This window comes from Lampetra planeri, chromosome 4 (genome assembly GCF_965212315.1).
Source record: "Lampetra planeri chromosome 4, kcLamPlan1.2.h2, whole genome shotgun sequence".
In the NCBI taxonomy this organism is placed as follows: Eukaryota; Metazoa; Chordata; class Hyperoartia; order Petromyzontiformes; family Petromyzontidae; genus Lampetra; species Lampetra planeri.
In genome coordinates this window covers 20,690,822-20,751,769 of record NC_136110.1, presented here as the reverse complement: position 1 = coordinate 20,751,769, position 60,948 = coordinate 20,690,822, and the positions used below count along the sequence as shown (strand labels likewise).

The 60,948-nt window shown below is 48.6% G+C and overlaps 1 protein-coding gene across 2 annotated transcripts; it reads left to right on the top strand.

The window, feature by feature from the left end:
• Positions 1 to 21,232: 21,232 nt before the first annotated feature.
• LOC144717811 (uncharacterized) lies at positions 21,233 to 45,782 on the top strand. 2 transcript variants are annotated; one of them, XM_078593476.1, is made up of 7 exons: positions 21,233 to 21,425; positions 23,829 to 23,894; positions 37,590 to 37,668; positions 38,924 to 39,002; positions 40,473 to 40,539; positions 42,829 to 42,977; positions 44,429 to 45,782. In XM_078593476.1, exons 1-7 carry the CDS (start codon positions 21,276 to 21,278, stop codon positions 45,288 to 45,290), a joined length of 1,452 nt encoding a protein of 483 aa, XP_078449602.1. In that variant the 5' UTR covers positions 21,233 to 21,275; the 3' UTR covers positions 45,291 to 45,782. The 2 variants fall into 2 exon arrangements, with proteins under 2 accessions (XP_078449602.1, XP_078449603.1); XM_078593477.1 differs by lacking the exon at positions 23,829 to 23,894.
• Positions 45,783 to 60,948: the final 15,166 nt, after the last annotated feature.

Here is a 60,948-nt window from a genome sequence, read left to right as displayed (position 1 = left end):
CACGCGTGACGAGGAGGAAGCAAAATCGGCCTTAGAGGCGCGCCGTCGCCAACCTGGCGAAGATCTCCGTGATTACGCCGAGGATGTGCGCGAGTTAACAAAGATCGCACGCCCGGGGTACGCAACTGAGGTTATTGAGGAACTGGCTGCCGAGAAAATCCAGCGGTACCTGTCTCGCACGGCGTGGTGGCAGCCAGACATGAGCTGCCCACGTCTTCCCTTTAACACCCTTGTCGAGCGCGCACGTAAGTGTGAAAGAATTCACAGCGAACGCGCGCAGCTCCGGGGGCTGGGACGAGAGCGCGCCATTGCGAGCCTGCTCTCGGAAGACGAGGAGGAGGAACAGGAGCTCGCGAGGACGGTAAGGGGCCGGGAAAGAGAACCTCCAGTGTCCCGCGAGACAACCCCGGGATGGGTTGCCGGTATACAAACGGGTATAAAGGATGTCTCCGGCCAGGTAACCCAGGTAGGTGACAGGGTAACCCAGGTAGGTGACAGGGTAACCCAAGTAGACAACAAGGTAACCCAAGTACGGGCACACATGACTGCGCTGGAGACAATGGTAGAGACGGTCCAGGCCGAGGTAGGAGGATTAACTGGGAGGATAGCCCGACTAGAAGCAGAGTATGAGCAACAGCGCACGGGGGGAGGAGGGAGTGGGCAGAAAGTTCGCCACAGAGCCGCCACTCCTCCCAGGACGTGTTATGTGTGCGACCGTCGAGGGCATCTCATGAGGGACTGCCCTCAGCGCGCCCGTGCGAGGCCGATGCATAGGTCAAACACTAAGCCCCCCCTAGAGAGGGGACCACCAGGGGATGAAATCGACGTAGACCCGACCCAAACCAGCTGTAATAATAATGGCGAGCGAGTGATCCATAAACAGGTTACAACGACAACACCCAAGGGCGCATGGACCTCGGGCGATTGGCTGCGGGAGCTGGTGGCAGGGATAACGGGAGCCACGTCGCTGGTGGAAGGCCAGGTGAACGGGCAGCGCACCCGGATCCTGTTGGACACGGGCGCCGTGGCCTCTCTCATGAGCGCCGCGCACTGCAGCATGCTCGGGGTGGACGTGGGCTGCCTGCAGGCCCCGGATCGCGCGCTGCACACGGCAAGCGGAGCCGGGATGGGGTTGCTGGGGAAGGTCTCCCTCGAGGTCCGTCTAGGAAACCAGGTGTGCACACAGGAATTCTACGTTTCGAGTGTGTTGTGCCACGAGTGCATTGCAGGAACGGACCTCCTGGAAAAGTTGGGACTTAACGTACAGCCCCGGCAACGATGCGCTACGGTGGAGGGCAGCGGGGAGCGGATTCCGTTCCTAGGACAGGAGCCGAATCGCCCACGCTTCACACCCGTGGCCGCTACGCTGGTGTCGGCCGTCACCATCGGGCCTCTCGCCGAGATGCTGGTGCCAGTGGCAACCCTCTCCACCGACCCAACCCACCGACCATCGGGCGAGGTAATGCTGACTCCTCACCCGGAGTTGGCATCGCGATACGGGGTGGTAGGGTCAGCCACACTGGTAAACGCAGATGGGGGCCGGCTGTTTATACGTGTGTTTAACCCACACAGTACCCCGGCAATGATACGACGACGCACCCCGGTAGCCACCGTACACCCCCTGCACGCTCGCCACTCGAACGACTCGGTGTTCGCACTCTGGGCGGAGGACCCTGGCCGCCCCGAGGACAGCCAGGATCTGGCCTGGCGAGTCGGCCCGACCCCCCGAGCCGAGATTGTTCCCCTGCAGGATGCGCTACATGTGCCTTGGGCAGCCTTACCTAAGGGGGAGGCCGATCAGCTGCGCGGGTTATTGCGGGAGTACGCCGACGTGTTCAGTGAGCACGATTCGGACGTGGGCCGGACCGACCTGGTCAAGCACCAAATTGACACAGGTGCAGCCCGACCCATCAAACTCCCCGCATACCGAGTGGGCGCGCCTGAACGGACCCAGATCAAAGAGGCAGTCACGGATATGCTACGCGATAACATAATCCAGCCCTCCGCGAGCCCTTGGTCTGCCCCGGTGGTACTGGTAACGAAAAAGGACGGATCGACTCGGTTCTGCGTTGATTACCGAAAATTGAACGCAGTCACCCTCGGCGACGCTTTTCCCATCCCACGCATCGACGACACCTTCGACAGTCTCGCAGGAGCGCGGTATTTTTCCACCCTCGATCTGGCGTCCGGTTACTGGCAGGTGGAGATGACGGAGGAGGATCGGCCAAAAACAGCATTCACCACCCCGATGGGCCTGTTTGAGTTTCGAGTGTTGCCGTTCGGACTCACTAACGCGCCCGCGACGTTCCAGCGGTTGATGGAGTTGGTGATGCGGGGCTTGCAGTGGGAACAGTGCCTGATTTACCTGGACGACGTAATAGTGTTCAGTAGGTCGCTGTCCGAACACTGGTCCAGGCTGCGGGAAGTATTCCAGCGACTGCGAGCAGCCCATCTCAAGCTCAAGCCACGTAAGTGTTACATTGCGCAACGCGAGGTGGGGTACCTCGGACACCGAGTCAGCGAGGCAGGGGTGAGCACCGATCCCGAGAAGGTGCGTGCCGTAGTGGATTGGCCGCGGCCGAGGAACCTGACGGAGATCAGGTCATTCTTGGGACTCGCCACTTATTACCGTCGATTTGTAAAGGGATTCAGTGAGATTGCACGCCCCCTCACCCAACTCACCTCCCCTAAGAACCCCTATCAGTGGTCGGAGGCCTGCCAGACGGCTTTCACCACACTCAAAGACCACCTCACCCACACCCCCACCTTGGCTTTCCCAGATTTCACCACCGATTTTATTTTGGACACTGACGCCTGCAGCAGTGGGCTGGGCGCGGTGCTGTCGCAAGTGCAGGGTGGGACGGAGCGGGTCATCGCGTACGCCAGTCGGACCCTGAGCGGGGCCGAACTGAACTATTGTGTAACCCGTCAGGAACTGTATGCTGTAATTTTCGCGTGTAAACAGTTCCGACCGTACTTGTACGGCAGGAAATGTCGTGTGCGCACCGATCATTATGCACTGCAGTTCCTCCTTACATTCAAGGAACCGCGGGGGCAGATGGCTCGATGGCTGGCGCAGCTGCAGGAGTACAACCTGCAGATCGAGTACCGAGCGGGGCGGACACACGCGAACGCGGACGCCTTGTCAAGACGGCCCGCGGTGCGCGCTGAGACGAGGGAGGGAGACGCCTGCCCGTGCTTCACGGGGGGACGCTGCCGCCAGGCAGCAGAACCCAAGGAGCGCGCGGAAACTAAACTCCCCCCCCCGAGAGAGAGTGCAGTGTGCGCCACAGAGACCCTCGCAGGTGGCACTGAGGATCCCGTCGACCGCCCGGCAAGCGCGGGACCCGCGGCTCGGGACCCGATCGGACGGACCCAGGAGGACGTCGGCTGTGCCTTCCCGGGCCTAAACGACGAGCAGCTGAGACAGACCCAGCAGCGAGATCCGGATCTGGCGGCAGTGGAGGCGGCACTGCGGGAGGAAAAGAGCGCCCTACCAGGACCCTGGAGCGGTTTGTATGCCCGGTTGTGTGTACAGAACGGAGTGGTACGGGAGTTAACCGAGGCCGGCCAGCCGGGGTGTATCTGTGTTCCTGCCCAGGTGCGACCCCAGCTGCTACGACTGGTACACGACCACCCGCTCGGGGGCCATGATGGGGAACGGCGCACCCGGGAGACTCTGCGTCGCCAGTATCTCTGGCCTAAATTGGCGCAAGATGTGGCCGCCTGGGTGCAGGGCTGCCGGGCCTGTCAGCAGTGTGGGCAAAAGCCGGCGAGGTACCAGGTACCCCTGAGGCCGTTCCGAGTCAGTCGGACGAATCAGTTGGTCGGAATCGACCTGCAAGGGCCCTTTCCACGATCCCACCGGGGCAACCGATATATTCTTGTAGCGGTGGAGTACTTCACCCGCTACCCCGTGGCGGTGGCTATCCCGGATAAAACAGCCCTCGTAGTGGCCCGGGCCTTCGTGGAAAACTACGTACTTAAGTGCGGGATCCCCGAACGAGTCATTACCGACCAGGGTAGTGAATTCGAGGCCGAACTATTCCAGGCGCTGTGCCGAGAGTTCGGGATCCAGAAGGACCGAACCACGGCATATCACCCCCAGGCGAACGGGATGGTAGAGAGGATGAACCAGACTCTGGCCGGGAAGCTTAAACGCATGGCGGCCGCGAATCAACAGGACTGGGACGAACACCTCCCCTATGCCCTGTTCGCCTACACCACCGCCGTTCACACATCTACAGGACAGACCCCGTTCCTAATGATGTTTGGTCGCGAGTCTCGCCTGCCCGCAGATCTGCTGTTCGGTGTCCCTCCGCCGCAACGGGAGGAAGGGAGCCACCCCGTGGAGCACTTGCTGGAGACCCTGCGAGGGGCCAGGGGCCGAGCCTACCCGCACGGAGAGGCCGCGCACCAGCGGCAAGAGCAGGGCGCCCGACCCCGTATGGAGCCCCCCTTCTACACTGCGGGCTCCGAGGTGTGGCTGTACACTCCCCGCGTCGGTGCCGGACAGGTGGGGAAGCTGACCACCTACTGGCGAGGACCCTGGATTGTGAGACGGCAGATCTCACCATGGACGGTGCTGATTCAGGGAGGAGAGAGGGGCCGGGAGATGGTGGTCAACATCCGCCGACTGAAGCCGTGGCGAGCAGCCCCCGAGGGGGGGAGCCCCGCCGTCCAAGTACCCCGAAACCCCGGGGTCCCCCTACCCCCCGTGCCCGGGGGCCTCGCGCAGTATATGGGCCCCACGGAGCCCCGGGCTCCGAGGGGCCCCGGGCGGGGCCGGGGGCGACGAGGACGGCGACCCTTAAACCCCACCGCCTCTGAGTTTGTTCCCCAGCCCGCAGGTGCCAGAGACCGAGGGGAGCCGTTGGAATGGAGGAGGAGACCACCGCCGGAGCCCCAGGAGACGGAGCCGCCACCCCCGAGGCCAGCCACAAGGGCCGGGCGAATCCCGCGGACCCCGCGGCGATACCTCGTGGGGGCAACCCAGGCGAGGTGCTCCAGTCAACCCGGGACGGGGACTGGCACCCCGGGGGGCTATGTGGTGCCACAGCGACGGGGCCGCTCGGCCGAGCCAGGGAGCCGCCCGGCTTCCACCGCCGCACTGCCCCCCATCACCCCCCCCACATAAACACGCACCCGCACCCACGTAGGGCCTCGTGGTCGGGTCACCTACCCTGAGTTTTCACCCGAGGGCCCCCTAGGGGGGTTACCCCACGGTTTCTCAGGGCCAGGGAATTGGACAGGACCCTTCCCAGGCCAAGTAACACTGCGGCGCCGTGGGCGGATTTGAGATCGCACGACCACGGCGAGCTCAGAGAGCCCCGCAGTTAGAAACGCATACAAACACAAACACGGGTCAGCAAGGCAGATAGCTGGGATCAGGAACCGGGACGACTGATTGGTCGAAAGTTCAAAGGCCGGCGGGATCGCAAAAGAGCGGGAAATCCTAGGCTCAGGATTGGTCGAGAGACCAAGGCGGTCGGGACGGGGGCGCCTAGCCTTTGATGTGAATAGTTTAAAAGAAAACGCAGGGGCAGTAGGGAACTCTCTTCTTCTGGAGTTTGGACACGGGGTCAGCGACGAAGGAGTCATCGGGCGAGCCGCTAGATTGTCTGCAGGACGATCTGAGCGCCGCAAGGTCACCAAGGACTACAGACGGTATCGTGTTGCGCGCCTTACAACACCTCAGAGCGGAGGGTAGGATCCGTAGGAGAGGGTTAGTTCGGGGTAAGGACGAGTAGGAAAGCGGTTTAGCAGAGAGCGCAGCATAGAATAGGGCTACACGGCACCAGAGTGTGGGTTAGAAGCGCCTTGCTGTCCCGCACACACACACGGGTGGCTCGGTTGGTTAGCAAGGGCTAATAAAATCTCGAGCGTAGTAACAAAACCGTGTTGTTGGGTGTTTTTGGAACGTGGTATTAGCGTGCACTGCATTCGCGAGTGTGTGGTCGTTGTACGCATAAAGGCCGTGGTCTCTGTACGATTGTGCGGGTACGGAGGTGTGTGCGTTAACGCCCGGGGAGAGCACTTTTGGTGTGTTGGCGTGACTACGCAGCCGTGTGAGAGGAGAATCGTCCTTGTACGATATTTGTGTTGACGTGCACGCGCGAGTGGGGGAGGGGACGAGTCGTCGTGTCGGCGTGTGCCCCGCTTGCGTGCGCTCGTTACTTGCGTAAGCTCTCGGCGTGCGTAATCGGCGTGCCCAAGGTGCGCGATCGTAACGTGGGCGGCCAGCGCGGCGCAGAGCGGCGCAGGAGTGGGTATCGCGTGTGGAGCTGTATGCGTGTGTGCGCGCACGTTCACGACGTGTGTAACACAGGTGCGCGATCCTAACGTGAGTGGTCAGGGTTGGGTGAGTGCCGTGCAGAGCTGTGTGTGGGTGTGCGCGTGCGTGGTTATCCATGCCTGCTACGCGGACCCGCGGTGGAGGGGAACCCTCGGGTGACGGCTCCCACACCCTGGGTGAGGAGCCTAGCGGCGGTTCGCTTAGCAGCGGGGGGGCGATTGATGATGTTAGTCCGGCCGTTAGTATTATCGAGGGAGGGATCTCGGGGGCTAGCGACCCCCACAGCTGCACGATTCCCCCCGTGTGGTCAACTTAAACACGTGCACTCGGAGAGAACAGAAGCTCGAGACTAAATTCAGACTCTTGAGGAAAGTGTACTTGTGCAGGACAAAATGCTAAAAGGGATGGTGGCTGATGTTGAAGAATAAACAGCGGTGTGACATTCATAATATAGGTTTTTGGGTCAGATCGCGTTACTTATAAATGTGTCGTAACCCTCCACCACCCGACACGGCCAAACAGTAAAACAATGTGTTACGCTTTCAAAGGACAAATTAATTGACTTCTTTAGCCCACCGGTGTGCTGAAGAGAGAATCAACAGCATTTTAAAATTTGAGTACAATCAGCTTCATCGGGCAAGAATGGTGAAGCTCTCCTGTTGCTTCCGGTCTTAAATAGAGCAGCATCAGGGTGACGTCATCATTTAATTCAATTCAATCTGGTGCATTGATTCGAGGCAAGGAGGGGGAGGGTATTGTAATGATATAGATTGGTAATCATTAAATTGTTATTTCAATGATTGGTAATCATTCAATTGTTGTTCCAATTATTGTTAATCATTCAATTGTTGCTTCGAATCACTGCACCAGATTGAATTGAATTAAATGATGACGTCACTCTGATGCTGCTCTATTTAAGGCCGGAAGCAACAGGAGAGCTTCACCATTCTTGCCCGATGAAGCTGATTGTAATTACCAGCGAAACGTCGTACTCACATTTTTAAATGCTGTTGATTCTCTCTTCAGTACACGGTGGGCTAAAGAAGTCAATTAATTGGTCCTTTGAAAACGTGACACAGTTTTTACTGTTTGGCCGTGTCGGGTGGTGGAGGGTTACGACACATTTATAAATAACGTGGTCTGACCCAAAAACCTGTATTATGAATAATATTGGTCGCGAAAGCCTGCTACGTGTTAAGCGGTGTGACAGCCAAGGATTTGCAACACGCATCAGAGAGGATGTGCACCGATGAGATGGAGCAGGGTGGATTATTATATCACAGGAGAATTGGCGATGGCGGCCGATTGTGGAGCTCTTCATCCAGCAGTGGCTTGACCAAGGCTGATGATGACGAGCACGTGACTTTTAAACGGCGTGCCTGGAGGAGGCACTGGTTTCTAACGCTTTCAAGGTGAGGCTGAAAGCGGGTAATGCATTGTAGCCCTGTCCATCTGCCTTTTCGTACGTTACATGGGGTCGTGATTATTAAAGGAACGATGTTGCACAATTAACGAAACATTCATATAAAGGTGTGTTGCTATTGGGGACTCATCCTAGAATCGGGGGTCGGAAACCAAAATAACAAGAATAGTCATTTTTGTTAGAATTCAGCAACAAAGAAATCCCTCGATATTTCAAGAGCCACAATGCACGTGGATACGAGACGGTGTTTCCTTCATAAATAATGGTCACGAAGCCAGTCCTTAAAGAGCCGCAGTGCAAAGGGGTTGCCTGCATTTTCCGTGGCAGAGCCACTCTGCAAACCCGCGTGGTCTCGTCGCGCCTGGCGTGTGAGCGATTAATCTAGTGCGGAGTCTGTAGCATATGTTATTAAGGGGCCCTATGTTAAATAAAAACACGTAAATATTAAGACACATAAATGTTTAACTTGCATAGTAAAGTAATTGTATTTTTTAATTTGCTATACAGCCAGATAATACGACAAATCGCTAACCTTAAACATCCAGTCGTTTATAAAAGTTTAAGGTGGTTTAGTACTATAATAATAGAGCAAGTGCAGAATCACTGACACGGAATTCATAACTTGAAAGCATTTGGCGCTGATCCCTTGAAAGTGCGGGGCCTGTAGCATTATGTAGCTACTTTTGCTACTGGGATAATCCGGCACTGGTCGTTGAAGACGAAGCGCACGTTTAAAAGGCATCGCAGAAAGCCGCGCGTATGGATGGTTGTTCTTGCTGGAATTTAACTCTCGTGGTTGTCGCTCTCAGAAGTTCCCTCGAGTGAAAACGAGGACTGCCTCGAGAGCGCTCGACGCTGACTGTGGGCTTCCAATTGCTGCACAAGTAGGAGAAATCACTCCCCACTCATTCAGATATACAATACACTTCTCCATACTCACTGCACCCCATGAATCGAATGCATTCGATTAAAAAAATTTTAATGGCGCATATGCATATCCATCCTGGCCTCGAGTGCAATATATTTTAAAGGAGATAATTGTTAGTGTGTACACTGATTATATGGATCGAAAACATCGACAATGACAACAACAACAATGTGAAAAGTGCGCAAAGATGCATGAAAAGACATTGCACTGAGAGAAATAAAAACACATCGATTGGAGAACTTGAACAAATTTTAGACATCACATTAGCTCCATTGGTACCTCATTTGCCAGTAAAAAATATGGTAATTGGTTTTTTACCCTTTAATCTGGCAACAAAACTGACACTTTTTTTTACGACAAGTCATGTTTCCATAGACCACAATACTTGCAGTCATAATGCAAACAAAAAACATAACTCTGATAAAAAAAAGGTGTCAGTTTTGTTGCCAGATTAAACGGTTAAAAAAAACAATTATCATATTTTTAACTGGCAAATAAGGTACCAATGGTGTAAATGCTTACCTCGAGCTCTTATACTCTGATGGTGCATTGTCTTTGAGTTGTGTGCCTTTTGGCGTCATCTGGTCCAACCCATGTGAGACTAGGCTCTAAGGAAAGCTGTCTCGGGTGTGGACCAATCAACTTCAAGGACAGTGCATACATTATCAGAGTTATGTTTTTTGTTTGCATTTTGACTGCAGGTATTGTGGTCTATGTAAACATGACTCCTCGTTAAAAAAGGTGTCAGTTTTGTTTCCAGAGTAAAGGGTAACAAACCAATTATCATTACATTGGCTGTTAAGGAAAGCAAGGTGCTTGGGCACGATATATTACGAGAAGACGGAGTGGTGAAATCAACTCCTGTGCAAGTGCTAGGTGGATTGTTACAATGCAGGACCACGTGAGATGGCAAAGGATTGGGGATTTATTCACATAGCAGTGGATTGATGAACAGTAGGCTGCTGATGCTGTTTCATTTGTAAGCCTTTAGTAGGAGGTCATGAGCGAGGTTCACCTTTATAAAGGTCAGTTATGGTCATGGGTTGAAGTGAAGAGTGCGTCGGCAATCTTCAGAACTATCAGAACACCAGGGGCCATGCTTTGAGGTCAGTGTTGTGGCAGGATGTTCAATACAGTGTTTTAAAGTTCAATCTATCAGTGGGGTTTATTATTCCACACACAACTTCAAAGTTAAAATTGCATTGGCGATGTCATCCAGATCATTCAAATAATTTGGCCATTTAAAAAAGTATTCATACCTTCACTGGTGAAAATATATGCAGTACTGTGTATGGCAAGAAATTATCTTGTTCCTAAAATAGTTGAGTGTTGAATGAAAAAACGCCATTCTATACGTTGACGTGTACAAGGGTTGAGTATTTGATCCATATCGCTCTGCTCTGACGAACACGGTGAAGTATGAAGTGGAGTACTGTCAAGTCGAACAACTCTCAACACCTACACGGCAAGGGAATGCTTTCATTCAGAAGTGGATTGACAAAGGGCTGGGGTTTTTGATTTTAATTATATGTGTCTCGTGACATCACCCCTACTAGCATCTTCACGCCCTTTATAACAAAAAGGGTCACTATGTTCATATCAGCATGACAAAGTGCCCATCACAATTGCCGGCCCCGCGCCAGTAGTTGAAATTACACATGTGGTAAGGAAGCCATTCCATAGAGGTACTGTTGACGTACCACAAAGTGGTACTCGCTTTAATCTACCCTGAAGGAATGATGGGCTAAGTTAACATCCGAGCTGTGTTTGAACTGGTACTTTTATGATGGTGAGCCAGGGCACCCAGCACCACATCGTCATACTAAAACATAATACAACTGCGATCAGACGTGAGTCCCAAGGCCAGGCGCAGTATACAGTATAACACAAGTTGAGCATTGATTAATGGGGAAGCTTCCTCCAGTCCCTCAGCATTATTGAGCCAACGGGGAGCTGGCCCAGCAGGGGTTGTGAAGTCCCTAAGCCGTTGCAAGTGAATAGGCGTATGCCCCATTGATGAGGTCACAGCATGAGGACTACGAGATGGCGTGAGTGAAGATGGGTGGAGTGAACACACATTCCTCTATTGCAGTGTTTCTCAAACGTGTTTGGCTCGCGGACCACTCAGCCGAAGCAAACTTTTCCGTGGACCACCCAGCCTCACACCCCTGGTGACAAAACGCATGCACTTCTCTCTAAACACCACTCATACCAAATGATTAATATTACCGGAACATAAACATTTTTTACACGCACCCATAACGTGTTTTTTTTTCATGGGGAGTAATTAGATCCTAGGGCTAGGGTAGTTTAATCAGGGTAGTTTTTCTAACTTCATTTTAAAATTAAAGTAACATATTAATTAATGTCCTAAACAAAATGTATATAAAAAAAAGACATTTTCCGGATCAACTTGCATTTGTATCACAGCCTGTGGCTCACCTGGATCACCGTCTGGGGACCACACTCTGAGACCCACTGTTCTAAAAGGAATCGCAAAACAATGGGAGGCGGGACTCTTCTGAAAAAGAGCCATGAGATGCAGACCTTCTTGAATAAATACGTGAAATGTATTTATTTCCTTACTTAAATAATGAGTGAGGTGTGAAATCCCATGTACGTTAATACTTGATCTACGTTCTTTACTCTTTGGTTCTTTCGGTAAAGTCACGTAGGTATAAAATAAAATAAATTGATCTACTTTACTGAAGGTCTCACTTTCAGAAAGAAGATTACATTTCTCACCCGCATAAAGAATAATAATTGGGTCATTTATATAAGCTCCTTCCTGGTTAGAGAAAGGGTAATAATGTAAAATTAATATATGTTATCTCGCCTTGTTAAAGGAGTGAAGACATCTCTCGAGGATTCTCGTGGTTATATAAAGAGCACTTCAAAGAGAAGTGTAATATAGCTCCGATCCTACATTGTTAAATAATGAATGAATATATAGTGTAATGAATATCACGGGTTCTCGATTGATTACAATAATGAATGTATTGGTTTCGTAAAGAGATATTGAATCTCAACGAGTTCCCAACTTCTTGGTTCTTTCGGTAAAGTCACGTAGAATGGAAATAAAAAAAATAATAAAAAAATAAAACATAATAAAATAATTCTCACGACGTTTCGGCCACAACGCAAGCAGCAGTCCTCAGGTGGAGAGCAGGTCTGTGGAGAAGACAGAGTCTGTCAGAGTCTGAATCGAAATTTGAGTTCCCAACTGATTAGATTAAGGACATAAATCGCGAAGTGTTGTAACTTTCACTCATTTTCTGCCTCGAAGTTAAAACTACATTTTAATCTCATGAAATAAAATAAAACCGATAATAACTTAATAATTACATCAAGATAGTTTGGCTGTTGTTACTTAATCTCTGAGAACCGAAACGTGTAAAAGTCAAAAGATGTTATTTCTGGTGTCCTTTATTCAAGGCCGTAGCTATGGAGTCAACATTGGGGGGGCCAAATCTTCTAGGGTGTCTGGGGGTCCCAACCCAGAAAAATATCTAAATTTGAAAACTCATTTCCTGCCTAAAATATTAAAAATTGACTATCACATGGGATGGACTTTTTATTTATGTTTTACAATCATGTCTAATAGTGTATTGTATTAGATTGCTCTGTTTTAACTTTCTATTTTACCATTTTTTGTTTCATTGTATGTAATGGCAGAGATTAGGGATTAATAAAGTGCAACCATAACCACAGTCATATGAACAGGAATGTATGCATTGATTATTTGAAGGCAAGTCCAGATATTGTGGCCAAGGTTTAGCAAATTGTTGTTTTATTTACATAGCATAGCAATTATTTTTTTAATAGCAATATATTGGGGGGGACATTTTGAGCATATTTGAATATTGGGGGGGGGGGGGGGGTGTGTCCCTTCCAATTTTGATTATAATTACGGCCTTGCCTTTATTTAAACCTGGTGAGAACCCTTTGAGACTGTCCCTTGTGAATGGCGCTCTGTATTAAAGAGGTGAGAGCCTATTGAGATTGATTCGATCTTATGATTTACATGAACAGTTTATTTCCATTTTACATTCATAATACATGCATTGAGTAATTGACGTCCTTTCAATCACTAATTCAGATAAAAAAAAACTATTGAGATTCAATGTATCTTCATTGTCATTGTATCTTCATTGTGAAGTCAAGTAACTGAAGTTCTTTATTTTACCAAGTGGGAGAGAAATCATAGCTTTAAAAGTCGTTGCTCTCGTACCTGATGTCAATTCATTGTGCAGTTGTTTTACCTCTGGGCATTGTAGGTAAGCCAAAGTATTGCGATTGTGGCCATGCAACCGAAACTATTGACCATATAGTAAACCATTGTAGTCTGCCCTCCTTCAATGGAGGAACCGCGAAATTACAAACTCCCTCTGTCTTCAAGTCCTCTCGTCGTGGCCAGAAAGACATTAACATTCGCATATTGCTCCTGAACATATTGCTGGGAGCGCACGCCAGATGAGAATTGTGTTATTATTTACTTAACTAGGATGAGATCCTGATGAGATTCATCCTCTAACAGTTATTTAACCAAGTGAGAGAGAAATAATCCTCTGAGATGCATTGCCTCTTGTGACTGATGATGTAAATCAGTGTTCTTTACTAATTTTCAGAGAGGGGGGGTGTGCAACTTTTGCCGATAAGACATTATCAGTGTGAGGGCCGCCACACATTTGAAACCATTGTGGGTTTGACAGCAGCACGATGATCATGATGGCGGGGGGGGGGTGTTTTCACTTTTGTATATTGTTGGGGACCGCACCAAAGGCCATCAGGGGCCCGCCAGGGGCCTTTCTTTCTTATGGCTTTCTTTCTTAAGTAGATGCAGAGCAACAACTAAACTACAATTTCACATTCAGGCTGTGGTCAAGACAGATAACCGTGTCAGGAGCCAGCGGAGTGTTGCATCGTCGCTGTGTTGTCTCATTCCAATTCGTGGTCTGCGTATCGCGTCCGTCATGCGGTCTGTTCCGGATGACCAGTCACACGCACGCTCGCCTTGCAATTGTAGGGCTGTTACGGGAGGGCTGTAAGTGCATACGATCCAATGGGTAACAAACACAGTGGGCGGAGTTACGGGAGTACACGGGGGGGGTGCCCGCAGCGACGTCCGCATCAGGCAGCCTGGGGGGTTGTGATCCTGATGGGGGGTATAAAGGGGGAGGACAAAGAGAGCTCGGGGCTCAGTCTGGGAACAAAGGAGGAAGAGTGAAGATCCTCTAGCTAGAGCCCTGGACTCCCCTCGACGCCGCCCTTGTCAGGGCTGCAGAGGAGCGAGCCAGAGGCGTGGTTCCGTGAACCAGGGTTAGACCCTGGGACTCCGGAGACCGTAGCCCGACTCACCAGTGTCGGGCCAGTTAGCCTCCCCTAGCTCGTTAGAGGAGGACTTGGGGATAGGTGAGATTAGCTAGGGGGTATCCCCAGTTATCCGGGTGAGGGGGCCGCTACCCCCTCTAGTGTTGTCCTGTACCGATAAGCTGAAAATAAATATACGTGTGCCTCAACCTGGGTGTCCAGCGTCTTCACCGGTACTTCATCTGGTGTCAGAAGTACTACGGACATGGAAACACGTCAGACAGCTCGAGCCAGAGTACCGGAGGAGGACACTGCTGAAGTCGTTGAGCCCGAGGCGGCTCACCAAGACATGGCGCAGCCGGGGGCCGACGCGTTCCTACCGGGGCATCGGCATGAAGAGGGGCCGCAGCCAGACGCGCTACGGCTGGCTCACGAGAGACTGGCGGAGCTACTGTACGCCGCTGCCGCCACGCTGGAAAACATCACGCGGCTGGGGGCTGGTGGTCCACCACGGGGCGAGGGGAGCCGTCAACCTGAGCGCCTTCCCGCCATTTCTGAAAACTCAAGCTTTGAATTTCCCGCCATCGTCACGGCAGCTGCGGAGGGCGTGGCCGGGCTCAACCTTGGGTCCGACACCGCTCTCGCTGGGACAGCTGCGTCATCTCCAGCGGAGGGAGCGTCATCACATCCGCGACAGGCGATTCCATCTGCCATTCGCGCCGACGCACAGCCGAGTCCCGGGGATAGCAGCCTACAGACGTCCAAGGCGAACGCTGCGCTACAACAACGGCTGCCTCCGCTTAAAGAATTTGTTGGTGCAGAGGGCGACTGGGGCGGCTTCCAGCGACGCTTCATCGCCCACCAAGAAATGGCAAGGTGGTCCGACGATGAAGCCCTCTGCGCGCTGCCGGCGCTCCTCGACGCAGACGCGCTCGCCGCCCTCACATCGGCGCCGAAAGAGAAGCGGTCTACTCTGCCGAAGGCACTACAGCTGCTGGCCGGGGTCTATGGACCTTCAGCGGAATGCAGAGAGCGGTTCTACGAGCGCAAGCGGGGTGAGAAGGAGTCGCCCCTGGCATACAGGACGAGCCTCCTAGCGCTGGCTAAGACGGCTTTTCCCCGTATGGACGACGATGGCGTGGACGCGATGGTCACGGAGAAAATACTCCTCCTGGCAGACGACCTGGACATCGCTGTCGTCGCACAGGAGGACGCCGAGATGACCTCTCTTCAGGCGGCGCGCCTCCTTCACGCCAACCTTCTGTCCCTGCGGCGGAAAGCCAGCAGGGCATCGGCAGGGCGTGCGGTGGCTGCAGCCACCCTTCCGACGGAGGAGCTCTTCGCCGTCGACCATCGACGGCAACAGGCGCAAGAAGTACGGTCGGCCCGGGACGGGTCAAGCCGTTTCAACCGCCCGTCGTCTCCACCGGGGCTCCCGCGGTGTTTCAACTGCGGCGTCCGGGGCCACGTCGCCTCGGGGTGCCGCTCTCCTCGACAGCGCGGGACGACGGCTCGACGGGACGCCGGGCCTCCTCCTCCCAAGCTCCAGCAACATGACCCGGCGAGTCGCGGCACCACACATGTTTGGCCAAAGCACCTACCCGTTGCACGCTCTCGCACCACAACAAACGGGGGGCCGATGTCGCGTTGCGAGGGGCTAACGCGGATCACTGCGGGGACTCAAATCGAGCCCAAACAGTGGTCCGTGTTGGCCCATCGCGTGGTAGCCGCGTCGTCAGGGTCGTCGGCCGTAGTCGGACACATTGACGGGGTAGAAGTACGCATCTTGGTCGATACGGGGGCATCGGCGACAATCATTTCGGAATTAATTTACAATATTCTGCCCGTACAAAGCCGGCCTTTACTGCCGGTTAACGTCCCATTCTATGCCGCTAACGGGGGCTCTCTCGGCATCATGGGACAGATTCGAGCGCAAATTTCTATTGGGGACATCAAATTGTCGGGGCCGATTTTCGTTTCCTCCTCGCTGGCGGTTCCGTGCCTGCTGGGGACGGATTTCTTAGGTAAAATGCCCATTCGTATTTTGATCGACCAAGGATGCATTGAGCTTCCATCGGGGCGGCGCATGGCGTTCCTGCCATCCCCTGCGGCAGCTCGGTCGGCGTTCGCGACGGTACCGGCGTTCGTCGTTAAAACTGTTCGTGTGCCGCCGGGAGCTCAAATGCTAGTGCCTCTGAAACTTCGTAGGCCCTTCGCTAAGGGCATAGGGGATCAGGGTGTTTTGCTGGGACCGTCTAGGGCCGGGGTTAATAGGCCTCATTTGATTCCGGCCCAGACCGTCGTAAGAGGGGACGGGGACCCTTTCATCGCGGTCCTCAATGTGGGATCGCAGACGGTGGTGGTTCCTCAAGGGACGGTGCTCGCTCACGCGACGCCAGTGCCCTGCGAGGAACCTGTCGCGAACCACGTTGGCACTGCTTCCCGGATGCTCCCACATTCGGACAGCGATGAAGGGTGGATCGACGCGCTTTGTGCGGGATCGACGGACCTGACAAATTCAGAGCGCCAACAGCTTAGAACGCTACTGAGGGAATTTTCCGACGTTTTCAGTCGTGATAAATATGATTTGGGTTGCACTCACCTGCTGCGTCACCATATTGACACGGGTGACAGCGCGCCAATTCGCCAAAATCCGTTTCGGTTAAGTCCCGCCGAAAAGGACCATGTCAAATCGGCTGTTGATGACATGTTAGCCGCCGACATCATTTCTCCCTCCACCAGCCCGTGGGGAGCGCCGATCGTCCTGGTTAAAAAGCAGGACGGCTCGTTGCGGTTTTGCGTTGATTTTCGGCGCCTTAATAAAATTTCGGTTGCCGACGCATACCCGCTCCCACGGATGGACGAATCGCTGGACGCTTTGGCGGGAGCGCGATTCTTCTCCACACTAGATTTACTTTCGGGATTCTGGCAGCTTCCTCTGGACGATGATTCTAAGCCTAAAACTGCTTTCCGTACACCGCACGGCCTGTTCCAATTCAACCGGTTGCCGATGGGCTTACACTCAGCGCCGGCAACTTTCCAGCGATTGATGGAATTGGTTTTGGCTGGATTGCAATGGGAATCGTGCCTGATTTATTTGGATGACGTTATTGTCTTTGGTAAAACTTTTGATGAACATCTCCAGAGGTTGCGGGCGGTTTTCCTAAAGATGCGGGCTGCTAATTTGAAATTTAAGCCCCAAAAATGCCATTTGTTACGCGAGTCGGTGCGTTATTTGGGGCACATCGTAGGGCGCTCGGGTATTGCTACCGATCCCGCCAAAACGCAGTGTGTCAGCTCCTGGCCGACTCCCACCTCGGTGGGAGAGGTCAGGAGTTTTATTGGCTTCGCATCATATTACCGACGCTTCGTCGCTAATTTTGCAACGATTGCCAAACCCCTACACGCGTTAACATCTAAAGGGGTTCGGTTCCACTGGGGTCAGGATGAGGAAGCTGCTTTCTGCTCCCTTCGGGACGCGCTGGTGAAGGCTCCTCCCTTGATTTACCCAGATTTTTCGAGGCCGTTTTTGCTCGACACCGACGCGAGCAACACGGGTATTGGAGGCGTGCTTTCCCAGGTGGTTGACGGCGTGGAACGGGTGGTCGCGTACGGCAGTCGGGTGTTGTCTCCAACGGAGCAAAGATATTGTGTCACCCGTAGGGAACTGTTGGCAATTGTCTATTTCATCCAACAGTATCGCCCATATCTGTACGGTCGGCATTTCACCGTCCGCACAGATCATGCGGCACTGCAGTACGCCCTGAAGGTTCAACAGCCATCGGGACAATTGTCCCGATGGCTGGAGGTCCTCCAGGATTTCAGTTTTGAAACCACTTATCGTAAGGGCGTTCGCCACACCAACGCTGACGCTCTGTCACGGATGCCAACCGCCTCCGAATGCGCATGTCTCCTGGGGTCGGGGCGTTGCAAGCCAGTAGGGGACATGATGGTTCCGGTCCTGGCGGCGGCCGCCGACGATGAAACGGTAGTCCCCATTGATATCGCCGAACAGGGGAGAGATTCCCTGCTTGGATTGCCCGTTGATGAATGGGGGCGCCTCCAGTTGGAGGATGCCTCCCTCCTCGCGTTGCGTCGTCGCGCCGGGGAGAGGGGGCGTGTGACGGGTCATGCCGACGCATGGGAAACCCATGCGGGCTTGCTTATGCATTGGGACGGGAAATCCCAGCGTCACCGGCTGGTGGTCCCTTCTGGCCTACGAGGTAAGGTGGTGTGGGCTGCTCATGAGCGCCTCCTCCACCTAGGTACCCAGAAAACACTCGCCTTGCTCCAGCTGAATTTTTTTTGGCCGGGTATGACAAAGGATGTCACTGACCTGTTGGCGGCATGCCCTCAGTGTGCGCAGCGCAAACCACCGGCACGGGAGTCGAACCCGCCCTTGCAATCCATCCAGGTCTCCAGAATAAATGAACTGGTCGCACTGGATATTCTGGGGCCATTCCCCGCCACCTCCAGGGGAAATAAATATTTGCTTACTGGGGTCGAATATTTTACGCGCTGGCCTATGGCCTGGCCCCTGGCGAATCAGTCGGCAGCAGCCATCGTCGACGCCTTTGTCCAAGGTTATGTCATGGACAAAGGTGCCCCGGAGCGGTTGTTGACCGACCAGGGTAGGAATTTTTCGGGGAAACTCATAAAACAAGTCTGTGATCTCCTGGGAACGAAAAAAATTCGAACCTCCCCCTATCACCCGCAAACGGACGGGATGGTCGAGCGTCTGCATCGCACCATCACGTCTATGTTGTCGCAGCAAGTTTCGGACTCACAGGCTGATTGGGACTTACATATTCAAGGGGTTCTAGCGGCATACAGATTGGCTCCCCATGCTGCGACGGGGTTTTCACCTTTCTTTCTTATGTATGGCCGCGAACCCGACCCACCTGTTCGGGCACAGTTGCAGATCCCCGTGCCGCTGGGCAAATCTAAATTGGACGATCACGTTAAATTTAATCTTGACAAACTGACTGAGGCGCGGGATGCGGCGAGGCTAAATTCTGACAGGCGTCAGAAGGCGAACGAGCGCCTCAGACTGGCTCGCGCGCACGTGCTGCAGTGGAAGCCGGGGGACAGGGCATGGCTGCACTGTCCCCAGGTACCACTCGCGACCTCCTCTAAACTCGTACGCCCGTGGCGGGGCCCCGTCGAGGTTGTTGAGGTTTTGAGGCCTCAGTGCGTTCGAATCCAATGGGGGAGGCGCCGGTGGTTTGTACACCCCTCTAGGCTGAAGCCGTTTGTTGCGGTGCGGGGGCCCACGCCACGCACGCGAGGCCAAGCATGTGGGGGGTCGACCGACTCGGAGGGTCCGTCGCTGCTCTCGCCTGATGTGTTGCCGGCTGTCCCACCCACAGGTGTACCGGGAATGACGGGCTCACGCCCTGGAACCCCCACAGGTGATGCCGACAGTCGCGCGACTTCAATCGCGACCTCACCTCGAATGGGACAGCCGCCACCGGATGGTCCGCCGTCCGGGGTTGCCCCGTGTGACGGGCCTGCGGCAAGGACGCGCGCTAAAATGCGCAGACTCTTATAATATACAGCAGGAAGAAAAAGAAAAAAAAAACTTTTCTTATTTATTTTCCTTCACGTGTCATGGTTACTGTATGCTGCGTCGGTGGTGTGCTCCTTGCACACTGAGTGTGTTGTGTTGTGTGGGCGCGGTGTGGGTGTTGTGGGTGCGTTGTGTGTCGTGGGTGTGCTGTGTGTGATGGGGGAGTTCCTGGCTAGTTGTACATACGTGCTTACGGATTTCGTATTTATGCGGGGGGGGGGGTGCGCCGGACATTCCCTTCGGGGGTATGGTTGTTGTTCTTGTTGTTGTTCTGCTATTTGCATTTTGTTGAAAAAATGAGGCACACACGGGGTCGAGGGGTAATTGTTCCTTTATTTGGAATTGTTGCAGCCGGGACGGCTGCGAGCTGTAATGGGGGGGGTGATGTAGGGCTGTTACGGGAGGGCTGTAAGTGCATACGATCCAATGGGTAACAAACACAGTGGGCGGAGTTACGGGAGTACACGGGGGGGGTGCCCGCAGCGACGTCCGCATCAGGCAGCCTGGGGGGTTGTGATCCTGATGGGGGGTATAAAGGGGGAGGACAAAGAGAGCTCGGGGCTCAGTCTGGGAACAAAGGAGGAAGAGTGAAGATCCTCTAGCTAGAGCCCTGGACTCCCCTCGACGCCGCCCTTGTCAGGGCTGCAGAGGAGCGAGCCAGAGGCGTGGTTCCGTGAACCAGGGTTAGACCCTGGGACTCCGGAGACCGTAGCCCGACTCACCAGTGTCGGGCCAGTTAGCCTCCCCTAGCTCGTTAGAGGAGGACTTGGGGATAGGTGAGATTAGCTAGGGGGTATCCCCAGTTATCCGGGTGAGGGGGCCGCTACCCCCTCTAGTGTTGTCCTGTACCGATAAGCTGAAAATAAATATACGTGTGCCTCAACCTGGGTGTCCAGCGTCTTCACCGGTACTTCACAATGAAGGCCCCGGCTGACGGTATAGATTCACCGTGCTCTGCGGGCGTTTTACGCCTGGCCAATTTTAAATTTGCCCGCAAACTAACCAGTCTGTTTACCACGTAGGCTTTCCCGACCGATATCATCCATAATGCAGACTTTTTTGGATTAGATCGCGTAAATATAAATTCGTCGTTAAACCCGCCGCAGCCAATTAATAACTTTGTCACGTAAACAGAACGTGCCAATTCGTGACTAGTACAGCACACCGGTGTGTTTGAGAGCAAATCTACAACATATTTAAGGAACGAAACAGGAGGATTTCTCCACAAATCTGGCTGCCGCATGATGATGCCGGTTCTTAATTACTGGCGAAACGTCGTGCTCAGATTGGACTTTCTCTCCCAACACACCAGTGTTGCTGCACTAGTAACGAATTGGCACGTACTGTTTACCAGACACACCTTACTAATTGGCCGTGCCGGGTGGCGGCGGGTTTCACGACACATTTTTCTATAACCCAAAAAATAATTGATAAAAAAACCTCGATTATTGTGAATAACCAGAGTTTGAAACCCTGTTTTGTTGGGGGTGGGGGTGGGGTCACCGTAGTTCCGCGCACGCGCACTGAGGCGCGCATAACGGACCCCAGCCCCGCCCCCCGCACAGCGTGCTTGCCGTACATTTCCTAGTGTGGATAAGCGAAGCCCGACCAATGGGCGCGCGTGCACGGAGAGTGGGGGGTGGTTGTTGCCTGCCCACCCCCCTCCCCCACCACCACCACCATTCGTGCGCGTTAGCTGTACGAAATCTAAAGCGAGGTTTGTCGAGGCCGTGGTGCATGAACCGTTATCATGGGGAAGAGGAAGGCCGACCTGGGCCGGGCGCTCCGGGCACGGCTGAAGGCGCGCATGGAGAGGTCCTCGGGCTACGACTCGACGTGGGACACGAGCGACGAGGACGAGGCCGCGCAGCAGACGGACTCGAGGCCAAAGAAGGCGGAGGTTACAAAAAAAATAAGCGTTGTACGCGCACCACCACCGCCACCACTCGCCGGACCATGCTTTGGTTGCTGCGCTTGGCCTAGCGCAGGCTTTTCCGCGGACGTTCTCAGGAAAGGCGGCAAGGGTCGGGGACACCATGTGGGATGTTGAGAGGGATTTAATTCGTGTATTCTTTTGGGTCTTTCGGTAAAGCCACGTAGTAATAAATACGTGTTAACATTTTTTTTTATTGCCGATGCATAAAAAAAAATATTGTGAGTTTGTATTATTTGGTATTTGTCATACGAAGTGCATGGGTTGCTTTGGTTTACAATTGTTATGGTCGAATTGGGAATGTGTGCCTGACCTCGTCATGATAATGTGGAATTTCCATCTCTTGACTCAGCGCCTTTAATACAGATAAGCGAACGGGCAGACAGGTGTTATTTTGTAATGCTGTAATAACGCTTTCCATCGTAAACACCCACTAACCGGTAATTTGTTAGTATCATTTTAAACAATCTTTTTAAAATACTATACGCTTGTGGAACATAAATGAAACAGTTTCTTACATTATTGTGGTTATAATCATGCTACATGGATAGTAGCAGATTCTAGAATTTTACTAATTATTAAAACGCTGTAAACTCGTAAGACTTTAGTACGTAAGTTATGGCACAGAATAAGGAAAACAAGCTTTTTTTGCAGTGACCAATACATAGTTTTATTTAATATTATATATACGGTTAATCCGTGTAATGAAAAAGACAAAGTTCGTGATTATATTGGCACACCAGTAAAAAAATTAATAATAGAAATGAAAAAAAAGTGTCATTGTAAAATTATATTAAGATAATTGGCGGTATGTAAGAGCAGAAGTAAGTATAGAATACAATAACTGTAACAAAAAGTATAATCGTCATTGCCCTGCTTCAGGTAATTTATATATTTTTGTATGTACTAAAGTATTGTCAACTTTTTAAACTTAAACATTCTGTCTTAAGATGTTTGTCATACATCTAAATGGATTAAAATACACGTCCAATTTTATTGTTACATTAATTTTAAAGCACAGATAAAACCGACAAGGAATTGTAAATTGGTTGTGTTTAAAAATTGTCATATTTACTTTATTTCAGTCGATATTTCTACGTGTTGGAATTTTCACTTACCTTTCAGTTAATGTCATATTTACAGACAAGCTTTATTTGAGAATTTTTAAAGATTCAAGTTCAAATTAAGTTCTTGAATTCAATAAGCAGATATGTAAATGACGAGAAAATCTATCATAACATAAAAATAGTGTAGGCCAAAAAGTAAAAAAAACACGTGCAAAATGTGTACCAAAAGCGCTGAGCCTTTGTGCTTTCTGCAAAAATAATAAAAACTATTTCGTGAAGAACTGCATTTTGGTCATCTTGTTTTAGTTAACTTTCAAAAATGCCAGTCAGTTTGCTCAAATTTATTTCGATGGTCACCTAAGACAAGAGGACCACTGCATTCATTCAGAAGCTGCTGATGTTTTTGTTGTATAATGGACAAAGGCCGAGTGACTTTTGTACGTTTCTAAGTATATTTTGAAATTCAATCAATTAGCGGACAGTTGAATAACTACTACAGTAAATTACTGCTACAATACTTTTATCAGTTGTCAAAGTATCCCAATTTTATTGAGCAGTGGTTTTCACCTTTCGTGGTCCAGAGCCAGTTATGGAAATAACACATTCCTGTATGTGGACTATTCTCTTCATAGAACAACCACTGCCGACTTCCACAAAGTGGTACATATTTTATAGACTTTTGTGATGATGGTATTCTCTCACTGTGTTCCATTATCGTAAACAGCTTTTCCAATTATGTTTTAAATGATTAACATTTGTTGTCATAAATGTAAACTTGAATTGTAAAAAACCCATCAACAATCATGAAAATTCCATTTAATGTTGAGAGAAGTTCGATTTGGTATGTGTGATAGGTGAATTCAGGATGTTAATCTGATCCATATACGTGGCAATAAAGAAATTGGGGAAGGTTTGTACATCATAAACTACAATAGCACTTGTGTCCATCCATCAGTGGACCTTCTGGATCATTATTTTAAAGCCCTGGTTAAACATGGCAATCCCTGAATTGATTTCAGCTTCTTGCTGCTTCATGAGCAGAGTGTGACCTAAAAGGGTTATTTTGTACAATGTTGAAGTTCTCCGCTGAATATGACAATGAGGAGCCACATTGGCGTTTGTGTAAATCACTGGGCGACCCAGAAGCTGCATTTAACTGGCCACACCCTGTTGATGAGACTTAGTGAAGTTAAGACCAGTTCAGTACGTGGTTTATTTACTGGCCATAGCGTTGTGGATAAACTCAGGATATTAACGTAATCTTGAACCATAATCTCGGCCTGAAATTTACACCTTTCCACAGAGGACCTTGTGTGGGAGAAGCGTGTTTGCAGCAAAGGATCTGCAGCGGTATCGACGTAACTATCCGGTAAGGGCATCATATATCACTGTGCCACTTGACGGTGCAGTACTAATGGTATAGCACTGGAACAGGAGGGTCTACTTTAATAGTATCTCAGTTCATCATGTTGCTGAATTCTCAATTGTTTTTCGTTTACAACTGCAGCAGGGAACTGGCTTTTGCGGTAGTCGGCATGCCTGCAACAAAGCCATTTTATAAGGTGTCAGAAGTTTAGTTATCTTTGCACTTTGAGCTGTGTGTGTGTGAGTGAGTGTGGACTGTGTGTGTGAGTGAGTGTGGGTTGTGTGTGCGAGTGAGTGAATGAGTGTGAGTGAGCTGTGTGTGCGAGGCGGTTGAGAGCTGCGAAGCCTGCCGTGTGAGGACGAGGGAGGGGGTGCTAGTCGCGGCCTACTCCTCAGGCCTCGGCGCCTCCAGGCCGCACGGCCGCTGCTGCTCTGCTGTTGTTCACACAGCTGCGGCTGCTTCGTGTATGACTCCTGCAACTGCAGTTGGGTCGGCTGCTGCTGCTACAGCTGCTGCTGCTACTCTGGTGGCTGGGTTCATTGGGTGCGCGAAAACCCCGCTTGCCGCGACCTCGTGTTACTGTTGTAGCTGGAGCTACAACAACAGCAGCAGCTACAATGACAGAAGCAGCTACAACGACAACAGCAGTTACAACGACAGCAGCAGCTACAACGACAACAGCTACAACAACAGCAGCTACAACAACAACAGCAGCTACAACGACAGCAGCAGCTAAAACAGCAGCAGCAGCTGCTACAACAGCAGCAGCAGTTACAACAGCAGCAGCTACAACAACAACAGCTACAACAGCAGCTGCTACAACAACCGCAGCTACAACAACAGCAGCAGCAGCTACAACAAAAACAGCAGCATTGGCTACAACAACAACAGCAGCAGCTGCAACAACAACAGCAGCAGCTGCAACAACAACAGCAGCAGCTGCAGTAGCAGCTGCAACAATAGCAGCAGCAGCTGCAACAATAGCAGCAGCAGCTGCAACAGCAGCAGCAGCAGCTGAAACAGCAGCAGCAGCAGCTGAAACAGCAGCAGCAGCAGCTGCAACAGCTGCAACAATAGCAGCAGCAGCTGCAACAGCAGCAGCAGCAGCAGCTGCAACAGCAGCGGCAACAGCAGCAAGATGGCGGCGGCGTGTGCGTTGTGCTGCATAAGTGTGAGCTGTGCGTGAGATTGGGTAAGAATGAGCTGCGTGTGAGTGAGCTGTGTGTGTGTTTAAATTTTGTGTTTTAAAGATGTCAATTCTCCTGCTGTGTATCCCACTGCTGTCCCTCCCGGCCATATCTAGTGCCACACTCAACTCTACAAACGGCTACCCACGTTACTTCGCGTCAATACTTATTGCTAAATTTGCCACTACACCTGCTAATGAAATAACTTATAGACACTTCTACACTCCATCATTGTATCCTTGTAAACCCTATCTCTGTCCCATTACTTCACCAGCACTCCTTCCAAACTGCATTCTGCTCTTAACAATGTCACCATCTGCGAGCTGCTGCTATTTGTCAAAGGTTTGCCGCTCTTCATCCATTCACAGAAAATACCTGTGGAAACTATTAATTCTACTTTTCTTATTTTAGGGAGGTATTTAGCTTCATCCTGGTCCAAATGTAAAGAACTCGTATAATTCTGAAGAATGTTCTGGCAGGAAAGGTGTCGGTGTTCTACATGTCAACATCAGAGGGCTTGGGCTTGTGATTAAATTAAGTCAACTATAACTAGAAGTGGCAAATCTGGACCTGGACATTTTTTGCTTAACAGAAACATTTGTCACTCCTGCCATCAATGACTTGCAGATTACGATTGGCAACTACAATCTTTTTCGGCTTGACCGAGGATCTAAAGGAGGTGGAATTGCCATCTATGTTCGTAATACTATTGCATGTTCACCAGCTCACTCCTTATTTAAAATATATTGCTTTGAAGGTCTGGCTTTCAGAATAACTTTGCTAAATAATCAACAGATATTCGTAGTGTGTGCTATAGACCGCCTAGTGGGAAGGATGTTGAAGCTGCATCTGCACTGAGAGCTTCTTGGGGGCCTCCCTAAAGGTGAAATGGTTTTAGTGGGTGATCTAAATTGGAATTGGCTAAACCCGCTGGCCGTGGCCGCACATTTTGCAGATGAATTTAACCTGTTTCAATTAATAAATGGCCCCATAAGACTCAACCTGAAAAATCCAGGACAGTCATCTCTGCTTGACGGACAAATTGACAAATGCCCCTCACAATTTCGCACTGACTGGTGTTCTTAGTGATCACTCCTTCATATTTGGGGTGAGATCATCAGCCAGACCCAAAGCCCCCCCTAAATTGATTGAGAAGCACTCCATGAGACACTTCAGCTCTCGGCATTTACTAATGATGTGCTTCACTCAGATATTGACAGGGTCTGATATCCCCAACCTGACTACGGCTTGGGAGACCTTCAGGTGTACGTTTCTCCAAATTCTTAACAAACATGCTCCGTTAGTTAGATTTTAAACTAAAGGCAACTGCCCACAATGGTATTATCCTTTGATTACTAAGCTCATGAAAACTAGGGACAAGGCTTGGGCATGTGCTCAGAAAAGTAATTTGGTCAATGACTGGCTAGAATACAGGATTTTAAGGAATAGATGCGTCAAAAAAATACGACATGCAAAAGATGCCTACTTTTCTTCCACTCTTCTGGAATCGCATGGAAATGCCAGGATCTTCTGGAAAACAATCAAATGTATCGAAAAGGCATCCAAAACAGATAATCTGCCCGTTGAGCTTTACCGAAATGGGGAATATTTTTCAGAGCCCAAAAAAATAGTTGACAATTTTAACCTTCATTTTTCTGAAGCTGGTAACCTTTTTGATAATGTATTGGGAGTCACCCCTGCTCATGCAAATTCCTACACCCCTGTCCAAACATTAAGCGAATTTAGTTTTCAGCCAATCCACGAAAGTAATGTTCTGAAACAACTGTCCTACCTCAAAGGGTCCTCCTCTACCGGAGCAGATAGTATTCCTGTCTTTGCTCTGCTAAATGTTGGTAACCTAATATACAAACCTATAGCCCATATTTTCAAACTGTCCATCAAAGAAGCATCAATTCCTCTAGAATGGAAAAATTACTATGTTAGTCCACTTCACAAAGGGGGCCCTAAAGATGATCCAAATAACTACCGACCTATCTCAATTTTGTCCCCGTTGATGAAAATTTTTGAAAAGTTATTGAACTACCAAATTATCAGTTTCCTGTCCGACAACAATCTATTACATCTAAAACAATCTGGTTTCCGAAAAAAATACAGCACCACATCTGCTGCACTAGACTCTGAATCACATTTACAGTAGCCTTGATAATAAGCAGTACTGCACCAGTCTTTTTCTTGACTTGTCCAAAGCCTTTGATACAGTCGACCACAACATCCTGCTTAGTAAACTAAGTTGCCTCGGTTTATCCAAACATGCAGTAGAATGGTTAGAAAATTACCTCTTTTCTCGCACCCACACTGTATTCACAGATTCACGGTTGGAGGTCAAACAGTGTTAAGATAACATCCTCGGCCCCCTCTTGTTCTCTCTTTATGTAAATGACTTGGGCACTGACCTGGATCATTCCAGGGTAAATCTTTTTGCAGATGACACGATACTGATTACTGCTGGCCGCTCTCCGGATGACGTGATTGCTAAGCTCCAGGGTGATTTCAACAAACTACAACATCAGCTAGTTGCTCTTAAACTAGTCCTGAATACCTCCAAAACCAAGGTGCTATGTTTCTCACCAGGGCTAAAGCAGGAAGTTATTTTTCCCCAATTACATTCCTTAAATAATGATCAAATACAGCAAGTCAAGATCTATAAGTATATTGGGGTCATCCTGCTTTCCCCCTTTGTTCCGTTTTGGAATTGATAAAAGCTACCATACTGCCTCTACTTGATTTATGTGACATCGTATATAAATCAGCCCCAAGTACTGTACTGAAGAAGCTTGACTCAATTTATCACTCGGCCTTAAGATTTGCATTGAACTGCCCATATAGAACTCACCACTGTTATCTCTACATTGGGTCAAACTTAATATCTCAATGTTCGACGGCTTGTGCACCAGATCTTATTTATTAATGATATACTTACAAAAAAATCTGCAGACTACCTGCTGGATATCCTCTCTGTTTCGAGGAACAAATGTGACCTAAGGTCTTCGCTCATTTACCAGCTTCACATTCCTTATTGCCGTACAAATACTGGAGGAAGGGCCTTTGCTATTGATGCTCCCAGGGTCTGGAATGCTATTGCCAATAAACTGCAACTTGAATCACTACCTATGAGATCTTCACTCAAAACTGCTCTAGAGGAGTTTTACACCCCTATCTGCCACTGCTATTCAGTGGCTTAAAATAAAATGTTTTCGCTCCCGGTGACCGCTGTAAAGTATGATCTTGTGTTTTGATTTAGTGTGCTGATCTTAAAGGTACATTGAACAATGTTAATACTCCTACTGATGCTCCTGCTGTTGTGGAGTGACTCATGCAGTCAGCTATGGCTACAGGGTTTGGTGGTACATGTTGTTTATTGTGAAAATTCGGTCACAGTTCCTATGATCACTGCTACATTGCTTATGGCTTTTTTGGTTTGGCCATGTTTTGTTTATTGTAGTATGGAGTTAGACTGATGGCTTTAATCTAAGTTGTCTTGTTGTTTAACTTGCATCCCACTGGGATTTTTGCACACAGCGTTGGTGTGCGGTGCTTTTTCTGGAAGACTTTACAGTTTTTTCCTGGATTTTTCTGTTTGCGCATAGTCACTTTAAGATGTCTTCTTGTTCATGTGTTTTTTGTTTTGTTGCAGTTGCACCCGATTCAAGAGCCGAATGGCTCACAGGGCTATACCAAATAAACTGAAGCTGAAACGGGTAATATTTGTAGGGAATTGGCCCATCTATTTTAGGATCCACATACCTGTATACCCCTTATCGGTGCCTACGTTATTACAGACCAATTCAGACCTGATTTGTTACCCCGTGTCCTTATACGTCTCATCCTACAAAGTCCCATCACAACGGAGAAACACAAACAAATAGACAAACACATTTTTGCCCGTATTGAAACGGCTGTACGGTGTATGAACCTGAACTCAGTTTCCCTGTGCAAGAATACGGGTAAACTATGGATTTACAGGTTTAGGTCCATGTTTAAGGTGCTTTCACTTTTGTGGTTAATGCATGTGTAGTGAGTCAAACTGAGTCGCAGACGTTATCTTGGGAGCAACACTATTTATTCATACAACAGCACGAACATAACACAACCTACGCTCTGGTCTCGAATGCCCATCTAATCACACTACGGTAGAACTAGACACGGTTCGCTATCCCGGTCCGGACCACAAGTTGGGTCCCGGACCGTGTGGCTAGAGGCTTCTTCTCTCCGACCGGCGCTAGTGTTGGTACTGCAGCCTGCAACCCGGCTGCCCGCAATGATAATTACCGGCCGTAACTTCGGAAGTCCTGGCACCACACAGTGACAAGTACAGTCACTACATCACCCCCCCCCCCCCCCCCCCCTACGTATCTTCCAGCCGTCCTGGCTGCTAACTCCCCCCAAAGCAAGCAACCGACGTAAACTAACATAACCAACAAGTGTGCTGCAACAACATAACAAGGCAATAATAAATAACCCAACCCAACTGTACAATATGTACACATGACAACAAGACAAAAAAACAACCGGTCAAACCGGCAACCGCGGCGCACGAAATCCCCACAACCACCATCTCCCACCCTCAACGTGTAACAATGCTTGTGATCTCGATGGCGAGCAGGATCACGTGAGCGCGACAGGCCATGACGGTGTGGGAGTGTGCATTGTGCGGGATCATGCAAAACAAGTCTTTGAATGAGTCCATGACGTTAGTCCTCCAAACGAGTTGGGCTCGACCGCCTTGGGAGGGCCGGGGGGAGCAAGAAATCGACCCGACGAAGCCGGCTCCTCATGCAGAGCAGTAGGCCGGGTCGTTAAGTCCTTGGCCTTCCGAGCCCGCGAGGCCGACACGAACGGCCGCGTGTGAGGCATGAGTCGCGCGGTGCCTGGGGACGGAACAGAAACAGTCTCCTGAGGAACCGCGTCGGCAGACGCACGCCCCAGCTCGTCAGGCACACCCGATACTCGGCCCCTTCGTTATGGAGATGAAACAAACTCGCACGGCATGATTAATGGTTTCAGGCGAGAGGGGTGGACAAACCAGTTCCGCTTACCAAACCGAACCTGGACACATTAGGGCCTCACGACCTGAACGACATCAACCGGCTCTCTCCAAGGTTGCAGCAATTTAGGTGACGTGCCCACTGGCACCTGCGGGCAATGCAAGCAGGCCCTGTCACCCGGCGACCAATCATGCAGGGAAACGTGGCCACCGTTGAGCCGCTCGTTGGCCAGCTGCCTGGCCCGAGAGTTAACGCTGGCGGCTTCCTGCGCCTCAGAAAGTTTGCCCATTGTGAATTGAATTGAGTCGGAAATTTTGGATACCTTTTGGGGTGGGCACAGCCTGAAACTGTACATCGATGCGAGGGTTATACTCTCTACCATACATCAAAAAGAAGGGAAAGTAGCCAGTAGATATGTGCGGGGTCAGCCAGTAAGCGGCAAGAACCGCAGAGATATGCAAATCCCAATCAACCTGCGACTCGCTGACCAAGTGACTCAACATGGCGGTCAGAGTCCGGTGTGAGCGCTCGACCATGCCATCAGTTTGCGGGTGGTACGGGGACGTGCATACCTTCTTTGTACGCAGCAGGTCGCAAACCTCACGCAGCAGCGTGGAATTTTTCTTTTTTACCTTGATCCGTCAATAGGCACTCAGGAGCCCCCTTATCCAGGACATACCCATTCAGGAACACTTCGGTGATAGCAACAGCCGACTGATTTGGGAGCGGCCAAGCCATAGACCAGCGTGATAAATACTTGACGCCCACGATAAAATATTAGTTTTCCCGTGCCGAAATGGGAAACGGCCAGAGAATATCGAGGGCGACAATTTCATTTACCCGTGACACCTGGATGGATTGCAGCGGAGGACAACAGGATCTCGCCAGCGGCTTGCGCCGGGCACATTGCACGCAGCCTTTAAGTAGATCCTCAACGTCGGAGGCCATGGCCGGCCAATAAAAATCCAATTTGAGCGCGGCCAGCGTCTTCTGCACTCCGAGGTGCAAGAGCCGTTTATGCACAGCCCACACGACCTCGCCCTGCAGGGCGATAGGGACAACAATAACATAACGGCGCAATCCTCCATTTAGATACATGAGCAATCCTCCCTGCAGCACAAACAAATTCACGTCCCGTGGTGTCTCACCATCGCCTGTCGACGTCCCCATACCTCATAATCAAGACCCAAGGGAGCATCACGCGCGACGGGGACGTCGCCCGTCCTCTCAACGGCGTTCGTGGCAGACGCAACGAGAGGGGAGGGGGAGGTTGAGCCGCATGGCCGACAGGGACCCGAACCGGAAAAACATGCGCACTCCCCAGGCGCTGGCAATCGCGAGAGGGCATCGGCATTCGAATGGCGAGTTCTCTTACGATATGTGACATTGAACGAAAAATCCTGTAGGATTTCAAGTCGGCGCAATAATTGGCCCGAGGGCTGGTCCACACGCAACGCATACTGGAGCGCCGCGTGGTCCGAGCGCACTTCGAAGTGCCGCCCGTACAAATACGGCCGATACTGCTGCACGAACACGACAATGGCCAACAGTTCGCGGCGCGTAACGCAGTACCGCTGCTCCGCCGGAGACAGCACCCTGCTGCTATTCACAACCACGTGCTCCACGCCATTAACAATCTGAGGTAACACGGCACCAATGCCGGTATTACTGGCATCCGTGTCCAAGATGAACGGCAGCGAAAAGTCGGAATAACGTCGGGGAGGAGCGTTAACAAGGCCATCGTGAATAGAGCGGAACGCAGCCTCCTCCGCCTCCCCCCAATAAAATTTCTGGCCCTTGGCCATCAAGGCGTGGAGAGGTTTAGCAATGAACACGAACCCCGCAACAAACCAGCGATAATAAGAGGCCAAGCCGAGGTGGGTGTCGGCCACGTCCGAACACAAGCAGTTTTCTCAGGATAAGTCGCAATGCCCGATTCGCTGACTATTAAGCCCAAGTAACGGACAGATTTTTAGGAGCAGATGACATTTTTGGGGTTTGAACTTCAAGTCGGCGGCGCGCATCTTAACAAAAACAGCCCGCAGGTGATCCAAATGCTCATCAAACATGCGACCGAAAACGATGACGTCATCTAAATATATCAGGCACGAATCCCATTGGAGGCCCGCCAAAAACAATGCCATCAGCCTCTGAAAAGTGGCAGGCGCGGAATGGAGCCCCATTGGAAGTCGGTTGAACTCAAACAGCCCTTGGGGTGTTCGAAAAGCCGTCTTGGGCCTCGAGGCCTCGTCAAGCGGAAATTGCCAAAACCCGGACAAAAGGTCGAGGGTTGAAAAATACCGCTCGCCTGCCAGAGCGTCCATGCGAGGCAGGGGGTAGGCATCCGCGACTGACACTTTGTTAAGTTTCCCAAAATCGACGCAAAACCGCAGACTACCGTCGTGCTTCTTAACAAGGATTATCGGAGCCCCCCATGGACTGGTGGACGGCGAAATGATATCCGCGGCCAACATTTCATTCACCGCCACACGAACATGGTCCTCCTCAGCCGGACTCGGCGATAAGGATTCTGGCGAATGGGGGCAGCATTGCCCATGTCAATATGGTAGCTCAATAGAGATATCCGACCGATATCAAATTTCGACTTACTAAAAATGTCGGAAAATTCCCGCAAGAGCGCCCTTAGTTTCCGCGTTTAGCCCGCGGACAAATCGCCGCATTCCGAACATTATTTGTCGATCCATGCCTCATCGACCACCGGAGGTCCGTGCGATTGAACGCCGATCCCGACGTTTCCCACAACATCCGCTTTCGGACACCCTGGGGACGAGTGAGCGATCACGGAACCCTCTTGAATAATCGTAGTGTCCGACCCAGTGTTAAGGACTTGTATAAACGGCGGCATGGCAAAATGTTATGAATCAACTCAGATATAATGGGCGAGGACGCACCAGCATCCGCACCCCAATTCCCTCAACAAACCCGAGCACGGCCGATGACCCTGTGGTTGCCGTGACCACACGACCTGCCAGCTCCGACCACTGATCAGGTCGGAGCGGCCGCGCGTCACGAACACGACCCGACTCCCCCCGAACACACGCGCGACCCCGACGCACACCGGATCCCCCCCATGAATGAAGGGAACCCCGGGGCCGAGTGTGAGGTGCATTGCGACTCGCCTTAGGGGGGGATGGAGTCGTAGGAAGGCGGACGTCCCAAGGCCCGCCGTCGAGGAACCCGGCAGCCCAACTGGACATGCCCCGGCAGGCCGCAGTTGTAGCAGGTGACTCGTCCGTCACTGGAATGGGACGAAGCAGACCTCGCCCGCTGCAGGTCGTCCCGCCGCCGATCACCGTCGCCCCGTCGATCGGCGCCCCACCAATGCAGCGAGTACGCGGACATGGCCTCTCCGACCGTGTGACCCTCGGGCTCCGCAGAAGACGCGGAGCACGCCACCAACACCCTGTCACGCTGCAGGGTCTGTTGCGCGTGGATACACCTGGCGATCTTGAGCGAAGACACGTCCCCGCCGTTGGCGGGAAGTACAGTGCGAAGATCCTTGGCTCAAAAGTGGCGGCCATCTGGTCAAACGCCTGCGTGTGAGGGTCGACCTCTCGGACGGCGGGATGGCGAGGAACGCCGCGAAAGCATCGTCATTGAGGGCGGCGGGAAGCGCCTTCAGCGCATCCGCCTCCGACCACCCCGCCACGTCGGCATTCGTGTGAGGAATTTTCTTTTAAACGCCACCCAATCTCCTCTGGAGGCCACAAATTATTTAATGAAGGGCAGCCGACGGCGGAGCGACTGGACGTCAGATGACGAGGAGGTTCCTGCTTCAAGCTTGGCGGGCTCCGCGCTCCCCGACGGCGGCAAAATAGTGCCCGCGGGCAACAGCAATGGCGTTCCCGCCCTTTGTGAGGATGGCGGCCAAGTCGCCTCGCCCGGACGGCTCCGCCACCCCTAACTTCGCCGTCCCTGACGAGCTCCTCAACAGAAGGCGAGGCGAGGCGCCCCGTGCCCCGGCTGGGCCCTGCTTCAGGGGCAGCGTCTCCGCTCCGTTCTCGGCGGCCGTGGGCGGAATCAGCTCGTCGTCGTCTTCGTCGTCCGACGCTCGCACGGGAACTCTGCGACGTGTAGACATCTTCTGTCTACCGCTAGCTATAGCCTAGCAAGTTGGCTACTTCCGACACCAGTTGTAGTGAGTCAAACTGAATCGCAGATGTGATCTTGGGAGCAACACTATTTATTCACACAACAGCACGAACATAACACAACCTACGCTCGGTCTCCCAGACTGCGTGGCTAGAGGCTTCTTCTCCCTGACGTGGATCTTCGAACACCAACACTTGAAGAACCCCAAGCTCCTCACGGAGCTCTCGTTATATGCGTCCGGGCTGGTGCTGGCTCCGCCCTTAGCCCCGCCCACCTCCCAGGCTCCTCTGGAATGTTCCTGAGAGCTCTCCGGGACCACGTGACCGCCCCTCGGCCCCCCTCCAGTATCGTCTGGTCATGTAACAACAGGTCAGCCAGAGTATCATGCCCCAGAGTAACCTTGGCTGGCTGACGCTCTCGCTCCCTCACTGGGAGCCGACACCGCACACTGCTCGCGGTGCCTCCGCGCTAACCAGCACTCACCCAACCACCGCTAGTGTTGGTACTGTACTGCAGTCTGCAACCCGGGCTGCCCTCAATGACAACATTACCGGCCGTGACTTCGCAAGTCCTGGCACCACACAGTGACAAGTACAGTCACTACACATGTACGATAAAATATATCTCATGTTGGGGGGCAGCTGTGGTGTAGTGCTCAGCGCGCTGTGAACCTGGAAATTCCTTGGTCAAGGCTAACATTCGGTGAGAGTGATATTTGAACTGGTGCTGGCCCTCACTTCACCAACCCATACTGACCAGTATGGTGGAGTATGATCAAACAACCTCTATAAATGACATGGGGAATAGCTTCAGCTGTGGATTGACAAAGATGATAACACTATTAAAAGATAATCATTTAAAAATATTCCTTGGTATGCAACATTCATTTATGCAAGTAAAAAACAAGTTTAAAACAAACATGCAGTGCTTTCAGACTGCAGTGATGGCTATGTTTGCATTACTAAGTGTTCAGACGAAGTTGCATGCGCTTAAAATCACGTTACATCACTTATAGTTCCAATAGTAGCCACACCATTGTCAACGTAATACCAATATGCTCCACCACCTGTGAATTTGCGATTACCACATATTACTGCTTTCATGTAAATATCTCCAAAGGGAGAGACCTAATTATGCTGTATTTGCCAAGGAGGCCAAGGAACATTGCGAAAGGAACCTACTCAAGGGACTGGCTTGTATTTGCCATGCTAAGGGATTACCAAGGGCAGTGTACATTTATTTACCTTTATATTGTCCTCAACACATTCAACTCTTTGGTTTGAGGGCAGAGGACAGAACCAAATGTGGGTTTGTTTTTATGAACAGCTCCCGCACAATAGTATGGTCTGTTTGTTACTGCTGTGAATGAGACGCCTAGGAAAGCCATTATTTTGTTAGCCCAGAATAATATACAGGCAATCATCGGGTTACGGAAGACCCGACTTCCAACTTAACGGAAATTCTCCCATAAATCATGTAAAAAAAGTAAAATATGCGGAATGTTTGCATGAGTTATATAAGCACAAATAGTTGCTGCGCGGTGAGGTTGCGGATGAATACCGCGGAGTGAGGTGTAAGCTCCGCCTTACGCCTCCACCAAAACGCGGCCTTCTCACCGAGCCCGAGTTTCACGAGGATTAAGTCAAATGGAATTTTTTTGTAGAGTTACTAATTCTTTTCCTTTTGTTACATTAAGTAATTGTTTGTTTTCTGTGCTTAGAACTGTCTTTTTTCTCCCATGTTTCTACTGCTAGTTGTCTTCATTTGAAGTTTATTTTTTGAGTTAGTTACTGTATGTACTGTGTGTATGTGTGCGTGTATCTGTGTGTATGTTGGGGCAGTGGTAGTGTAGTGGTTAGCGCACTGCACTACGAAACCCGGCAACCCGAGTTCGATTCCCGCTCACGGCCAACACCGGTGACGTTTATCCGAACCGGTCTTGGGCCTCCCCTAGGTTGACTCAGCCTCAAATGAGTACTTGGTGTCGTGTGTAAACAGACACTGAGGAGACAAAGGCGGTCGGGCGTGGTGCTGGCCACCCACCCCCTCGTGTACCGTGCCTGCCTTCATAGGTGCTTGCGAGCAGCACTTGCCCCAACATCCTGTTAAGGCTATACGGGGATCTTTGTCTTTGTATGTGTATGCGTGTAAACAAGCTTACTCCACCTTTGTTTTTGTGTACATGTATGCGAAGTCTAGGCGAGCCTAATGCATGGTAAACGACCATTAGAAAGTGACTGCTTTCTGTTAACAATTAATATTACAATTTTCCTGGTATTCATAAACAATTGTATACAGTACATGTTCCATCAGTTTAATTATGGGTAGTGTTAGGGTAGATATTCGATAAAATAAAAGAATGAAAGAATAATAGGAAATGTAGAGCGTATGTTCAGCGTTACGATACGGGTAGCGATAGAAAACGAACGATAGCGCGATAAAGTACTGAGAGAAATGGAAGGCAAGGCATGACTATTACCGGCTATTGGATTTTATTGTTGATTTTGGAGGAAAATTGTTCAATTTCCGACATACGGAAAATTCTGGTTCCGGATCGTTATCAGGAACCTAACCATTCCGTAACCTGGGGACTGCCTGTACCCATTTGCTTAGAGAGGGTTCACATTGCCTTGCGTGCCCTCAAACAGAGTGATGCTTATATTGGGAGCTGGTGATATGAATATCCTCCATCTTATACTCTCATGTGTGCTTCAAGTCAAATAATACCATTTGAATGAGGGGCTTAGTTTTATAATAATTTATTTTTGTTTTTGGAAATTATATTGTGATTGAATTGCCTGCATCTAGACAGTGAGGTATTTTCCATTCACGATCTCCATATGATACATTTAAATTAAGGAACAGTGTTGACAGCAGTGTTCCAGCACCAATATCAATGTACATCTTTGTAATTAACCATCATTTTAAAATAAAGGCAGTGTGAATGCCTTATAATGGAAGTACTGATAATTGACATGATACATTTGTTAGGTCTCTGGCAGGTCAGATTAGGGAAGTACCCAGAAGCTAGCTTTCATCTGGCTTGTTTCAAGGATCTTTGGTTCCACAACCCACGGTTGCACTTTTCTGCTGGGCAAGTCAGTGATTGGCTCACTCTATGTCTTTCGCTAGTTACGTTCTCAGAGCTAAGCAGAGCCAAATTGAGTGAAAACCCCAATTTATATGCTGTTTATTAAATTTTTTTGTGGCTGGGTTCACAAACATTGTACTCAACAATCTGGTTTATGCTGCGTGAGAACCCACGTTTGAAATGCACGAACTCAGATCACAAACACGTATTAACATTTGTTTCTGAGCCATCCAGCCACGTCTAATGATAATTCACTGTCGGAGGTTGTGTTGACGATGCTTGTCCCTGTTTATCCTTTCAGGGCACACAAGATGACATCCCTGCTGGAAGGATGATGAACTATAAATTTTATCTGAACCAGTTGAGGTGCAAGCCTGGCAGTAAGATCATACATAAACACACACCTCCACCCCATACACACCCAGCACTACGACAGCAACAGTCACCATTCTTCGTGCGGATTTTGCATCAGGCTTGGTGCACTTTGAGGCCACGTTGAGTGATAAAGGCTTGGTTAATTGACCGGCGTGACTTGCCGATGAACCTCCCGCACTCGCTATTGTGCCAACTCGCGATGTTTGATTGGTTTTACACTGAGCTCATTGTTAATGGCAACAACGAACTCGCATACACACACCTTCACCACACACACAAAGGCAAAGTCATAGCTATACAAACTCCTAGAGCAAGTGCTGTTATCAAGCACCTTTTAAGACCAGGATGGTACATGAGGGGGCGTGTTGTGGCCACCACCACGCCTAATAGCTTTTTATCAGTGCCAATATTTAAACACTGCACCAGGTACTTATTTGAGGCTGAGCAAAAAAAACCAAGGGACTTAATGGACAGTGGTGCACAAGCACACGTAAAAAAACACCCTGCACTTAATGTGTGCTGAGTTTATTTAAGGCCGAGTCAACCTAGATGAGGTTCAGGACAGTTTAAGACCACTTGCCATAGTTGTCACCGATGGACTGGAATAGGTCATCAGGGTTGCTGTGCAATTTAATAACCACTTTGCCACTGCTCCCCACACATCCACACACTTTTCTAAAGTGATATAAATTTAATTTGCTGCCCATGACACCTGTCTTTTTTAATTTCATACAGGAGAGTCACACTGAGTCTTTTTCAGCCAATTAATAAGTGTAAATACTTGTGGGAGAAAACCGGAACACCCGAAGAAAACACAAATCAAAAAGGGGCAACACTATACCCCTACAAATGGAAATAGATAGCGATTAGGCCACTTGCTGTACTGCATTCGCATGGCAAGCCAAGGTGTGGCAGCTCGTTGGCCACGGGAAGGGAGTTTCAGAATATTTGTGCGCGATTCCCCAACCCTCGCTGCTGCCTCTGCAGTGCTGAATTACAGGCATGCATAGCCACCACCTAACCAGACAACAATCCACTTGCAGTACAGCAAGAAGGTTGCTAATCTATGTGCATTTCGAGCGTTATCCACTCATGGGGTTATTTATATGCTCTGGTCAGCTTTGAAATGCAATTACATTGAAGTTGTAATATTCCTAGCAGAACACTCTTCAAAATTAGCCTTCAGACTCGGTGAGGCTTTCATGGTAAAATTAAATACATTATTGTACAAGTGTTTTTAACTTAGAATTTTCTGCACAGGCATGCTGATCGAGGAGATACTCACCGACTGGTTTTCTGACTACGAGCAGCTGGAATGGAACCACTCGTACATCCAGTGGTAAGATTTGAGCAAACTAACAAGATTTTTAATTCTCCTTTGAAAATATATATTTTGTATTAAATGAGAATGTATTCATTAGGTGAGAGAGCCCATTGAGACCACATGTCTCTTTTATTTGGGAGAACTCGTGGAGAGTATAACCAGGCAGCGTGTTGTATTTCCAGCTGAAAATTGTTGTTCAAAACGTTAGTCCTCTTTAAAAAATGTGCAGAGATTGCATGGTGGTTTAGGTGGCAGATTTTATAAGTACTTGACTATTTTGCAAAGTATACAATTGGGATCTCACAACTGCCCACTAATTTCACTGAGTAATTAGTAGTTGGAAAGGACCACCTGAGTGGAGGCAGAGGAGGAAGTGATAGGTGCGGTAGAAGACGGATGGAGCAGAGAGTTTAAAGAATTGAAGAGGAGAGCAGGGTGTGCAGATAGGGCGGAAATGAGGGAAAGAAAGTATGATTGACGACAAGCCTCCAGGGCCGAAGTGTAATTTGATAGTAGGGAAGTATATGCGGAACGTGAATCATGAGTTGGTGAGGTCCTCCAAATGCGCTCTGCTTTGTGTACGAGCCTGCGCTGTGACTTGAGCGGTGGTGATGACCAAGGACATGAGGAGCGTTGCGGAGGGTGGAAGGGAAGCAGAGGTGCAAGCGCGTCTAGAGGAAGAGAGTCCTGAATTTAGGACAAAAGAAGCAGTTTCGATTTAAAGCTTTCGTGACTGCAGGGTTTCATATTCTTGGTTTTTTCGGTAAATATTCTTAGGTTTTTTTTTTTCGGTAAAGTCACGTAGGTAAAAATTTTAATTAATAAAAGTAAAATAAAATAAAAATCACGACGTTTCGGAGGCAACACAAGCTTCCGTCTTCAGATGGAACAGCATGATAGCTGTATCAAGTCACGTAGAAGGGAAATAATACAAAAATAAAACACTTTTTTTAATTTTTCTTGCTGTGGTTTTCACACCTGATGATGATTGCTTGTGTTGCAATCGAAACGTCGTGAGAATTTTATTGTTTTATTTTTGTCATTTTGTTATTTCCCTTCTACGTGACTTTACCGAAAGAACCAAGAATATGAAAAGAAGCATAGTCAGGGTGCAGGGAGGAGAAATCTGAGTTGGGGAGGAAGAGATGAGGAAATCAGTGGTCAAGGTTGGGATGGAACCCATGATCTCTTGTATACCAAGCGAGGTTGTTAACATCTCTCCACCAAACATAAAGACCCAGATGTGACATTTCTGCAAGAAACACATTGAACGAATGCCACAGCATAAATTTCATATTTGTAAAATTACCTGACACTAATTTACAAAAAAATTCAACTTGATGATAGAGGGAAAGTAGTTTTGGCTTGTCATTGCAGCCGCTCCTTTTTGAACGATTTTAGTCTATCTTGGAGAGAGACCGTGGGCCCCTGTGGGGCTTAGTAAAGGATGTTGAGTGATTAATTGCTTGATTGATTGTTCCCTAGGCTTTTTCCGATAAGGGAGCAGGGCATGAACCCCTATGCAGCAGTATTGACCAAGGAAGAGATTGAGGTGAGCATCAAGGTCACATCTTTTACAAACTTTGAGTTGGACCTGCTGCCACTATTAGCACCATTATCACAACAATAACCACAGCCGCCATTCGCCACTAAGTGGCGGTGACATCACCACGGTGCTTGTGTTAGGCCAGGTGCACTTTGAGGCCACGTGAAGTGTCAAAGGCTTGCTGACAGGAGGTCACAGGATAGACCCAGGTGCCATGGATTGACTGACATGACTGGCAGATGCACCACCTGTGCCCCCTACTGTATGGACTTGCTGAATTTTAGTGGCCCGGCACTCCACTCATTGTTGTGAGCGTTGCTCCTCTGCCCTCCGCTGTTGTTCGATGACGACGGCCTCCAACTGCCCAGTAGCGTCCTTCACAAGCCTCCTCCATAGAGGCCGATCTTGACACTGCTGATACCAGTCTTCAGCAAGTCCAGTCATCTCCACATCCTCCTGGATCACATTAGTCCATCTGTCCTCCAGCCTGAGCTATGCCCATTTAGCCCCTTTATCTATCCAAACAAAAGCTGCTTGGACATGCGGTGACTGGACATGTGGGCTACATGACCCATCCAAAGGCAGCTTTGCCTTCCAGAGGAGCTCACTGATGCGAATATGTCCAGATCTTTCAAGGATTTGGGAGGTCACACAATCCAGCCTGATTAAACCCAGGATGGATCATAGGCAGGCCATCCTGAATGTTTCAAACTGGCACCAGGACCTTTCCCCGCACACTTGAGGAGGGGGATGCCCCGGTAGTTGTTACAATCTGTATGGTCCATCTTAAAGAGAGGAGGACCACCAGGGTATCCTTCCAATCATGTGGAACCCGTCCTGTGGTCCAGGCAGTTGTGACGTCATATAGGGTAGTTTGCACACAAACGACAACTTCCTTCAGCAGTTCGGTTGGGAGATCATCTCCAACTGGACGTCTGTGAAAAAGAGCTTCATAGCTCATCAGATTCCTCCAGTCTAAATAAAGATTCTGATCTCTGCCCACTCACTAGGAGTAATTACTTCTGCCAAAATCATCATCTAGCTTAGACCAGGCTACCGTGGGTTTGAATGGGGTCCTAGGTGGACACCCACCACCGCAGTGGAGGAATGGCAGGCGTATATTACAGATGACAAGCCGATGGTTAGTGGGCAGATCAGCTCCACGGTAGGTCCTGGTGTGAAGGACATGGGCTGGCATCCGCTGTCCCGTTAGTATATAGTCCAGCAGATGTTCTTGCTTGGACCAGGCGTGCATCCATGATGTGTAGATGCTCTAATGGTGGAACAGTGTTGTTGGTACTTAGTAGCCTCCTATCGTTACTAATGAGCTCTGGCCCATTCCTTCCAATTAGTCCGGCCCAGGTACCTGCGTCATGACATACTGGAGCATTCAAGTCACCCAACAGGATGACTCTATCCTGAGGGGCCAGTCTAGCTCGCACCTGGGACAGGAAGTTATAGAAGGCCTCTGACTCATCAGCTTTGTCTGCATCTCTCTACTGATGTTCATCTTCGGTGGGGACGTAAACGACCACCACCATTCCTCGCCTCTTGTTGATGAGTAGGCCAGCCCACAGCAGTCTGGGACTCACAACTTCCCACACCTTGCCTCCACGCTCCCACCCCAGCATCAGCACCACCACCAGCTTTACACCTCCACCACCAGCGTTGCTAACATCACCACCACCACCTACATCAGCAGTACCAGGAGTACCACCAGCATCACTACTACCACTGTCACTGCCATCCTTCATTCTAGTAAATTATTGATATAAAATAATTCTACAGGTGCGAAATAGTGTATTGCACTAAACACTTCTTTGTAGGGTGAAACTAGTAGACATATAGGGTAGCAGGATGTACCTCACGAATGATCCATAATAAGAGTAAAACGTGTACACTCTTGTCACAGAACATCGGGGATCTAATTTACTGATAATCTTTGATAATCGTTAAACTGAAACACTCGCCTTGCTGTTTTAACTGTAAACATTCAGAATAAAGCTCCTGTGCATATGCTGCAGCTGCTTTTAGTTCGACTCGTAAAGCATTGTGGGTTATGCTGTAAAGCTTTGCTGACCGCATATTTTTCACCCTAGCAAATGATGTGCTGCTTATTTGCTAATTATTTGTGTTCATTGGTTCTTCAACACGATTGTAGATTCATGGCACTGTTGCTTAAAACTTGCGTCACGAGAATTGAATTGTGAACCCCGACTTGTGAATCATTACATCCCTAGCCTCACTGTGTTTGATTGGCTCCGCTCTCGTTTGTGTGGCTTGCAAAATGTTTAGAAATTCAAGGAGTCAAAGGAGGTTCAGGGCCGGCTGATGCGGGCCTACCGCATGATGCTGGATTTTTATGGGATCATGCTCGTCAATGAGGAGACTGGGGAAGTGGCGCGTACGGGCAACTGGAGGACGCGGTTTCTCAACCTGAACAGGCAAGGACTCTTAAGTCCATGGCATCCAGATCTGCCTGTGGAGTTTAGGCTTCCACCTCGTTGGGTGGTGCAGTGGTTAGAGCTCTTGACTGGAAACTAGAAGGTTATATATTCTTGGTTCTTTCGGTAAAGTCACGTAGAAGGGAAATAATAAAATAATAAACATATAAAACAATACAAATTCTCACGACGTTTCGACTGCAACACAAGCAATTATCATCAGGTGTGAAATCCACAGCAAGAAAATTTGAAAAAAGTGGCGGTTTTTCCTAACGTCAGCACCATAGACGGCGATTTGGCAGTTGGCCAGATGGACGAGTACATCTATGTTCGGAAAAGAGGAAGAGGGAGAATAAAATGGAATGCGGTCTGAAAGTCACCGTAAGCGTGAACACAATCAATTAAGACCCGAAATGGTTTATCAAATCCTTCCAATGATTGCTAAGCCAGAATCCATCTTCTCGGTTGAAATTGTCTCTGTGTTTGTATATGTGGATAGCCTCATGAACGAATCTCTCATGGTAGCCAGATGGCTTGCAGAGAACCTCTGTCTTGGAGAAGTCAATGTCATGTGAGCCCAATGTCATGTGAGCCCACTGAATTATAACGTCGTGAGAATTTTTATTGTTTTATATTTGTATTATTTTATTATTTCCCTTCTCCGTGACTTTACTGAAAGAACCGAGAATATGAATCCCTGCAGTCACGAAAGCTTTAAATCAAAATTTAACTAGAATGTTGTGATTTTACATCCCGCTCGGTGGTCAACTTGACCCATTATTCCTGTAAGGAATGGCCCTTGAAATTCCACCACTGACTCAAGGCCGCCAGTAGAGATAAGTGCTGCGCTTTTAGCCGAGTGTGTTGGCGCTTACCTGGATGAAGCAGACTCAATGTGCAAGAGACATTCATTGATGCTCAGGGGCAGTGACCTGCCTGTAGAAGTAAGGACAGCAAGCATGTTGCCAGAATATCTACTGACCTTTACTGTCTGCTCATGTGCATTCCCATTTTAGACGTGGTTTTCTTACACATGAAGTCAATATAACTTTAAAATAACTGGCCTAATATCCAAAGAAAAACCCTCCTGGGTAAAAGTAAATTATCAGACTGATGAGGAATGGTCTCATTGGTGTCACTGATATATCACATGTTAACTGTGATACAAATGAACTCTGAAGGTAATTCAGTCAAACTCAGCTCTGATGTTTATTCAGCAGACTGGAGCAGAATGAAAACCGCTCACTAGTCCACACAGTTTTGCAGCGACTGCATTCAAGACGTTATGTCAATTGTTTTTTTGTTGTATCATATTGAACTATGGGAAAACTTCTTAAAGTTTCATTGATGTGGAATAATTACCGCATTGAAGACCTCTGCTTGCTGTATTTAGATGGCCCGTCAATCCAACCTACCTCATCTGTATTTCTCTCTCTCTCCCGACACGACAGCCACACGCACAACAATCTGCGGCTGACGCGCATCCTCAAGAGTCTGGGGGAGCTGGGTCTGGAGAGGATGAAGGCACCGCTCGTGCGGTTCTTCCTGGAGGAGACGCTGTGCAACAAGCAGCTGCCGCGCGTGAAGCAGAGCTGCCTCGAATACTTCGTGTTCACCCTCCGCACGAAGAAGGAGCGTCGAGAGCTGCTGCTCTTCGCCCGGAAGCACTACCCGCAGCCCGACGACTTCCCGTGGGGGCCGCCCGCGCACAAGCTGCCCGGCTTCAGGAAGCCGGCGGCAGAGCAGCAGCAGGAGCAGCAGCAGTGCGTAGCAGCGCCAGAGAGCGGTGGGAACGGCTCGTCTGAGCAGAAGGAACAGAAACACGACGTCGGCGCGGGCTCGGAGATGGACGAAAGCCACGACGATTGGAAAATGGATGGCGACGAAGGGAAGTCGTCGCCGCTCGGCGACGACCCCAGGCCCGATCCCACGCGGCCCGCGGAGTGGAGCGATGGTCCTCACGTCGCCACGGCGAGCAGCTCGACGTGTGCCGCTCACAAGGCAGAGCGGACGAAGACCGACGCGGCCACGTCGACGGAGGAAGAAGGGGAATACAGAAGTGTGCTCACAGGCGCCTGGCGATGCGACAAGACCGTGACGCCGTGGCGAGGAGAGGGAGCGGCGACGGCGGTGATTGCGTCGCCGGCCCCAGACGGCACCGCCACCGCCGGGAAGCTGCGTGCGGTCGTGGTGTCGCACACGACACGTCTGCAGGAAGTATCATCCGGCGCTGAGAAAGGTTCGCCACGGAGCGGTGGGCGCATGGGCAGCGTTTTGCATGCGACCAGAAGCCCGGCTGAGAAGAGCGTGTAGAACGAACAGTCGTGTAGCAGGAAGGAAATCGGTGAAGTTTTCGTTAAGCTTCACCTAGTGGTAACTCAGCAACCACTGCCAAACTATTTCACGTAAGTATTCTATTGGTGGGGCAGAGCTCATGGTTTCATTTCTCTGCGCTTGCAATCCCGGTCAAACTACGGATTCAAGCTCATAAAGGTTCTTTGCGTATGAATGATGTGCAATAGTATGAGTGCGAGATGATGGTCTGTTCATTTTTTTCCTTCCACGTATCGCCTTCTCGTGACATTCACCGTCCTTGGTTTCCGACTATTGCAAATAGGTTTTTTAAACATTTTTATTTATATTTAAAAGTGAAAAGTACGACGTGTATCTGCTCAACTTTTTAAGTGTCTGCGTCATAAGCTATGTACAAATATATTGTCTTTATTTAACTATTGCTAGTGCAGTGGTGAATGAAACTGACATATGTGGACAAGTCTGCATCAAGAATTAAAAGTTTAAAAAAGGCATTGTCTGTGCTCGTTGAGAATGTATTTCCGTCTAATCCAACTAATACGCTGATGTTAAGCATTCTCAACATTGCCACATGCGGGCATAATTGGTGCCATGAGTAGGACAAAAGGACCATCTCACCACACCTGGCAGACTGGTGGGGTGGTTCATAATGGAGTTTATCCTCCCCCACCAAAAAGCCACGTGTGGTTAATTAAACAAGGGGGAAGGGCGCGAATTGGAATGAATGGCAAATGTACCAATGACTGGATGGAAATATTTACACATAAAAAGTATGTCGTTGTGCAAACATGTTTACAGTTTAAAACATTAAATGAATACAGTTTAACACGTAGGCTTTCGCTACCAGTATTATTCATAATAATGTTTTTTGGGTTAAATCACGTTAATTATAAATGTGTCCGCAACCCGCAACCACCCGACACAGCCAATCAGTAAAATAATGTGTCGCGTTGACAAAAGACAAATATTTCACTACTTTAGCCCACCGGTGTGTTGAAGAGTGAAGAGATACACTTATTGAATTTTTAAATCATCTCAATGCGCAAAACCCAGCCATTCAGTTCACCGTAGAAATCGAGGTAAATAACACACTCCCATTCCTGGATATTTTGCTTGGACGCGGTCAAAATGGCAAAATAACGCACAGCGTCTACCGAAAGGGAATGCACACAGATGCCTATCTGAATGCAGATTCGCATCATCACCCAGCACAGAAATCCTCTCTCATCAAGATGCTCGTACATCGGGCAAAGACTGTCAGATGGTGAAAGTTTAAGGAAAGAGATTAAATGTTTAAGAAGCACTAAGACTGAATGGCTACAATGCTCAAATTAACAGCATTGAATGCCAAATCAACAATACTACTGAAAGTGATCAGATTATCAAAACAATTAAAATACCATATTTCTCGGGAGTTCAAAAGTAAAACATTAAAGTAAGATTTGGTACGGTCCACAAAATTCAAAAACTAGTGTCTTGTACTAAAGATGAATTACCGAAGTTATCAACAGAAGGTGTATATCGGATTAATTGCTTATGCGGTAAGTGTTATATTGGACAGACGGAACGTAACAGCGTAAGACTAAAAGATCACCAAAGGAAAATTTAATTCTCCCAAACAGCTGTCAGCAGTGGCAGAGCATGCTTGCCAATAAGGACATTCAATTTATTTTTATAACGTTGAAGTGTTATGCAGAACTAATTATTACTTGCCAAGATTAGTTAGAGAATCAATTGAAATTGAGAAGAATTCTAATAATTGTAATCACTGTGATAGCTATAGACTCAGCGCAGCCTGGAAGCGTATTATTAAGTAACTAGGGGTTGTTCGGGGGCGCTTGTGCCGCCCCTCAACCATTCACGGCCTTCGGCCAGGAAAGTCGCGAAAACAATTGCACACGAACGACGCATTCACGCAGGCACCCGATGCTCCGTTTAGAAGTTTTAAAATGAAGCAACTTTGAATTGTATTGTTTTGAATTAGATCATTGTATTTCTTCATTAAAAGCTTATATCATTTTACATCTGGAAGACTTAATTGAAAACGCCATTTCGTGTGAATTTTCTCTCGTTAAGTAGATGTCCTTGCGGGGGGTTTGGTTCGATGCGGACTTTTACCTGTTTGGGATTGTGGGATCGAGATAAGGCGACATTGAACTGGCCGTGCGAGAAGACCGCCGTCTGCAGATCGATTCCAACGTAATCGAACGTCTGTCCCTGCGCCTCCGTCGTTCATGCAGGGGGCGCGTAGGTTTGCAGCGCCCCCTGCATGAAAACGACTAAGTGCAGCGTTCATCACAGATAAAGTTGTGCGCTTATATAAGAGTCTACACAACACATTGTAATTCCTTACAGGTTATTCACATGCTAAGTGGATGATTATTGATCTATTACATAATTTAATACACCTCCGCCTCTGATCTCGAATCCTGATGGGGTTCAACAATGATGACGTCATCCTGCACTATTTAAGACCGGAAGCAGGTGGATGACTTCACTATTCTGGCAAATCGGCCGAAGATGCTGGATGTAATTTTCAGCGAAATGTCATACTCAAATTGTAAATGTTATGGATCCACTCTTCAACACACCGGTGGGCTAAATTAGTGAAATATTTGTCTTTTGTCAACGTGACACATTTTTTACTGATTGGCCGTGTCGGGTGGTGGAGGGATGCAACACATTTATAAATAACGCGATCTAACCCAAAACCCTTTTACAAATAAATGAATACAGTTTACACTAAAAACTTTGGCAGACGAGTTACGGAAGCAGAAGGTGTTGAACACTATGGGACCTTGCTTGAAATACGAAGGTTATGACTTTGTGTACACTGAGGGTAACCTAACAAATTAGGGTTTTTTTTAATATTTAAAAATACCATGAAATTTATACCCATTAAAAATGAATTGCCTATAACCAAATGATGCATAATTAACAACAAAAGCTCAGCAGGCATAAGCCTCGATAGTTATTGTATTGGTGTCCACCTTGACAAAAAATAGGTGTTATGGGCTGTGCTGTGGGCTGTTAAGCAAAGTCTGTCATTGTGTACAATTCTGTGGTGTAATGGTTTTGCAAATTGGACATTGCAATCCACAGGTCATCGGTTCGATTCGATTTCCCGCCGTTTAAACTGGATAATCTTCTCCGATCCACCCCATCCGTCGTCCACCCAGCAGTATCGATGGGTAACACCGCAGCGAGTCGGCAGGTCGTGTGTGGTGGGGCAGAGTGTGGGGACGCCCTCTTGTCGCATTGCGTCTGGTTAACGTGCAAGGGGAGATGAAATACAGCGAGTGGTTTCACTCGAGGAGAGGGCTTTTCACCAGCAGTGGCGTGAGCAAGCAATTCACATTTTACTCTGCTCCCACTTCTAGGCTGAATCAGAATATTTACTTATCCTGGAAAAATCCGATGGGCTGTGAAGCAAATTTTCACAGATGTCCAGTTGGTGGGCAGGTCAAAAAGTTACAACTGATGCTGGGGTGGGGGGGCTACAATAGCAGTTTAAACAATGTTCTCACGTCTATGCTACCCTTCACTATCCTGCACTGACCGGCGTGGTGAAGTATAGCCATACAACCCTGACGATGTGCGGAGGCCCGCCTGTTAGGTGTTTCCTTAAACATAACCTAATACTGCCGTCTAGGCGAAATGGACGTCGTTAATTCTAATTCAGATATGATCAGCCCAGGAATTGAACCTATGCCTTGCCAGTTAGTTGCACCTCATGTCCTTGCCTCCTGACTACTACACACACCCTGCTGAGTGAGAGACGCCTCCTCCTCAAAGGCGGGGTGAGGCTGTTGCATTGCTCGTGTATCGCCACACTTCAAAGTGCGTGCAGCCCTTCATAAATTGGTGCTTATTAAGCCAAAGTTCACATTGCTGTGCTCGAGCTATGAGGTGGTGTTCATCTGTGCGGCAGGGCCCTGAGTCACGAGTGGAAATTGCACATCCGTATAATGAAACTTATTTAACAACCCTGAAGAGATGTGAGGCTTAATTCGACCACCTTACTGACAATGGGACATGATTGCCACACGCTTAAACCACAGCGCCAGATTTGCTCGCTAAACTAAAACGCATTTCTGACCCCAGAGGGATGATGGGCTGAGTCCATCCTGGCCAGGATTTGAAATCTTAATCCTAAGATCGGGAGCTCTCCTGCTCAAATAACGAAGCTGATTTCCGATGAGACATTGGTGATAGTTGACTGCGTGTACAGTGGCTTCGTGGCGAGTGTGCTGATCACAAAGCCATTCAAATCCACACGAGTGTCATCTAAATACAGATTTACTGGTTGAAGATGCTCTCCCTGGTAGTCCAAAGGCTGGCCCAATAACACGGTTCTGGTCATGAATCATACATTCTGTTTAAGTATAGCTCGCAGGCAATACATACAGATTCTTAGTAAGGCGGGTAAACAACACCAGCCGTATTTGCTCCGTAATGAGCTTACTCAAGTGTAACTAACAGCTTGGAATTCACGAGCGTCGTAATTCTTAAATCCCCACCTGGCGGTGCTGTTCTTAAAACGCATGTCTTGCAACAACGAAGTTCACGGGGGGAAACTTTAATCTATTATCCCTCCAGAGTCGAAAAAAAACCGAGTACCATTTCGTGGAACGTCAACAGTGATCATCCCCTGTGGAGAAACTGCCATAGGTATGTGGAATTTCCATACCATAGCCCATTGCTTGTTTAACCCTTAAGGAGGCCACGCTTGACAGCATTAGTGAAAGTATAATGGTGTTGGTGAAAGTTATATGCATGTGCTCTTGACATGCATAATGGGAAAAATGCATTATGTAAACAGGAGCTTGAGGCTCATTCTGTTTTTATATCTCTCTGTCCTAAAATTTCCCACCATAATGTGCTTTGCATACATTCATCCTCACTGCAGGGACGGCTTCAACAGCTTCGTGCAAGCACAGACTGAAACATAACCCCCTCATCACAGCCGTCTTTATCCCAGCCTTTTAGTATCGCGATAACAATGGCAGCGGGGAGTTTGAAAAAAAATATTGTACTGGAATAATTGTAATGAATAAACATTTATATATACGTGTGGCAAGTTCTTTAATTTTTTATTTAAAGCTTTCGTGACTGCAGGGATTCATATTCTTGGTTCTTTCGGTAAAGTCACGTAGAAGGGAAATAATAAAATATAAAACAATAAAAATTCTCACGACGTTTCGATTGTAACACAAGCAATCATCATCAGGTGTGAAATCCACAGGCTGTGGATCATCATCAGGTGTGAAATCCACACAAAATTTGAATTTTTTTTATTTCTGTGGATTTCACACCTGATGCTGATTGCTTGTGTTGCAGTCGAAACGTGAGAATTTTTATTGTTTTATATTTTATTACTTCCCTTTTATGTGACTTTACCGAAAGAACCAAGCATATGAAGTTATTTATTGTTAATATTATGCAGTCGCCTTTCAAGTAGGGTGGATGTTTAAGACAATTTGATCATGTCAGCATTGTCTTCTTACACCTCTTTAGATTATATTTCGATTTTATTCATACCACAGGAAGGGCCCAAAGAGCTGTTGGGCTCTGATTCCATGGGCGTCCTGCGACGGTCCTGATGTTACTACTGCACGGAACCGATCTTAGTTGCAGAATCATGGTTACATTAGGCCACGATACAAACAGCCGAGTGTTGGTACACGCTTTACATGTTAACGTCACGACTATCGGTGCTTACACCCACATTGCACTTAAGCTTACTCATCACCGTCCGCGCATCATAGCCCCTGCCGGCACGCTTCCAATGGTGGTGTATTAATTATAAGGATAAGTAACGAGCGTCACGCTGTCATCTCCATAGAAATTCGTGCGACGGCACCATTGCACACATCCGCCGGTTGAAGTGCACCGATGAGAGTGCGTGACTTGCGTTATCGTGCGTCGAAAAAGTTAAGCTCTCCGGTAGTGTGCGACCGTGGTCATCCAGAACAGACCGTACAACGTATAACGACGCAATGCCCCGATCCACCAAAACGAAGGAAATATCACTGCGATACACTCAGCTGGCTCCTGATGCGGTTATCTGGGCTTGAGCACCTGAATGTGAAATTGTAGTTTGTTGTTCTGCATCTACATCAGCAACCAAACGAAAGGAAAAAAATAACTTAGAATATTAAGGCTGGGAATTGAAGTCCCAAGCACGGGGTGAGGATAACCCCTCATGCCCCCTGGGTGGAAATGAGCCCCGTGTGGCAATAGGATCATGCTATGGATTTGCCTTTGCTACGGGAATGTGGAATTTCCAGAAGAGGCTTAGGACTGGCCAAACACCCATAATCCACAATTCTATGTTTGTTTGATCAGGGAATCACTTTAACTTGGTTGTTCACTTCGCAAATTCCCATCTAGGAGGTTGGAAAATCATGCAAGCCAACATATAAATGAATACAGACTAACAAGGATCTCTCATGACCAAATTTTTTTTAAATCGAGGAGTCGGTGAGCCTTTTGGCCCAAGGTCGTCCGGCAGCACTTGTTTAAGCAGCAAATCCTCATCTTAAATATTGACTTAAAGCTTTCGTGACTGCAGGAATTCATATTCCTTGGGTCTTTCGGTAAAGTCAATAGATATGTTCAAATTAATAAAAATAAACAAAAAAGTACGACGGTTCGATCACAACACAAGCAATCGTCATCAGAAGGAAAGAGAGGGGGGAAGCTGCTGAAGGCATGAGGCTGTTTTTAAATGTTTAAAATGGGTGTGATCGAAACGTATTTTTTGTATATTTTTATTAATTTTAACCTATCTGCGTGACTTTACCAAAAGACCCAAAGAATATGAAATCCTGATCTTGTTTTGACTTTTGGAGTCTCATCAGAAGAATGTGGCCAGTTAAACAAATAGTGATGAATTTTGATTTAAAGCTTTCGTGACTGCAGGGATTCATATTCTTGGTTCTTTCGGTAAAGTCACGTAGAAGGGAAACAATAAAATAATAAAAATAATAAACAATAAAATTATCACGACGTTTCCATTGCAACACAATCAATCCTCATCAGGTGTGAAAACCACAGCAAGAATTTATTTTGCTGTGATTTCTAAAATATTTTTTATATTTGTATTATTTTATTGTTTCCCTTCTACGTGACTTTACCGAAAGAACCAAGAATATGAAATACTGATGCGTTTCATAAACAACCATCATCATGATCCGTGGGTAGATTGCCCGTACAGTGAGGGAAAAAAGTATTTGATCCCCTGCTGATTTTGTACGTTTGCCCACTGACAAAGAAATGATCAGTCTATAATTTTAATGGTAGGTTTATTTGAACAGTGAGAGACAGAATAACAACAACACAATCCAGAAAAACGCATGTCAAAAATGTTATACATTTATTTGCATTTTAATGATGGAAATAAGTATTTGACCCCCTCTCAATCAGAAAGATTTCTGGCTCCCAGCTGTCTTTTATACAGGTAACAATCTGAGATTAGGAGCACTCCCTTTAAGAGTGTGCTCCCTTTAAGAGTGTGCTCCTAATCTCAGCTCGTTACCTGTATAAAAGACACCTGTTCACAGGAGCAATCAATCAGATTCCAAACTCTCCACCATGGCCAAGACCAAAGAGCTCTCCAAGGATGTCAGGGACAAGATTGTAGACGTACACAAGGCCGGATTGGGCTACAAGACCATCGCCAAGCGCAGAGCTGTCCGGGTCTCGACAAACTATCGAGACCTAATTGGCGCGGCATTCGTCTATTCACCCCACGACCCATATGCCGATATGCGCGTTCTCCAACTTGGTCTCATGGACAAGCGGTGTGTCCAATGCACTGCTTTAACGTTTGCAGGAGAACCCAAGGGTCTATGTTGTGCAAGTGGCAAGGTCGTATTGCCTGCTTTGCCACAACCCCCTTCGCCATTGATTCAACTGTTGTACGGGAATGCAGACTTGGATCGGCATTTCCAAAACAATATCCGGCGCTTTAACTCTGCATTTAAGATGACCAGCTTTGGTGCAGACGTTAAGGATCAGGGGGGCTTTATGCCAACGTTTCGCATCAAGGGTCAAGTGTACCATAGAATAGGGTCATTGTTGCCTTTCGGTGATAATAATCCTCAGTTCTTGCAGATTTATTTCTGCGATGGTATCGACACCGCCACCAATGCTCGATTGAGCTTCACAGTTCAGAACGAACGAGATCGGTCCAAGGACCGTGAGGTGGTTGTGATGCTTCAAGACATAAGACATGCTTAATGACCACAACGAGTTGGTGCGGCAGTTCAAAAACCATCTTGGGAATTTGACTACACCAGGCCAGCGCTTGATCATTCGTGGGGACAAAACACCTGGGGATGAACATCGTGGGCGCTACAACGCACCAACGGCACCCGACGTCGCAGTCATCATCTGTGGAGAAAACGGAAAGAAAAGGGACATTGTGCTTGAGAAATCAAGCGGTGTTCTGGTGCGGATTTCCGAATTTAATCCAACGTATGATCCACTGCAGTACCCCTTGATTTTTTGGAACGGCCATGATGGTTATCACTTTGATATCTATCAAAACGGAGGGCAAAGTGCTAAAAAAGTGTCATGTATGCAATTCTACTGCTACATGCTCATGATTCGCGACGGTACTAAGAACATATTGCTGTACTATCGTGAATTGTTCCATCAGTTCGTAGTCGACATGTACGCCAAAATTGAATCTGAACGATTGGACTTTATCCGTTACAACCAAACAAAATTGCGCAGTGAATCTTACTTCCATTTGTGTGACGCGATGAATCAGGCAGACGCGGATCCTACTCAAATTGGGAGACGTGTCGTCTTGCCTGCTACGTTCACTGGTAGCCCCAGACACATGCACAAATACGTTCAAGATGCCATGGCGTATGTGCGCAAGTACGGGCGACCTGATCTTTTTGTTACGTTCACATGCAACCCCAAGTGGGAGGAAATACAACGTCATCTATTCCAAAACCAAAAACCTACACATCGTCACGATGTCATCGCTCGGGTCTTTCGTCTCAAGCTTAAAAAAATGATGGAAGTCATCTCGAAGGGCAAGATATTTGGTGACACCATTTGCCACATGTATTCGGTGGAATGGCAAAAGCGTGGGTTGCCCCATGCGCACATCTTGGTTTGGTTGGCTAAAAAAATACGCCCGAATCAAGTGGATCTCATTATCACTGCTGAGATCCCAGATTCCAACATCGACCCTGCTTTGTACACAACTGTCACTACAAACTTGCTTCATGGTCCATGCGGAAGGGACAATCCTTCCTCACCGTGCATGCTAAATGGCGTTTGTTCCAAGCGCTACCCGAGGCAATTCATTGTGGAAACACAAACTGACAAAGAAGGGTATCCTTTGTACAGAAGACGAGATTCCAACCATGGTGGTCATACATTCAAAAAGACTATCCGTGGGAAAGAATTTACGTACGACAACCGATATGTTGTGCCATACTCGCCGATTTTGTGCAAAATGTTCCATGCGCACATCAATGTCGAATATTGTCAGTCTGTGAAGGCTATCAAATACATTTGCAAGTATGTCTACAAAGGCAGCGACCAAGCTGTGTTTGAGCTCACTGGAGGCACTGACAATTTGGACGAGGTTCGACAGTTTCAACAGGGCCGCTACATAAGCAGCAACGAGGCTATATGGAGAATCTTCAGCTTTTCGATCCATGATCGGTTTCCTGCCGTTGTCCATCTTGATGTGCATCTCGAAAACGGTGAACGCGTGTATTTTACAGCCGGCAACGTCGACAGAGTCCTTCAAGTGCGTCGCAATACTACGTTGACTGCATTCTTCAAACTATGCGAAAGCGATGAGTTTGCGCGTACGCTACTGTACTCTGACATTCCGTCGTATTACACTTGGAAGAACTACACTTGGAACCGTCGTCTCAAGGGGCTACCAGTGGAAGGCTGGCCTGGCGTTTGCAAGGACCACGCATTGGGTCGCCTGTATACCGTTCATATGTCCCAAACGGAATGCTATTATCTCCGTTTGCTTTTGATTAACGTCAGAGGCCCAACATCCTTTGACTCCATTAAAACGGTCGATGGACAACTTTGTGATACGTTTAAACAAGCGTGCCAAGGTTTGGACCTTCTGGAAAGCGAACATCATTTGCACCAGGCCATGCGAGAAGCAGTAGACTGTCGAGGACCGTCAAAAATACGCGATCTATTCGCTATTATTTTGACTACGTATACTCCAGCTAATGCGAGGGACCTGTGGGATGCTTACAAACATCACATGGCTGAAGACATTCTGTTTCGCTTTGAAAATGAGTCCAACGACCAAGGACTTGAATTGTCCGATGCTATGACTAATGAGGCTTTGATCTTGATTGAGAACATCACTTTGTCTATGGCGGGCCGACCGTTGGACCACTTTGGTCTGGATCCACCTCGACGAGACCTTGGAGTGCCCCTTTGTGCTGAAATTGTTCGGGAGCAGAACTACGATACTATTGCTCTCTCACGTTTAGTGGACCACAATCTGCCTCTATTGCAGAATGTGCCTGCGCAACATACGGCATATGTATCATTGATAGAGAAGATCTACTCCGGACAAGGTTCCGTCACCTTCCTCGACGCACCTGCTGGCACTGGGAAGACGTTCCTCATCAACACCATATTAGCCTCTGTCCGGTGCAAAGGAGATATTGCGTTAGCAACAGCTTCTTCTGGCATTGCTGCTACTCTTATGGATGGGGGACGCACAGCTCATTCCACATTCAAGCTACCTCTGAATTTGACACGTGAAGATGCCACTTGCAATATCTCCAACCAAAGTGGTACTGCCAAATTGTTACGTGCTTGCAAAGTCATTGTTTGGGATGAATGTACCATGGCACACAAAAGAGCTGTAGAACTCCTCGATGAGACTTTACGCGATATCCGCGAACACGGTCAAGTCATGGGAGGAGTCTGTGTCATTTTATCAGGGGACTTTCGTCAGACCCTGCCTATCATTACCCGGGGAACCATGGCGGATGAGGTCCATGCGTGCTTGAAGAAAAGCCGGCTTTGGACCCAGGTCGATAAGCTAAAGTTGACTACTAACATGCGCCTATTGACCAGTGCCGATGTGTCGGCTCAACGTTTTGCCGACACATTACTCCACATTGGGAATGGGACTATGCAGCCAATCCATAACGATGACGTTGCACTCCCTATCGACTTTTGTCATATGTTGTCGTCTCCTAGCGACTTAAAAGACAAAGTCTATCCTGATATCGCCACCAAACCTATGGGAGATGAATTGTGCACTTGGCTATGTGCACGAGCTATACTGGCACCCCGGAACGATGATGTCAATGCAATTAATGCTCATATTTTGGGGTTGCTGCCACAGCCTGCTGTGACGTACAAGTCGTTCAACAAGACACTTGAAAATGACGATGCAATACGCTTTCCCACTGAATTTCTTGACTCTCAAGAATTGCCAGGCATGCCTCAACATAAACTGGAGCTGAAAGTTGGCGCACCTATACTTTTGTTGCGAAACCTCAATGCTCCAAAACTCTGCAATGGTACAAGACTTTGTGTCAAGTCTTTGTTTCCTAACTTAATTGAAGCAGTTGTGTTGACTGGCAGTCACAAAGGGGTTGAAGTGCTATTGCCACGGATCCCCATTATTGCCGAAGATGTCCCATTTCCCTTCAAGCGAACGCAATTCCCCATTCGTTTGGCTTATGCAATGACCATTAACAAATCTCAAGGTCAAACATTGCTAATTGCTGGGATCAATCTACAAACGGCTTGCTTTGCCCACGGCCAACTATACGTGGCCTGCTCTCGCGTCGGATCCGCCAAAAACTTATTTGTTTACGCACCTGGCGGTGTGACAAAAAACATTGTGTACCCACAAGTTCTCATTGATTAGTTTTTAAACTTCCCTAATAAATTATCTTTAAACACTTCACTTAAACACACTCTTTACTTACCTATTTCTAACACTCCTTAATAAATTATTCTATACACTTTTACATCTTTCTCTGTCCCCACTTATGTACCCGCCACAAGCGGAACGCGTCCACATGCAAACCACAAAATACAAAGCCTCCAACTCAGACAACACGTGAGGACCCGTGCAACGCCGGGTTTTACTGCTAATTGCCAAAGTTGTCAATATGTGTGTCTGTTCAACATGTTCACCGTATTTCCCGACATGCAACAAACAGCTAATTTCTCATGGGGGTACTTTGCAGACTGTACACCATGCAAACATTCTCAAAATACACTTTTTTTTAGGGGAGGGGGTGAGCTCAATAATGCATATATTTTTGCACAACAATTGAGCTGTGACGTCAAATCTCTCATGTGACCCGCGCATGTGTAAGCGTAACGCATTGGAGTGTCGTGGTTAGCGCGCCGCGCTACGAACCCGGCGACCCGAGTTCCATTCCCGCTCACGGCCACCACCGGTGACGATTATTTGAACCGGTCGTGGGCCTCCCCGACGTGGACTCAGCCTCAAAACGACTAACTGGTGTGGCGTATGAACATCGCCACTGGGGAGACAAAGGCGGCCGGCCATGGTGGATCCAAGTCCCGGGCGAAGCCGGGTAGTACAGCTAGTCTATATATATAAAATCGTGAATCTGTCTGTCTGTGTGTGTCGCCGGACCATACGCACTTTCATTGGACGGCGGTTGCCCCTGGCAACGGGTAGCGACGCCTTTGCCGCTTTCATTGGACGGCGGTTGCCCCTGCCAACGGGTAGCGACGCCTTCGCCGCGGGCTGCAGTTTCATTGGACGCCGGTTGCCCCTGGCAACGGGTAGCCACGCCTTCGCCGCTTTCATTGGACGGCGGTTGCCCTTGGCAACGGATAGCGACGCCTTCGGCGCGGAGTGGACGCCATTTTTAATTTAACTTAAAAATAGGCGCACGCATTAACACGCGACTCTGACGTTAATTCATCAAAGTTTCACGACCGGGTGGCCTATTTAGGCGAGGCCGGAGGCTCTGCACGGTACTACGCCTCGACACCCAGCACGCGACTGTCAGGTAAATGCATAAAAGTTTCACGTCCTCTTCACTCCCCCCCCCCACCACAAAATCTTATGAAATCTTTTAAACATTACATAGCAATGACAAAACAACTGTCTCATTACTTTTAAACCCGACGCGCCAAGAATCTATTCTTTAAATGTTGACTGTACAAATAGTCATTAAGCTGGCTGAGCGCACTGCCAGTATATAATGTACACTGTAGCCTGCTTATTAAATTGGCTCAGTGTACTGGCAGTCTATAATGTAGACTGTTGCCTGCTTATGAAGCTGACTGGGTGTACTGGCAGTCTATAATGTAGACTGTTGCCTGCTTATTAAGCTGCCTGAGTGTACTGACAGTCTATAATGTACACTGTTGCCTGCTTATGAAGCTGAGTGCGTCTACTGCCAGTCTATAATGTTGACTGTAGCCTGGTTCTTCAGTAAAGTTAGTCTATTTGTAACACGTAGCCTTTCGCAAACATTATTCATAAACACCGTTATTGGGTTTAGATCGCCTTATTTCTTAATGTGTTGTAACACTCCACCACCCCACACGGCCAATCAGTAAAAAAGTGTCCCCTTGATAAAACAATCATAGTTCACTGCTTTAGCCCACCGGTGTGTTCAAGCGTTAAAACACAAAAATTACCATTGATGATTAAAAAACAACTGTATCATGTTTTAACCCCACGCGCCAATAAGCCATTCTTTAAATGTTCACTGTACAAATTGTCATTCAGCTGGGTGAGCGTACTGCCAGTCTATAATGTACACTGTAGCCTGCTTATTAAGCTCGGTGCTTCTACTGCCAGTCTATAATGTAGACTCTAGCCTGGTTAATAAGTTAAGTCACTCATTTTGTAACACGTACGCTTTCGCAACCATTATTCAAAAACAACCTTATTGGCTTTACATCGCCTTCTTTATTAATGTGTTGTAACCCTCCACCACCCCACACGGCCAATCAATAAAAAAGGGTCCCGTTCATAAATGACTAATAGTTCACTGCTTTAGCCCACCGGTGTGTTCAAGCGTCAAACCACCAAAAATTACCATTTCAGAGTAGGACGTTTCGCTTATGCTGGATGCAATTAGCAGCCAAACGTCCTACTCTACAATTGTCTGTCCGTCTGTGTACGCTCGCTTGCGAGGGATTTTCCGGGAGGCACGTCCCGTGCCCCGCGATGGGAATAGGCATGTCAGTTTTTTTTATCCGTCACCTTTAAAGTGCTTTAATTTCGGATTTTGTGATATTCTACTTTCTTTCTAAATTTCACCGCGCCGCTCCGCGCTTCCCATGCCAAAAATTGCGGGATCGATCCCCGCGTCCTTCACAGCCGAATATATTTAAAAAAATATTCTATTAAGTTCGCTGCCACGCATATTAATAATTTTGAGTCAAAAACTTCACTTTTACGCATTATACTTATTCTTTATTCATGTGCATCACCATCCCAACTCACGCGCCTTTCGTGGGGGAGACGGCTCATGCCAAGTGGCACGCTGGTAGTGAAGGCAAATTTTTTTTCCCCCTTAAAAATGCTTTACAAATACACTAAACGCTCACCTAAATACTTCACTGCCTCATGTCCTGCCACATCAACTTCTCCGGAGGGGGGTGCGGCCAACCGTGCGTTTTCTGTACCATGGCTTTGCCCACATTTACCTTCCGGACGGACGGATATCTCAAGGATCCCGAAGCCGGTAGACACTCATTTTCCATGTGTCCGCGATTTTTGTGTTGCGTCGCTCTATAGTTTCCTGTAGCGAACCGGACTTCACCTAAAGCTAATGATCCGAGCCAACCGTCTACACCTTGAGTTGTATGGCCAATGGCAGAGACGTGTTAACACCGCAAGCTGGAAACAGACTGGTCATACCGAAAGGCGTCAGGTCAACGTTTCGTTCGGAACCCCATGAATGGGGGGCACGCAACACTATTTTCACAGCGCCATAGTCGTGTTGTCCCATCGGAAGGGCCCCATTGGAAGGGATCTCCAACACGACTTGAGAGCGCCACAGTCGTGTTGCCTCATTGGTAGGGAACTACAACACGACTCTAAACTACAGTTGGGTTTCCCCATTCGTATGGATTTACAACCCGACTGTCAACCGACAATTAGTGTTGACGCTTTTGCGTTCAGCGCTATTGGTGGTGTTTTCCCACGCACGTGTCAACTTGCTGGAGTTAATTCTAAGTTCCTTTCTATTCCATAGAAACCAAGTATCCATGTCTACATCAAGCAAGGGAAAGCGTAAAGCGCAAACCACGACAACTCAACAAGCCAACAAGAAAGCCCGTACAACGACCGACGAAGCAGCCTCCATACCTGCACCAAAGCGCGTTATGACCGAACACCAAAAAAAGCTAAAACGTGAACGGGCGGCGTTTATACATGCGACGCAAACGGCAGAAGCGTTGCAACAAAGCCGCCAGAATAAAGCAATTGGCAAGGCGCGCTTGCGCACCCAAGCTACTGCAAAAGAATTTGAAGCCAGACGCCAATGCAACCGAGAGCTCATGTCTTACGCACGTGCCAACGAAACCCCCGAAGAACGCGAGGCGCGACACCTACGCAACCGTGAGGTTACGTCGGACGCACGTGCCGCGGAAACCGAGGAAGAACGCGACGCGCGACGCCAAC

Coding starts and splice junctions, on each gene's coding strand:
- LOC144717811 (XM_078593476.1), top strand. CDS start 21,276: ATGGGGAAGAGGAAGGCCGACCTGGGCCGGGCGCTCCGGGCACGGCTG. Junction 21,426..23,828: donor CGAGGCCAAAGAAGGCGGAG/GTTACAAAAAAA, acceptor ACCTTTCCACAG/AGGACCTTGTGTGGGAGAAG. Junction 23,895..37,589: donor GGTATCGACGTAACTATCCG/GTAAGGGCATCA, acceptor TTATCCTTTCAG/GGCACACAAGATGACATCCC.